At 38.3% G+C, this 72,089-nt stretch overlaps 4 protein-coding genes across 4 annotated transcripts; 2 read left to right on the top strand and 2 right to left on the bottom strand.

Annotated features, from left to right (window-relative positions):
- Positions 1–20,052: 20,052 nt before the first annotated feature.
- LOC138899785 (uncharacterized) lies at positions 20,053–20,643 on the bottom strand. Its single transcript, XM_070186476.1, has 2 exons — positions 20,382–20,643; positions 20,053–20,276 (listed from the first exon to the last, which is right to left on the bottom strand). The coding sequence occupies exons 1-2, from the start codon at positions 20,641–20,643 to the stop codon at positions 20,053–20,055; spliced, it is 486 nt and encodes a 161-aa protein (XP_070042577.1).
- A 9,838-nt stretch (positions 20,644–30,481) lies between these two features.
- On the top strand, positions 30,482–32,409 carry LOC104091299 (CBL-interacting serine/threonine-protein kinase 5-like). Its single transcript, XM_009596611.3, has one exon. It carries the CDS (start codon positions 30,767–30,769, stop codon positions 32,195–32,197), a length of 1,431 nt encoding a protein of 476 aa, XP_009594906.1. The 5' UTR covers positions 30,482–30,766; the 3' UTR covers positions 32,198–32,409.
- Positions 32,410–41,123: 8,714 nt separating this feature from the next.
- On the bottom strand, positions 41,124–41,745 carry LOC138899784 (uncharacterized). The gene is made up of 2 exons (XM_070186475.1): positions 41,437–41,745; positions 41,124–41,330 (listed from the first exon to the last, which is right to left on the bottom strand). Exons 1-2 carry the CDS (start codon positions 41,743–41,745, stop codon positions 41,124–41,126), a joined length of 516 nt encoding a protein of 171 aa, XP_070042576.1.
- Positions 41,746–45,924: 4,179 nt separating this feature from the next.
- LOC138899783 (uncharacterized) lies at positions 45,925–47,570 on the top strand. Its single transcript, XM_070186474.1, has 3 exons — positions 45,925–46,098; positions 46,656–46,983; positions 47,080–47,570. The coding sequence occupies exons 1-3, from the start codon at positions 45,925–45,927 to the stop codon at positions 47,568–47,570; spliced, it is 993 nt and encodes a 330-aa protein (XP_070042575.1).
- Positions 47,571–72,089: the final 24,519 nt, after the last annotated feature.

Raw genomic sequence — 72,089 nt, 5'->3', positions numbered from 1 at the left:
ATTTGGCTTCAATATCTTTTAGCATCACATTTTCGAAAAAGAGTGAAAGAATACGAGTCAAGATCTGGCAGTTAGCGTAAATGGTGTAAAGCGGTCATATTGTTGTAGTTGATTATAGAATAAGGTAGGTATTTAAATTCAATTCTAATTTAGCCTTGTATTACTCTGTTTCAGGTTCATCGTGGTTGTATTTGAAAGTTAATGCATGATGCATGTTCAATGCTTTAAACGAATGTGAACAGTTTAATCGAATTGAATGTACTTAATTCCACAAATGTTCATAATAGTTGAATCCTATATGCAACATTTCTCTTTTCCATTATCTATGCCCTTTTACAGGCGATCTCAAATTAGTTTAAGAAAATAACTCATGAACACACGTTAGTTGCTTTAGGCGCGATTAATAAATCATCGTGATTATGAGTACGGTTCTCGTGACATAGTCATGATACGTAACCCCAATTCAAGTGCGCGTTTCACGCGACTTGACCATAACTTCAAATAATAATAATACTAACATGTTGTAAATCGCGGGTGAGTTTCACGTAGCGCGATTCGCAATGTGTACAAAAACAAACGAGTGCGCGACATCGCGACTTGTTCAAATTCCATAAATACTAAAAGAGGCTAAATATTTAAGTAAAAGCGGTTAGAAGTTAAAAATGCACAATAGGTTCTAAATATGTAATTAATCAGATAATTAGGCCAATTATTAATAGTTGAGCGACCGTGCTAAAATCACCAAATCCGGGAGTGCCTCACACCTTCTCCCGAGTTAACAGAATTCCTTACCAGGTCTTCTGGTTTTCGCAGACTTTAAATAGAGCCAATCTCCTTGATTTGGGATTTAAAATAAACCGGTGACTTGGGACACCATAAATTATTCCAAGTGCCGACTCTGAAATTGAATAAATAATCCTATTTCGATTAATGTCACTTTAATTGAAAAAATTCCTAATCCCTTCGGAAAAAATGAGGTGTGACACTCATAATCACAAATCTCGAGTCACAAATTACGAATCTTATACACATGGCACCTCATGCCCACATTATCAATCACCCTTGCACGACGAAGACCTTGTGCCACAACATAAGTTATAATCGCACGGACAACTCACGTGCTGCATAGACAATTCACGTGCCAATATCACAATCCGCTCGGCGTGGTCACATGCTCAATATCATAATCCGCCCAGCATGGTCACATGTTCAATACCACAATCCGCCCGGCATGGTCATAGGCTCAATACAAAAATCCGCCCGGCATGGTAACATGCTCAATACCATAATCCACCCGGCATGGTCACATGCTACTAGTCCAAATCACATCGCAGAGAAAGCATGTATACAATAATATATGTACATGATCAATGAACATCAAGTTTCATACTCTTGGACTGGCATAAATGACATGTTACGATGTATGCATGTGCAAGTGTACTGTCACATCTCAAATCATCAAATAATATCAGAGACACCGAGTAGCACATTGGGAACAACACAACAAATCACGTAATATGCATGAACACACAAGTAAGTCAAAAGCAACAACAAGAATACTTCTCTTTCATCAACAACAAGCCCCAAGCCATCACATAACATCCCTATACGGCCATCGTTATCTCATCACGTTGATAATATCATAATAGCCACATGTATCGCTCCCCCCAGACAATATAACAATAGCCACCTGTATCGCTTCGCCTTGACAATAACACAGTAGCCACCCATATCACTCTGCCTAGACAATATACACAATAGCCACCCGTATCACTCCGTCCAGACAATATATTAATAGCCATCCGTATCACTCCGTCCAAACAATATATTAATAGTCACCCGTATCACTCTGCCCAGACAATATATCAATAGCCACCCGTATCACTCTGTACAATCACCAACAATGAAATGCCACCCTTATGCTCCGCATAACGACAATCAATCCACACAACAAGCCCACATGCCACAATATTGCCAAAACAACAATACCAATATTACAATAAAGCATGGCCAACGGCTCAACAACAATGTGTACAATAATTTCAACAGCATCATAATGAAACCGGAAATAACTCAACAATGAAAGATATCCATATAACAACAACTTTAATTAAAAGCATATTAATAGACTAAGTGTCTAAACCGGTCAATTACCACATATAAGTCTGTATACACACTCATCACCTCGTGTACACGTCTTTCACATAATTCAAATAATGCATTTAAATCAAATCCTATGGGAAAGTTTCCCTCACTCAAGGTTAGGAAAGATTCTTACCTCAAATAAGCTAAATTAAAGTACTAATAAGCCCTTCCTACATGAATCAACCTCTGGACGACTCAAATCTAGCCAAAATAATTTAATATCATAAATAAAAGCCATAAGAAACGATTCCGAATAATAAAGCTTCAATCTTGAACAAGAATCCAAAAGTCAACCCGGGGGCCCGCCCCCTGCAACCCGACAAAACTCATAAATTTTGAACACCCATTTAAATACGAGTCCAACCATACCAAAATAATCCAATTCTGACCTCAAACCGGCCTTAAAATCATCAATTTATGTTTTAGAAAAGTTTTTACTAAAATCTCCAATTTCTCCTATTCAAATCATCAATCAAACACTAAACTCGAGGTTGGAATCATAAAATATAAAAAAATCCTAGTAAAAAATACTTACCCCAATTCAAATCGTGAAATTCCCTTCTAAAATCGTCCAAAACCGATCTCTCTAACTCAAAATGTGATAAAATAACAAAAGCGCTCGAAATTGAGTACTATATAAGTCTGCCCCAGTTAAATACATCGCATTCGCGGAAATGTCATCGCGATCGCGAAGAAGAATCAGCGCTAACCCAAAAAATTCACTACGCGAACGCGATCAACGGGGCGCGAACGCGATGAACTAACCACCCAAGCTTATGCGAATGCGATCAACGGGGCACAAACGTGATGAACCAACCACCAAAGCTTAAGCGAACGCGGGAACTTCCACGAATGCAAAGATAAAGAACTAGATCTCATTGGTATAACCAACCACTACGCGATCATGACCGTCCAGCGTGAATACGATGGGTTAGCTCTCCAAAGGTCCGTGACCAAAACCCAAACATTGCGAACGCGAAGAAGAGAAGCTTCCATCCACCAAAATACACTACGCGAACGCGGCTTCATCTTCGGGATTGCGAAGAAAAAAATCAGACACCAGCCAACAAGAATCAAAAATATGAAGAAATAGCTCGTAGCCCATCCGAAACACACCCGAGGCCCCTAAACCCCATCCAATCACACCAACCAATCCCAAAATATAACTCGAACCTACTTGAGGCCTCAAATTACACCAAGAAACATCAAAACTACGAACCGCGCCTCAATTCAAGCCTAATGAACTAATGAATTTTCAACTTCCAAAACTCACGCCGAACCATATCAAATAAACTCAAAATGACCTCAAATTTGCATGCAAGTGACAAATGACATAACGGACCTATACAAATTCTCGAAACTACAATCCAAACCCGATATCAATAAAGTCAACTCTTGATCAAAGCTATCAACCTTCCAAACCTTCAAGTATACAACTTTTACCAATTCAAGACAAAACAACATAGGAAGCTCCAAATTCAAATCCAGACATACACCTAAGACCAAAATCACCATCCGGACCTAATGGAACTGTCAAAACTCTGATCCGAGATCAAATACGCAAAATTCAAAGTTGGTCATCTCTTCCAATATAAAGCTTCTAAAATGAGAATCATTCTTCTAAATCAATCCCGAACTGCTTTAAAACTGAAACCAACCACACAAGCAAGTCATAATACATCATATGAAGCTACTCGCAGCGTCGAACCTCCTAACGGAAATGCAAATAATCAAAACGACTGATCGGGTTGTTATATTCTCCTCCTCTTAAACAAACGTTCATCCTCGAATGTTCCAAGAGTCACTCCAGAGCCATCGAATCACTGTATAAACTCACCATGTACATACCCACGACGATCCCATGTCACTGAATCGTAGATCCTTCCTTCAACCTTAATCCATAATCTTAGATCTCGTTCTCATCACCCAGACCTCCTCCTAAGACCCGATTCTTACATATACACATTGTGTCGGCCCCAAACAGCTACAACAGCTCATGCATACATCCACAAGGTATAACCACAAAATGAAGCATATTGCTAATAAGCCCATAGCAACATCTCCATCCATAATAGCTGCCCATTACCGAACCCGGTACCGATAAATAACTTTATATCAAATAAAACCTTGTTTCAAACCTTCACAACACTGATAATGACGTAAGAAACATGTGGAAACTCATAGCCACTCACCCGACTAACAAGCCACACCAAACCCCACCTAGACGCATACATGACAATCTGCACCCACAAAGAAATGACTCAAATGTAACTGAAGATAGAAAGAGAAACACATGAGAAAACCAACTGACAAGTCCAACAGGTACAAATCCCCATCGGCGCCATACTAAGAATCCACCCCATAAGGAGGAAACAATTCACATGAAATAACCACAAAAAACCTCATCCTAACATAACTCCACCGCGGCACGTAACCCGGTCCAAACATAGCGATTCACATGACAACACAAGAATCACATCCTCAACTCCAAATCATACACATCACCCAAGAACCTTTTACTAACTCACACCGTCGAACAAAATCACAACACAAAATGGATTTCCCATGCCTGTAGGGCACCTAAAACACAATCGTAGCCAAACCATCTATAAATCACATCAAAACCTACAATATTAAGTAAGAGAAATCTCATCCTAGTCTCATAACTCTCAATAGTGAACAAACCATAACGATAGACATAATCTACCATAATAGGACCCCTCAACAGGTGCAGACACATAAATATAGTATAAGGATCATGAAACATATCCATATATGAAGCAAGATAGGAAGACTCATACCAATAAATAGGACCTATATCAACTAAAATTGATGCATCCCTATGAAAAACTAAAACAATACATGTAATGACATTATCTGGTGTAAGAGCCTCGACCCTACCAGGAAAAGCATAACTACGGGCCTGACCTCCCCCTCTAGGACGTCCTCTACCTGTATGTCCTCCACCTCTAGCTGTTTGTGCAGGTGGAGTAGCAACTGGAGTGGAACCCATATCATGAGTACTCTAATGAAGTCCACCTCTCCGAAGTCTGTACAATCTCTCATGATGTGCCTTATATCACCACACTCATAATAACCCCTCTGCAGGCGTGGTTGCTATTACTGAGTCTGTGCTGGATGAATGGAATAACCATTGTAGGAACCCCGTGCAGTAGGCACACTGAAAGATGGATGTCTAATACTAGCATCCTGGGGTCCCTAGCTAGCTGGAGCACTATGGGTAACCTGAAGTGCGGACTGTACTGGCCGACTGACAGAGTCTCTGCCATGATGGGTCAGAGCCGAAGAGTAGAATCCACTAAATCCTTCCCGACCTCGAGGTATTTTGGCCTCCCTATCCTGACCCCGGATATGCTCTAACCTCCTGGCAATCTCCACAACCTGCTGAAATAGAGTATTGGTCTCCAACTCCCGAGTCATCCCAAGTTTGAGACCATAACTGAGCCCCTCGATAAATCTGCGACCTCTCTCTCTAATAGTAGAAACCAAATCAATTGCATGACGAGATAGCTCACTGAACTTCATAGCTTACTCGGACACGGTCATAATCACCTGCCGCAACTGCTCAAACTCAGTGCACCACGTATTATTAAGGGTCTGTGGGACGAACTCCCTAAAACATATATCAGAAAATTAAGCCTAATTAAGTGGCGCTGCATTAACTGGACTACCCTCATCATAAGCCTGCCACCACTTACATGTCGACTCCGTCAGCTGGAAAGTAGTAAGGGAAACCTCGCTCACCTGCAAAATGTCTATAGTGCGCAAAATACAGTGACACTGTCTACAAAAACCTGCACATCCTCAGAAACTACACCACTGAAAGTAGGAGGAAAATACTTCTTGAACTTCTCAAGTCTCTTCTCCTCCTCCTCATATGCCACTGTCCTGACCTCAGGCTAAACCGCGATAACGGGATGTACCGGCATAACACCCGTAACCTGATCAATGTGGGATAGCTACTATGGAGTACGGATGGCGGGAGTCTTGAGCCTGAGGAGTAGCTGGTGCGACTGGGATCAATCCTGCCTGAGCCAATGTGCTGAATATACTCAAAATATATGCTAAGGTCTCCGGAAGTCCTGGGGTAGCAATAGGCGCCTCGGGTGCCTGCTCCCCGATCGGAGCTACTGGTGGCTCCCCAGTTGCTGCTCTGGCAGGTGCTCTAGCTGTAGCACGTACCCCTCCTCGGCCAAAGCCTCTCGGAGCACTAGTAGGGGGTGTGGGTATGTGCTCAGCTGATTCGGTAGTGTGTGTCCTTACCATTTGTGAGAGAATAGAAATACAAAGGCTCAAACTCCAAAATTAATAAATCCACACGATAGGAATGAAAGAAGTGGAATTTTTCTAATAGTTCCATAGCCTCTCGAAGATAAGTACAGACATCTCCACACCGATCCGCAAGAATCTACTATATTTGCTCGTGACTCGTAGAGCCTATGAACCTAGAGCTCCGATACAAACTTGTCACGACTCAAGATCCCACCTTAATGATTTGGATAGCACCTAGTCTCTAAAACTAAGTATGACGATCACTTATAATAGTTAAACTAATTAAACATGACATAATGAAACAGAATTTAATATAAATATAGAAATAAAGGTGATACAAGACAACGCAGCGATAATCACATCAAATCCCCTAAGACTAGGTAGTACAGAGTCACGAACTCTACTGAATACATAGAAGTAAGTCAAAATACAATACTGTTCGAATAGAGAATTGACAGTAATAATGTAAGGAAAGGACTCCAAGGGACTGCAGCGATCGAGCAGCTCTACATTGAATCCTCGCGATCAAAGAAGCTAACACTTCTTGGAACCACTGCCTCTAACACATGTATCTGCACAAAAATATACAGAAGTGTAGTATGAGTATACCACGGTCGGTACCCAATAAGTATCAAGACTAACCTTGGTAAAATAGTAACGAGGTTCAAGTCAAGATACTTACTAATCAAGTAACCTGTGCAAAATATCAATATAAAACTAGCAATGGAAAGGAAAGTAAATAAATGGCACAAAGTGAAATTATACGATAAAACAACAAAATAATCAAAGCAGAGATAAAATACAAGCGAAAGCAATTAAGGAAAAATAATGATAGTTCTAATCATAAAATCGTTCCAACAAGAGTCACCCCGAGGCATCACACCTCATTATCACAAATCTCAAGTCACAAATTACGAATTTTATACACACGGCACTTCGTGCCCACAATATCAATCACCCTCAAACAATGAAGATCTCGTGCCACAATATAAGTCACAACTGCATGGACAACTCATGTGCCAATATAACAATCCGTCCGGCGTGATCACAGGCTCAAAATCATAATCCGCCCAGCATGGTTATAAGCTCAATATCATAATTCGCCTGGCATGGTCACATACTCAATATGACAATTCGTCCGACATGGTCACAGACTCAATACGACAATCCACCCGGCATGGTCACATGATACCAGTCCAAACCACATCGCAGAGAAAGCATGTATACAGGAATACATATACATGATCAATGAACATCAATTTTCATACTCCTGGACTGGCATAAATGATATGTTACGGTGTATGCGTGTTCAAGTGTACTGTCACAGCTCAAATCATCAAGTAATATCAAAGACACATAGTAGCACATTGGGAACAATACAATAAATCACTTAATATGCATGACACACAAAAGGAAGTCAAAATCAACAACTAGAATACTTTTCTTTCATCAACAACAAATCCCAAGCCATCATATAACATCCCTATATAGCTACTCATATCTCACCATGTCGATAATATCAAAATAGCCATCCGTATCGCTCCATCCAAATAATATAACAATAGCGACACGTATCGCTCCGTCCAGACAATATACTCAGTAGCCACCCTTATCACTCTACCTAGACAAAATGTCAATAGTCACCCGTATCACTCCATCCAGTCAATATATCAATCGCCACTCGTATCACTCTGCCCAGACAATATATCAATAGCCACCCATATCGCTCCGCACAATTAACAACAGTGAAATACTACCCTTATGCTCCGCATAACCACTATCAATCCACACAACAAGTCCACATATTCACCAATATTGCCAAAATAACAATACCAATAGCACAATAGAGGATAGCCCATGGCTCAACAACAATGTGTACAATAATTTCAATAATATCACAATGAAACGGGAAATAACTCAACAATGAAAGATATTCCATATAACAATAACTTTAATTAAAAATGTATTAACAGCCCAAGACATAACGTGGACCTACTGGAGGCCTCAAATCACACTAAACAACACCAAAACTACGAATCACACCTCAATTCAAGCCAAATGAACTAATGAATTTTCAACTTCCAAAACTCACGCTGAAACATATTAAATCAATTCGGAATGACCTTAAATTTTGCATGCAAGTCCCAAATGACACAATAGACCTATACCAACTCCCGAAATCAAAATCCAAACTTGATATAAAAAATCAGCTCTCGAGCAAACTTATCAACCTTCCAAACCTTCAACTATCCAACTTACGCCAATTCAAGCCAAAACAACCTAGAAACCTCCAAATTCAAATGCGGACATATGCTTAAGTCCAAAATCACCATTCAGACCTAACGAAATCGTCAAAACTCCGATCCGAGATCAAATTAGCAAAAGTCAAACTTGGTCAACTCTTCCAACTTAAAGCTTCTAAAATGAGAATCATTCTTCCAAATCAATCCCGAACTGCTTGAAAATAGAAACCAACCATACGTTCAAGTCATAATACATTATATAAAGCTATTCGCGACCTAGAACCACCGAACGAAAATGTAAATGATCAAAATGACTAGTAGGGTCATTACGCTTCTTTAATATTCCACAAAGACTACTTAGAGACTGAATCGTTAAGATCAGTTCTATTTTGTAACAACTCTACTTAATTTCCAACTTTTAATAAAATTTCTTCAATTCAGAAAAAATAAATTTAATCTTGGCTAGTACTTTTTTTATTATTTATAACTATGTTTGAGTGGATATAGTGTTTAAGTAAGAAACATATGTTGGATCTGAATCTCATTATTTATGTACCAAGCTCAATCTATTAATAAGATTTTCAAGACCATCATGATATTATATCTAGTTGTGTAGCACAACATTATTAATACCTGGTCCACTTGTAATGTATATATATTGGTGTAGAGTTGTATAATGTAGACAATTAATTTATTTTTTTCAATAAAACTCTCACCAAATATTCTCACTCTATCTCTCTCACTCTCTCTCTCTAGTCTCTCTCAGAGACGGTTACAAGGTTAGAATTTTTATATATTTTGATCACGAAATTCTCTCATAAATCTCATTATCAATATGGTATCAGAGTAAGGAGATCAATAATTCAGTTTCAGCGTGTTCGATTTTTGTGGTGTTTTTCTACTCCATATGTTTCAAATTAAATGACATACTTTATTTATTAATTTGTTCCAAAAAAAATGACACATTTATATATTTGCAAATAATTTAACTTTAAACATTTAATTTTACCAACTTTACCCTTAATGAGAAGCTTTTATAGCCACACAAATGTCATGGCCCCACAAAACTTTTGCCCCTTAAAATTTTAGTACCACATATCTCAAAAGTCTTCTTTTTTCTTCTTAAACTTTGTGTCAAGTCAAACTATATCATCTAAATTGAAACAGAGAGAATAATTATTTTCTTTATGATAATTCAGTATCAGCGTGTTGATTGTGTTTCGACAGTGATATTTTTCTTAATAACGATTTTCCGGCGAGTCTATACAGATTCATTGTTGCTAATTTTTGCGCTTTTGTTTGTTAGACTTTTACTTCATCAAGTATTAGAAGAAGTCTGATACTATTTATCTACTTTTGCAAAATCAAATTTTAATTCTCTTTAAGTTTTATTATTTTTGTGTTAGTATGGTTTTGAATTCTGAAGAAAGTTCTTCTGCTAGCGAATATTCTAGTGTCACACCTTTGTCTTTATTATCTGTTTCCTTCTGATTTTTCGGTACAATTTTGGTTAGCTCAACCTTTGATGGAACCAGCTACGAAAGTTGGCTTCGGGGTTTGCTATTGGGTCTGTCATGTAATAAATTGGGCTTGATCGATAGTTCCATTGCTAAATCTAGTCCTACTTCTCCTCCTTTTTTATTCCTGGATCAGGTGCAATGATATGATTGCTGCCTCAGTTCTTAACAGTTTAGATAAGAAAATTAGAAAAATTATCATGTACGCGGAATCTGCTGAAAAGCTTTGAAAGGAGATTGAATGTAGGTTTGGGCAGGCTAGCGGTATAAAAAAATTTCAAATATGTAAAGAGATTTCATCCATTTCTTAAGGTACCCGTACAATTTCCTCGTCTTTCAACAGAATTAAGAAGCTATAGGTGACCTTTCCTTTTCCATTTCATATCATGGTTGTGTCTGTGGTGTAAAGAAACTTTTCAAAAGTTGGATAAGGAACAAAATATTCATCAATATTTTATGGGACTTAACGACTCCTACTCAACTAGGAGAAGAAACATATTGATGATGTTTATACATGCTGATACATGATGAGAGTTAGTATGGTGTTCAAACTAGTTTTTCATCTTTCAACTCTGGTTGTGTGGCCTATTCAACTGGGTTCAAAAACCTTTCAATCAAAGAGTTAATTTTGAACTTTCCAAGAAAATAACATGTTATGTAGGTATTATAAAAAGCATGATCATTTGATTGACAAGTACTTCAAGTTGCATGGATATCCACCAGGATTTCAGTCCAGGTTTAAGAGGACTGCAGCTTTTGCTCAGGTCAGACTCTCAACCTATTGGCTATCCTGAGACTATTGGTTGTGACACTAAATAATTTAGACTGAAGTGGGGGTTCCAACATGACCAAGGAGCAATTTGATCACCTGCTGAATTTTGTTAAACAATTTAAAGTGTCCCTTGCTCCTCAAGAAATTTCTGTTGGTTCTGCCAACTTTTCAGGTCTGATAGGTAATCTTAATTTTAGGACTTATGGTTTATTTGCTTGTAATTTTTCTAATGAACATGTTAGTCCTAAGATCATAGACTCATGTGTCACTAATCACATGACTCCTCATTTTTCTTTTCTATTAAATAAAGGCTCTCACCTTAGCCTTATCTTGTCACATTGCTTAATGATTATAAGTTTAAGGTGACTTACACTGGCACACTCATTCTGTATCCTAAAATTTCTTCATCCAATGTCCTTTTAGCTCTCTCCTTTCAGTACAATCTCATTTCACTTGTTTAGCTGATTTTACAGTTGAACTATTTTGCTTGTTTCTCTACTACTGCATATTTCGTGCAGGCCCCTTCTCTAAAGAAGCCAGTGTTCTTAGTAGTCCTCCGAATAAGCTCTATCTTCTCAATCCTGTAAAACTTACTTTTACATGCGATTCTTTAACGATCAGGCTGGTTGTTTTATATATTTAAGCCTCGTTCTCCTATTTGATATTTTCCTTATGCTTGCTTGATATTGTGACTTGTGAGGATGGTTGGCTTCGGAAAGATTTTGAAGTGAACTATAACACTTAATTTTATTTTTAGAAGCTTAAGTTGCAAGAGTTGAATAAGGTTTGACTTTTATAAAACAGCCTCAGATTGGTGATTTGATTATTTCAATGGGTTCATATGGTAATTTTGGACTTACACGTATGTCCGAATTTAGTTTTGGAGGTCCCTAGAGTGTTTTGGCTCTAATTGTCGGAAGTTGGAAATTTGAAGGTTTGGAAAGTTCATAAGTTTAACCGGGAGTTGACTTTGATGATATCAGAATCAAATTTTTGTTCTGGAAGTTGTAATAGGTTTGTTTCTCATTTGAGACTTGTGTGCAAGCTTTTGTGGTAATCTAGATTGGTTAAGCTTGAATCGGATGCCTGGTTTGAAGTTGGAGGTTCTTGAAGTTAAGAGAAGTTCAGTTTGTGTTTTGACCTTTGATTCGTTGTTTTGATGTAATCATTTGTGTTTTGAGGCTTTAATTAAGTCCGGATAGTGTTTATAGACTTGTTAGTATGATTGGACGGAGTCCCAAATTGTTCGGGTGAGTTTCGGACTATCCGGAGCATGGTTGGAATTGCAGAAAGTTTGCTAGTGTCTGGTGTGCTTCGCGATTGCGAAGTAGGCATCGCAATCACGGAGAAGGATTAAGGGTTAGGATGGCTTTTCTCTTCCGGTTTGTGAGCTGGAGGTCGCGTTCGCCTAGAGCTATTGCTTTTAGTCTTCGCATTCACGCCCTGGGCGTCACGTTCGTGTAGAAGGGAGGAAGGTTAGGAGCTAGCTAGAGCTTAGCCTTCTCGTGGGAGGGGGCTCGCGTTCGTGTAGGCCAGGGATAGTTGTGCATCGTATTCACGATGGTTTATCGCACTAACGATGGGTTTTTCTTGGCTGTTGCATTTTTTTGCTTCACGAACGCGAGGCAGTGACCACGTTCACGAAAGGTAGTGCTGGGCAGACTATATGAAGTTTTAATTTTTGGATTTTAGCCCATTATCTCATATTTTGAACCCTAGACTTGGAGATGGGCGATTTCCGAAGGAGACTTTCATACATGATTTTGGGGTAAGTGATTTCTACATATTTTTGGTATTATTTCAAGAAACTATATGAATTATTAACACCTAAACACATGGAATTTTGAAGAAAATTTGAGGGATATTCCTACAACTTAAGAGAGTGAAAATTGAGGAATTAAATGTCAATTTGGACTTACTTTTAGAATCTAATCACATGTTTGGACTCGTAGGGTTATGGGTAGTCAGAATCTACCTCTTGACTCGGGTTTTTACCATGTTAGCGAGTGTTGACTTTTGTTGACCTTTTGGGAATTGTGTATAGATTGAAGTTTTATTATTTGGAATTGATTCATATAGCTTTATTTGATGTTATTGAGTTATTTTTTTTGCTTGATTCGAGCCTTTCGGAGGCCGATTTGTACGGAAAAGCATTTTTGGAGTATTGATTTGGCTTGTTTGAGGTAAGTAACTTACGTAGATTTGGTTTGAGGTACTAGTTGCTTGAATTGTTGGTGATGGCTACGTGCCGAGGCTGATACACATGTACGGGATGATCATATGTGCGTGCACTGGGGTTTTATCCATGATTGGGGTAGTGCTTAGGTTATGTTATACATTCAATTGAATACTACGCTTCTTGGTGTTGTGTTTCATATGTTTGTACCCCTTTGTGAGCTACTTGAATTATGTTAGAGATCATGTATAGGCCTAAAAATCACGTGGTACTCTTTTGTTGTCAATGCTACAGAGTGATATTGGATATCCCAGTTAATTTAGCATCCTCTTTGGCATGATTGGCATTCATATAACCAGAAAGAATGTTTGACAAATAATCATTCTGGATGAAAGTACCTAACTGCCAACACTAGTCACTTGAACTGACAGGTAACATAAAGCCTTCAAATTGTCACCTTCGTTTATCATGCATTATTATTGCATCAGAAATCAGAAAATGATACCTGGATGAAAGATATCTTGAAATTTATCACCCTATTTCACTCTAAAAAGTATAAGTGAAACTTCTAAAAACAAAGAGTATTCCCGCCCTTCTAGTTACCTTTGGCAATTGTTAGTGAAAAAAATGAGATGGTAGTATTAACGCTCAAACCAGTATTTTTTCTATTAATAAAAGGCTGACATCACTTGAAAAATATAATACAATTATATAGTAGGATAACATCTCTTGAAGATAATATGTGTATATATAATGTCAATTTATTGAATCTAAACTCGACAAATTGAGATTAGTAGCATGCAAATGAATTCACAATCGAATCAATTGAAGAATCTAGAGAAAGAGACAGAGAGGAAGGCTAGAGAGAATAGAGAACCATTTCTGATTTATGGAAGAATGAAGAATACAATTGATTTGTGGAAGGGCAATGTTATATAACAGAACCACGTTCCTTCACACATAACTTTCAATGTGACCCCTAAGATTCTTTTATCTACACACAGGCTCCTTAGTTAGTTACGCCACCTAAACTAACTAACCACTTTAAGTGCTCTTGATACTCCCACTCAAACTGGAGAATGGAAAGCATTGAACATTCCCAGTTTGGACATCAACATCTGATGCCGAGCAACTCTAAGGCCTTTGGTCATCATGTTTGCTACCTGCTCTTTAGTAGGAATATAACGAGTGGATATCAGTCAACTTTTGATCTATTCTTTCACAAAATGGTAATCAATTTCTATATGTTTTGTCCGCTCATGATAGATGGGATTTGCAGCTATTCGTAATGCTTCTTTACTATCACAAAAAACCCTCACTGCATCTGTATGGACACACAAAATTCTCTCAGCAATCCTATAAGCCATACCAGTTCTACAATGACAGCAGCCATGCTTCTATATTGTGCTTCTACAAAGTTTCTACTTACTATCTGTTGCTTCTTAGATTTCCAGGAAATCAGTGATTCACCAAGTTTAATTACATAACTTGTTACTGATCTTCTGGTATTTAGGCAGGCTGCCCAATCAGAATCATAGTAGGTTGAGATCTGTTCTAGTGATTGTTTACTCAATAGTATTCCTTTCCCAGGTGACCCTTTTATATACTTCACTACTCTCATGGCTGCATCTAGATGTGATTGCTTTGGGTGTTGCATGAATTGGCTCATGACACGAACTACAAAGCAGGTATCAGGCCTGGTTATGGTCAGGTAGATCAATTTTCCAATCAGCTTCTGATATCCTCCAATGTCTGTTAGTTCTTCATCTCCTTTGAGTCCTACATATTTGTCATAGTCAACAGTAGTAAGCTTTTGATTTTGCTCAAGAGGTGAACTTGCAGGTTTTGCACCACTGAGTCCTTGTAATACCCCGGAAAATTTTGAAATACTTAAGTGGTAAGCCCGGTAAAATTTACAAAGAAAAAAATATTTCATGGTGTCGGACTAGGCTTACGTGTTTGAGGATTGTAAAAATTCTTCGCGGCGAGCTTGCTCGCTGCGGTTCGGACTTTTTGGGTTGAACAATGTACCGGAAAGTAAAGAAAATTTATTGGCGAAAAAGCGCATTTCTGCGGTCCATTATGCGACCGCAAAATCACTGTGCGGACCGCATAATGGCCGCAAAGTGAGACAGTTAATTGGACCAATTGAAAGCAATTATGCGGTCAACTATGCGACCGCATAACTGTTATGCGGTGCATTATGCGTCCGCATAACGGTTATGCGGACCGCATAGTGACCGCATACACAAACAGTTCTTTTGGCTATTTTGTAACCAACTATGCGACTGATATGCGGTCCGCATATCGGTTATGCGATCGCATACCTTGTTCCGGAGCTCCATTTTTGGGTTTTTAAAACCCGACCCTATTTCGTTAAATACACTCTTTGGGTCATTTTTGAGCTATTATCTGACATTTTAGAGTGAGAGAGGGTGCCCTAGAGTGAGAACGTGTTCTCCAATAATTGTCCTTCAATTTTTGCCCAAGTTTAGGAAGATTAAGAAGGAAAAACTCACTAGGTCTTTATCCTAGAGGTAAGATTCTACACCCTAAATCCTAATTTCGAAATTATCTGAAAATGGGTAATTAGCAAGATAAGTTTTGGGCATGAGAGTTGTTTATTTTACATGCATGTGATATTAAGGGGTGTAGGATGATTGTTGAACTAAGCATGGTAAATATTGGGTTGTGGGATGATGGAATCCTCCATAAAAGGACTTTAAAACCTTAATGCACACCTAGTATTTGATAAAATGCTCAAATGAGCTAGAACCATAATCATCTTCCTAATTTTGGTTCAATTTGTTATATTTCTAAAATAGATTGAAGTTTCTAAGAATTCCGGAATGTTTTAGAGTTTAAGGAAGCTCAATTGAGGTATGTTGGCTAAACTCTTCTTTAAGAATTGGAATTCCCAATATCCTTGTAAGTTCCGAGATGTTGATTATAAATGAAGTATTCTGATAAGTTTTGTGATGAATATATATGTTCAATTCGTGTTTCAAATGCTCTTATTATATTGCATTATAAATTTAAGATGTCCCAAACTATGGATTACGCATCCACGTGTTATAATTTCAAGTCGTGATTTATGTGAAAGTTGTTATGCCAAGTTGTGTAGAGATTGTGATTGTGATACACCTCCACCCACATACATTGGGGTGAGGTGGCATGACTGCTTTGTGTGGGTATTATGGTATAGAGATTGTGATTGTGATACACCTCCACCCGCATATATATTTGGGTGAGGCGGCATGACCACCTCGTGTAAGGATTATGGTATTGTGGGACTGCACCCCCACCCACTTACATTGGGGTGAGGCGGTACGACCGCTTTATGTATAGTTTTGGTATTGTTGTGGCACCACCACCCGCATACATTGAGGTGAGGCGGCATGACCGCTTTGTGTTGGTATTGGTATCGTTGATGCATTTCCACTCGCATACATTGGGGTGAGGCGGCATAACCGCTTTGTATAGGTTCTTGGTACTGTGGTTATACATCCACCCGCATACATTGGGGTGAGGTGGTATGGACGCTTGATTAGAGTTGTGGTATTGTACGTACACCTCCACCTGCATACATCGAGTGAGGCGGCGGGGCCGCTTTGTGTGAAGATGGTTACAGAGGATCTCATCTTAAATCCTTTAAATGTTATTGATAGATTTTAATAAGCTTGCTATGGTTGAGATGATTATCTATATTATTCTATTGCCGCACTGGTTCATCATAATTATCTTGTATTTCTAAATTCTTAAATTGGTATTTAATTTTCATACGAGTACTATTCGATGGTACTAACGTCCCTTTTACCGGGGGCGCTGCATCTTTAAATGGATGCAGGTGGTTCCACATCAAGAGTATAGTAAGAAATTGGTAATTGCAGACACGACCACTTTATTATTTAATTAAGGAAAACATATATTCTCTTTATTCATGAATGAGTTTGGGTAGAAGAAATCTAATAGGCTTGCTTGGTCGGTTCACTCGGTTGAGTGTCGGTCGCGCTCCACGGTTTTGGGGCGTGATAGTCCTAACTCTGATATGAGCTCTAGTGTATACTTTGTACGGCCTCATGATCTCAATCCCCAAAAAATATCTCAACTCTCCTAAGTCTTTTAGATTGAAAGACTTATGTAAAGTTCTTTTAACTTCATCTATCATATCACTATTGCTCCCAATGATCATCAAGTCATCCACATATACTAAGATGGTCACTATGTCCATAACTGATTTCTTTGTGAACAAGGAGTGATAATAGGCACTTTGCAAGTATCCTACCTTAGTAAGAACAATAGTCAACTTTATATTCCACTGCCTTGATGCATGCTTGAGTCCATAAAGGGACTTGAGTAACATGCAAACCTGAGACTCCTCCTGCCTATGAAATCCTTGAGGCAAAGTCATATTCAGCTCCTCATGAAGATCACCCTGCAGAAACGCATTGTTCACATCCATTTGAAATAGCTTCCAACCCTTAAAGGCTGCAAGGCTGATCAAAGTCCTTATTGTGACCATCTTTGCAATAGGTGAAAAGGTTTTATGGTAGTCAAGGCCTTCCTATTATGTGTAACCCTTAGCCACTAAGCGTGCCTTGAATCTTTCAATATCACCACTTGTTTTATATTTGATCTTGTAGTTCTTTTTGAGCCAATTGCTTTCTTCCCTGGTGGCAACTCTATTACCTCCCATGTATTATTAGCTTCAAGGGCCTGAATTTCTTATTGCATTACTTTAATCCATCTCTCATTTAGAAAGACGTTGGCTATGTGAGTGTAGAAAAATTAGTGAGGTAGGCTTGGTAGTGTTGTGTCAAATGAGTGTAACTTACATAGTGAGAGATAGGATATGCAATTTGCCCTGATGATTTCCAGCTGGTGACATAATCTTTGAGCCAAATTGCTGGTTTTGTTTCTCTGGTAGATTTCCTAAATGTGGAAGGCCCTGCATTGTCAATAGGTGCACCAATGTTCAGATGTGGAGATGGTTGCAACTGTTGATCTGTTGCTTGTTGCTCTTGCAAATTTGATTGAGGTTCATCCACAACATCTTCCAATGCAGTTGGCATATCCACATCTGCTCGTGCTGGCTCATCCAAGCTTGCAGCTGGTGAGTCTGTTGTTGTGTGGCTTGGTTGAGGTAAGTTAGCAGGAACTTCTTCTTCACCCATACTAATACTGCTAGAATCTTTTTGGACTGTAACAGGAATACTCTCAGCATCTTCTCTTGGACTGCTAGTGATCATTGCTACTGGATTAAGATTGAATAAATCCTCCTGACATGTTTTTTCACCTTGAAAAGGAAAAACATCTTCTTTAAAGCTTACATCCCTGCTGATAAAGAAAATTTTAGAGCCTGAATTAAATTGTTTGTATCCTTTCTGTGTTTCTGAGTACCCTATCATTACTGCCCTTCTTGCTCTATGAGCAAATTTGTCCCCTCTAGGTAGATTACTGGCATAACATAAATAACCAAACACTCTCAAGTGATCTATGCTTGGTTATTTACCATATAGCAACTCATGGGAAGATTTATTGTTTAAGACTTATATAGGTATCTTGTTGATTAGATACACTGCTGTCTTAATACATTCTCCCCAGAATCTGATTGGCATTCTACTTTGAATCTTGAGTAATATAGCCACATCAAGGATGTGCTTATGTTTTCTTTTCACAACTCCATTATGTTGTGGAGTATATGGACAACTGCTTTGATGGACAATACCAAGTGAATTGAATAACTCATTACACTGATTGTTGAAATTTTTTGTTCCATTGTCTGTTCTCAATGTCTTGACCATAGTACCAAATTGATTGCTGATCAAAGAGAGGAAATCTTTCAGCACAACAAAGACTTCACCTTTTGATTTCAGCAAACAAGTCCAAGTATATCTACTTTAGTCATCTACCAGAGTAACAAAATATTGCTTTCCATCATAGGTTGCTATTTTGTAAGGGTCCCATACATCAGCATGCTCTAATTGAAATACATAGTTTGAACTACTATTACTAATAAGAAATTTCAGTCTATTTTGCTTAGCTAAAGGGCAAATTTGACAGTCTCTTTGCATCTCTAGCTTCACTTTATTCTTCAATTCTGGTAAATGTTGCATGGAATTTGTAGAAGCATGTCCTACCCTTTGATGCCACAATGTTGTGGTCACTCCTTTGTGAAATGAACCATCAATAACAACATCTCATATGTGCTAAGTATGTAAAGGCCACTATCCTCTTTACCAATCCCCAGCACCATACCATTGTATAGTCCCTGAAAGACACAAAGAAGAGGGAGAAAACATACATAACAACATAGGTCCTTAGTCAACTTGGATACTGAGAGCAAGTTGAACTTAAAATCCGGCACATGTAAGACATTCTTAATTTTTCGAGTCTCTAGGATTGTAGCTTCTCCACCATGTGTGATCTCAGACTTATCTCCTGTAGGTGTTTGCACTCCATAATAATTTGTCCCTCTATTGCTCTATTGAAATCCAAGACACTCTTAGAAAAGGTTATGTAATGTGATGCCCCCGAGTCTATTATCCAGTCGTATACACATAAATTGGATACATTAAATAACAATGACATTATACCTGCCATGTTTGAAGATCCTGTCAACTCTGAAGGGCGTGCACTCCTTTCTCCGAGTGAAAACTTCTCCAGCAAATTTATCAAATGTTTATACTATTCTTCTATGAGATAATTTCCTTGTGGCTGATTTTTGGCTTCAATACCTGCATCTATGTTAGCATTATTACCAAAAGGTTTATATGTACCTAGTTGCCCTTTCTTCTTGCTCTTGAAATCTGGAGGGTAGCATATTATCTTGTAGCAATTCTCCTTCAGATGACCCTTATAACCGCAGTGTTCACAAACCAGCCCTGGTTTCTTTCTTTTGAACATTTATCCCCTTCCTGCAAGCATTGTCAGTGGTTCCTTGTTTGGTTCCACAACACCTAATGCTCTTTGACTCTCCTCTTGCACAGCTACTACATAGTCTTGGTTTACTAATAACACGGGCCTTCTTTGCAGTACGTTGCTCCTCGCTTGACTGTAGCTCTCATTGAGTCCCATAAGAAACTGCAACAATCTTTGTCTCACTAGATGCTCCACATAGGGCCTCGATTCTTTACAGTCATAAGAAGGCAATTGTGCCAAAATGTCCAATTCATTCTATAGATCTTTCATCTTCGAGAAATATGAGATAATAGACTCAGTTCCTTGCTTTAGACTTGCAATTTCAGTCCATAGTCGATAGATTCTAGTCAAATTATCCATGTCAAATCTCTCCTTAAACTCATCCCATACATTCTTCGCACTAAAAGCATACATAATGCTAGGCACCAATTCACTCGCTACAGTGCTACTTAGCCATGAAACCACGACTGCATTACATCTTTGCCACTGTGTTGCCAATTCACCTCTGTACGATCCCTTCAGATATGTACCATCCACAAACCCTAACTTGTTCTTCACTAACAGTGCAACCCTCATTGCTCTGCTTCACAGAGCATAGTTTTCCGGCCCTGTGAGCTTTAACGAGATCAATGTTATTCCATGTGCATCTGAATCTCGAAGAAACAGTGGGTGATTCTGAGGTAATTGTCCAATTTCATCGGTCGCCATGATTGAGCTTGAATCTCTATACTACAGTGATCTGATCTGCACAATTACAACAATCGCTACTCTGATACCATGTCAATTTATTGAATCTAAACTCGACGAATTAAGATTAGTAACATGCAAATGAATTCACAGTCGAATCAATAGAAGAATCAAGAGAGAGAGAGAGAGGAAGGCTAGAGAGAAGAGAGAACCATTTCTGATTTTTGGAAGAATGAAGAATACAATTGATTTGTGGAAGGGCGCTGTTATATAACAGAACCACGTGCCCTTCACACCTAACTTTCAATATGACCCCTAAGGTTCTTTTATCTACACTTAGGCTCCTTAGTTAGTTACACCAACTAATGACTCTAACTGCTCTTGATATAATAGGCTGACATTTCTTTAAAATAATACAAGGTAAACATCAATTTGGGACAAGAGAAAAGCTTTAATAGCTCAGACCGGAACAAGTTATACAAATTGACTTGTGATAATATGCTGATACCACTTGTGCAAGAAACAGCCACTAATAAATTTACAGTACTGCAGATCCCAAAATAATAAAGCAATTCGTGGAAAATGATTAATGAGTAGGTGACCATGAAACATTTTCTTAATGGTTCAAAAAGAAAGTGTAAAACAAAACCAAAAAGAGAGTGGGAGAAATAGCAAGATATACTTCAGATAGTGGAGATTGGAACTCCAATCAGACCAATTACAGTTATAATCCATTGGTGGCTGTTTGATATAATCGTCGTATAGAAAATCTAGGAATATGTAAATGAAAGATCATCGTACTAAAGATCCAGTAAAAGATACTGCGTAAGACATAAAGCTCTCAAACACTCTAATTAAAGACAGGAAAAGAACAGTAATTTTTTAAATTAGAAAAAGTTTCAGCACCGAAGTCAACGCTTTGTTTCATTTACTAAGATACAAAGATTTGGATGCAGATGCAGCATTAGTAGCACAAATACATGGCAATTAATACTTCTGGATTTTTTGCCTATATAATATTAGATCCTTGGCTCTGGCTCTGGCTCTCTTTCCTTCCTTAAAGCTTAACAATTATTTTCCTTCAAAATTGAGATTCACTTGAGCATTCTAACGTGGTTTGTCTATTGGAATTGATTTTGATCCCAACCAAAAAAAAAAAAAAAAAAAACCGAGCCAAAAAGGAAGCTTCCTTTTGGTTAGAGACATTAACATTGAGTGACTGAGTAAGCTTCTGATAATATAGAAAATATGATTGAGCTTCCCTTAACGGGGATGGTATTACAAGGGAAAGTATGTTTACAACAGCTTTTTCATAATGACCCTTGAGGTTAATGAAAAGGAATTGAAATGTTGAGCTTTTCATGATCAAACAAACTACTAATAAAAGAATGATGTAAATCTCTGTTTAGCAATGTCAGCAGGTTGACTTGGTAACTTTTTCCTCTTCTTTTTCCGTTCCACAATCATAATCTCTCAACTTTTATACAATACCATATTTATAATTTGACGTTTCCCATAAATTTCTCTGAAAAATCCGATGTGAGATAAATATGTTTGCTCTTTATTAGCCATATAAAGTAAATAAATTTCCAAAGTCATCAAAAGTAACAAAGAATAGATTGTCCCCCAAAATTTTATTTAACACTAATTTAGAACATTTTATTTAACCATAATTTAGAACGTCTTGGTTAACAACTTAATTACGCATTAACACACGCATGCATCACACCCACTCTGTCCAAATATATATCAGTAGATCAATAACATTATGTGTATAGATTCTGATACCGGCATATCTGTGCTAATAATATTGAGTTTGACCAAAACTGTCAGTCATGTTTGACTATCCACAAATGGTTCAAATCGAATATTGCAGAGAAGTAAGCGTGGAGTAATAATAATTAAGTGTTGATAATCAAGGTTTCTTATACTACCACAATGATTTAAGGATATATAAAAGAGTAGTGGCCTACAACATCATTTCTCAAACAATTAGTATATACTTTATACCCCAGAAGAATAAAACTGTGAGATACTTTATCCATTAATTTGTGGTGATTCTACAACGACCAACTGCGAGAAATTTGACATGTCCTGTAAGAATAAAAAAAAAAATAGTTAGAGCTTTTGCATATTACGTGCCAAAATGTTAGCACTAGCTTCTATGGATTCTCTGTCTCATTATAAAATTAAATGCTATTTAATTTCCCATATAGTACTTATTTCGTAAAGGAACAAGGATTCGTAGACCAGGTGTGTTGTTTGGCTATAATTTTATATTTTTAGTATATTACTTACTTTATATTTTGGGGCTTTAATGCTAAACTATACTATATTTGTGCTTAATTGAGTTTATTTTATGTGTAGGTACGTTGAAGACGAAATTGAAAGCAAAATAAAGATTTTATGTGTATTTTACACACTACAAGAATGAAGTTATGATTATTTAATTAGTGGATATATTAACGTTTGACTTTGTGTGGGAAGACAAAAGAATACAAAAAGAACACAAAAAGAACAATTGGAAAGGAAAGAAAACAAAAAAAAAAACGTGACTTGAAGAGCAGGCAAAGAAAGAAAAGAAACAGAATTGCAACATAAGCAGGCGACGCGAGCTATTTTGCTCGCTACAAAGCAGGCGAGGCAGGGTATTTTGCTCGCGGCAGAGCTTGCGCCGCGAGGCCTGAGGCGAGCTGGAGGGCGTATTTGAGCTTGCGCCGCGAGGTCTGTAGCGAGTGTGTTCCGATTTTTAAAGTTATTTTATCTCCTTTTTGGTTTTGGGCTTGGTTATTTTGTCTACGTTTTTTCCCTACACATATAAATAGTCATTAAACACTATTTTTAACTGGATGACGTCTTTTTGACGGAACTTTAGACGAAGGGAGAGCACGGAGCCGCCGTAGAGGCCGAAATTCATCAGATTCTATCTTTCTTCCATCAAACTTAGTATTCTTTACTTTTTCTTGATGAGTTGTTGTTTTGCTTCCATGTCTATGTGGAGCTAAAATGTACGTTCTAGGGTTGTGGTTGTCATAAATATTGAAGTTTATTAATTATATTACCGTTAATTTGAGTTATCATCTTTGGTTGTTTCTCTAATTCTGTGCATAATTGCTTAATTGTTTGGCCATCAGTTGAGTTCTATTTACTATCTATGCTATGTTTGGGAAAGCTGTGCTTAGATTAGAGTAGAATTAGAGAGAGTTTATTTCTGAACCCATGGCTCGGGGAAAGATTTCGCGGTTAGGATAGGAATATACCTAATAATTTTGCTTAGTTGAATACCGTATTATATTCATTCATGATAGATTCAAGACCATAAGAATATATGGTTGATATATTATGGATAGACGGATAGTATTGTTAGAACATGCTATTTATATAAACGATCCGGTTAACTAGCAATCATAGATAATTTGGATTAACAGGTGTAATTACGAACTCAATAGGATTGATAAACTGACCACAACCCTAGAATCTATATCTCCCTTGGATACGTGTTTGAATTTTGCAATAGTAGTTGTAATAGAAAAGTTAAACTTTTGATCATCTTGGACAGTAAGTTGATTTTAGTTTGCTTCGTTAACGGTTAATCTAAGTCTCTGTGGGTTCGACATCCGACTTTCGGGTCACTTTATTTCTTGACGCCAAATTGAGGAACCAACAAGTTTTTGGCGCCGTTGCCGGGGACTTAGTTATTGATTGGTTATCTAAGTTTAGCTTTTAGTTGATTTTTGTTCAAGTTTTTGATTTTCTTATTTAGTTAGTATTTTCTTTTCTTATTTTCACATGACGTCTTGGAATGAAAATTATATGAATGATGATTATTCTTACTTTGATGATCCTTGTCTATATTGTGGAGGACCCCACTGGTAGAAATATTATCGTAATGTTCCCAGGAGCGGGTTGTGCGCACAATCTCAATCCTATGAGTGGAATATTTGTAACATGTGTGGTGGTCAAGGTGGCCATTGAGATGGTTGTCCTAATTCTTTATATCCGTCTCCGAACTCTTATTATGATCTTTCAAATAATGTTTGTGAGTTTGATAGGATCAGCGATATGGAAGATATTGAACATGATGCTCATATAATGGACATGATGAGGCAAATAATGGAGCAAACTCAATTTTTAATGAAGCAAACTCATGAACTTCGAAAAGAGATGAAAATTCTCAAGGCATCAATGAATAGAATGAAGGCCAAAGTAGAAGAATGGGCTGAAACAACTAATGATCAACAAGTTGCAGACTTAGTTGATACTCAGGAAGAGCCTAAAATTGGACAAGAGAGCGAGTACCAGCAAGAGAAAAATTTTGAAAAAGAGGAAATTTTAGTCAAACTTGGCTGGTGGAACAAGCTGAAAGATTGGAAATATATGAGGCTCAACGTTAGAAAATTACAAATGGGATAAAAGACATAACAGAAGGAAGAGCTGAACTAGGACAAGAGATCAAAAAATTTGGCAATGCTATTCACGACTTGGGAGCTCAATTGATTGCAAAGGTTGATGCGTCTAATGCCCAACAAAATAGTTTTGAGTTGTGTGAAGCTAAAAATGAGCTTATACGCCAAATTGAGGAGCTAAAAGTGGAGAGTCAATAATTCGACCATACTTTTATTCATGATGTCCATGTTGAGGAAACCACACTAGAGTCCTGTGAGGAAGTAGATAATGTTATATTTGAAAACTCTAGTATGTGTACATATAAGGATGTAAATAGTGACGCAGATCTAGAGTTGGAGCGTATTGGTCCTCATTTTATGAATTTTTCGACATTGTGTTTGGATGATGATATGGGAATCGAGTCATTCGAGCCTTTGGAGGAGCTAACGGACGAGGAACAAGCTGCTTACATTCTGGAATTTATTGCGCCAGAGAGAAAGAATTACATACCTCTAAAGGCCAAGAATTGTAGAATGCAAAATTGGTTACTTGGCCCAATTACATTTATCACACCACCCCGCGAGCATAGCAAAAATCTTGAATCCAAATTGGGGGCTCAATTCATAAGTTCGAGGTGGAGGAAAATGTAGTTCAAGTCGTGCCGCGACGTTAAATTAGGCGCTTGTTGGGAGGCAACCCAACTTTACTGCTTTCTTTTATTTTTATTTTTATCTTATTATTGTTGTGGTGTCTGTTTTTATTTTGTAGAATTATGAGCATAGGAAGCAAAGCCATTGGAAGAGTGCAAAAGCGAGCTAGATGGTGAGAACTAAGTGTGGGGTGACCACACCAAGGACCATGCCTGGGGAAAGTCTGAGTACCCGTGAGCCGCTATTGCTTTGGCCTTTGGCCTTTCAAGGAGTTTCTTGTCCACCCTCGTTATTATTTTGCTTTATTTGTGTATTGGGGACACTGCACTCCTTTAAGTGTGAGGTGGGAGAATTCTTCTAGATAATTAGGAGTAGTATGTAAGAAAATGTTAACTTCTTATTTTGATTTTAGCTTCTTATTTTTATTTTCGTAGTTGTGTAGTATTTTAGTAGCTTAATTTATTTTTTTAAAATGTGGAAAATAAGAAAAATAAAAATAAATAAATGAAAAAGGTAGAAAAATTGGACTTTTTCCGACGATGGATCTCCTAGATAATTATTTTTGAGAGATTAAAGTCTAAACAAAAATAAAAAAATATGTCTTTTAGCTTTCTTTAGGTAATAATAATCCCCTGTGGTTTTTCTTTGTGGCTCGGATCTTTTTCATAAGATGTAGTTTGAACCAGGTAGTAGTTTTTCTTTTTATTTTTTTATATTTTTAGAGTAGGTTAGAAATTAGGGAATAAATGGAGGAAGAAAGATGAGATTCCTAGGCGCCCTTGACTTGTTTGATAATAGCATATTTAGGCTTTGGCATGCGTAGTATCTTCCCTATGTGCTAAAAGTGCTTATGATACCTTGTTTATTTGGATAGCATGTTTTGTGACGCCTATGTCTCATTTTCTTGACTTATGTTCAGTTTGTGCTTAATGCTTAACATCTCGTGGCTCCGTGAATACTTGCATTAGTTTGAGAGTCGGAATGAAACCGTCCTTAGTGAGTCATGTTCCATGTGTGGTGAGATTTTTGTATAGTCCATGTTATTGTGCTTGTGTCTAGAACTTGCTCGATACGTGAGTCGAAGTGAAATTTTAGGTGACACTCGGTTTGAAAAATAATTTTAGGCTATCTTTGTTCTTTTTGAGTTTAATACGTATCACAAATAAAATATATCCCTAGTTAACCCTTTTGAGCTTATAGACTTTTGTTTGGAACCCACATTACAAGCCTAAACCTCTTTTGTTCTAAATTGACATTGTTTTGATCCTTTTACCTCTTAAAGCAGTTTAATTGTGAGATGAGCGCTAAAAGGAGTAAGAAGGAACTAAGTGTGGGGTGGTTTTTGAGTGGAATCAGTGAAAGGAAGAAAGATGCACTTGTTTTGTCAAAAAATACACCACTAGTGGAAATTGTAAAAGAGAAAAGGAAAAAAAAAATTTAGATGAATAAATTGATATTTTGTTCTTGCTAGTGGGAATGAATTAAAGTAGCGCTTAAAGAAAGAGAGAACATTGTTAGGGATGGTTTTAGTTGTGAAATTAAAATTGCGATTGAAGAATTTGCGCTTACAGATGATTATGTGATGTGTTAAAGTGCTTAGGTGGGTTAGCCACTATTCCTAAATATATCCTTGCCGTCCCTCAGCCCACATTACAACCATAAAAAAAGTCCTAATTAATTTTAGATTGAGTAAGCCTACATTAGTAGAGATTTACATTAAGAGCAAGCCTATGGTACCAATTGCATGCATGTGACTTCTTTTGTGAGAGTGAGAGATTTTCTTTGATATACATGAGTCCTTAAAATATATTTGAGCATTTGATTTGAATGTATGGATTCAACTTAATCTTTAGTTCTTGTTATAAGAGCACATGGTTTCACAAGGGATATGTAACATTATTAAACTTCTTTCTATGATATTGTTGGGTGTTCAAGCCATGAGTCCATTGTGACATTGAGTTAGTTTTTGAGGTTAGGATTGTTAGGAGCATGTTGTCTTTATTGTGAATATTAGTGAAGTATGGCATAAGAAAAGGGAAGTGTATGTGATTGCACATGCTAAAGTTTAATTGTTGCTATAAACCATGGTCATTGGTGTAGTGTGCCTCAATTGTGTAAAAACAAAGTGCTCAAGGATAGTGTGAATTGTTGGTTGACTCGAGGGCGAGTAACGTTTAAGTGTGGGGTAGTAATGTTTGGCTATAATTCTATATTTTTAGTGCATTATTCACCTTACAGTTTGAGGCTTTAATGCTAAACTATACTATATTTGTACTTAATTGAGTTTATTTTATATATGTAGGTACGTTGAAAACGAAATTAAGAGCAAAGTCGAGATTTTATGTGTATTTTATACACTATAAGAATAAAATTGTAATTATTTAATTAGTGAATATATTAAGGTTTAACTTTGTGTGGGAAGACAAAGGAGACAACTCAAAAAGAAGACAAAAAGAACAATTGGAAAGGAAAGAAAACAAAAACAAAACGTGACTTGAAGAGTAGGCAAAGAAAGAAAAGAAACAGAATTGTAAATGAAGCAGGCGACGCGAGCCTTATTGCTCGCTACAAGCAGGCGAGGCAAGATATTTTGCTCGCGGCAGAGCTTGCGCGGCGAGGCCTGAGGCAAACTGGAGCACGCGTTTAAGCTAGCGCCGCGAGGTCTATAGCGAGGGTGTTCTGGGTTTTAAAGTTAGTTTGTCTCCTTTTTGGTTTTGAACTTGATTATTTTGTGTAGGGTTTTTCCCTACACATATAAATAGTCATTAAACATCATTTTTAACGGGATGCCGTCTTTTTGACGGGACTTTAGACGAAGGGTGAGCACAGAGCCGCCGTAGAGGCTGGAATTCATCAGATTCCATCTTTCTTCCATCAAACTTAGTATTCTTTACTTTTTCTTGATGAGTTGTTGTTTTGCTACCATGTCTATGTGGAGCTAAACTTTACGTTCTAGGGTTGTGATTTTCATGAATATTGAAGTTTATTAATTATATTACCGTTAATTCGAGTTATCATCTTTGGTTGTTTCTCTAATTCCGTGCATAATTGCTTAATTGTTTGGCCAACAGTTGAGTTCTATTTACTATCTATGCTATGCTTGGGAAAGCTGTGCTTAGATTAGAGTAGAATTAGAGAGAGCTTGTTTCTGAACACGTGGCTCGGGAAAAAATTTCGCGGTTAGGATAGGAATATACATAACAGTCTTGCTTAGTTGAATACCGTATTATATTCATTCATGATAGATTCAAGACCATAGGAATATATGGTTGATATATCATGGATAGACGGATAGTAATGTGGGAACATGCTATTTATATAAACAATCCGGCCATCTAGCAATCATAGATAATTTGGATTAACAGGTGTAATTACGAACTCAATAGGATTGATAAACCGACCACAACCCTGGAATCTATATCTCCCTTGGTTACGTGTTTGAATTTCGCAATAATAGTTGTAATAGAAAAGTTAAACTTTTGATCATCTTGGACAGTAAGTTGATTTTAGTTTGTTTAGTTAACGGTTAATCTAAGTCTATGTGAGTTCGACATCCGACTTTCGAGTCACTTTATTACTTGACGGCCACGTATACTTGCGTGTACTTGAAGATATCTGGTAAGAAATTTGTAATGGTAGAACCATGGTCATTGGTTCTGCCATTAATTTGTGATGGTTCTACAACGACCAACTGTGAGAAATTTGACATGTCCTGTAAGAATAAAAAAACAATTAGTTCGAGCTTTTGCATATTACGTGCCAAAATGTTAGCACTAGCTTCTATGGATTCTCTGTCTCATTATAAAATTAAATGCTATTTAATTACCCATGTAGTACTTGTTTCGTAAAGGAACAAGGATTTGTAGACTAGGTGCCGCGTCATCTTTATAATCATGTCCTTTTCTTATCTATGCCAATAGCCTTGTTTTAAGAATTATGTCTTTTTCTTATCCTCAATAAATTGATAATCAACAACCAAAAAAAGGTGGAAAAAAGAAGAAAATGACCTAGAATTAGCAAAATCATTTTTCTTGAAGTTCCGACAATAACATTTGTTTGGATTCTATTGTTTCTTTTAATTAATTAAAGTTAAACAAAGTAACTAATTGCTTGGTCACACAAACACCTCAACAACCACAGAAAATTCAAAAAAACTTATACTCCTATTTTTTGGAAAAGCCTCCTTGTAGGATAGAAACTATGTAAGGAAGGCATAAGTTGGGTAATTATTAATTGAAAATGGCAATAATAACAACGAACATTCGGCATGACAAATGGCTATATACACTCGACAAATGATCCTCTAGCTAGTATGTCATATGTACTACTAATAATATAACTGGAGTATATATATTATCTTTTTAAGAAAACGAGGAATTAACTGCCTGCTTTTATTTGTCCATAAAATCTTAAATTATACTATGAGTATAAACAATGAAGACTTTTTCTTTACAAAAAAATAGAGGTGACCCACTAAGGGAATTATTAAAAGAATAATTCAGAATTTAGTGTCTGACTTTGAAGAACAGCGCAGCATTGCGTCGGTTTATCCCAAAGTACAGCACGCGCATGTTTTATAAGATTTGGAAATGGTCTTTTATCAAATGTTATAACTTCTTAGTTGAACATTCCTTATATATTCTTATTCCTTATTCTCTCTTAATTCCCATTATTATCGTTGCATTCTTCTTTAGCCTTCTCCAAAAGGCTATTTTACTTTCAACAAACAATAAAATCATTTTCTGTTCAATGTCCTTTCAAACTCTTTTCAGCTGTGGAATCAACAAAAATCATCAACATTTCTACCAAGCTGACTTCATTGATCATCAGCTTCCAACTACTTCTCTTTCTCACAACAGGCTCAAGGAGTTGATTCTCCAAATTCTCTAGCCATTATTAAAGAAAAAAGGTATCAGTGAGGGATAAGTATATAGTAATATTGTTGATTCAAAACTTTTTTTGCGAGATTTTAAATCATGGAGAAGAAAATATTGTTCGGCAAATATGAAACCGGGAAACAATTAGGCAAAGGCACGTTCGCCAAAGTTTTCCATGCAACAAACCTTGCAACAGGGGAAAATGTGGCGATCAAAGTGATCAAGAAAGAGATAGTCAAATCTCAAGAAATGATGGAACAAATCAAGAGGGAAATCTCCGTTATGCGCCTCGTTCGCCACCCTAACATTGTTGAGCTCAAAGAAGTCATGGCAACAAAAACTAAGATCTTCATTGTCATGGAATACGTAAAGGGTGGCGAACTCTTTGCAAAAGTAGCCAAAGGAAGGCTCACAGAAGACGTGGCTCGAAAATACTTTCAGCAGTTGATAAGTGCTGTTGAATTCTGCCACAGTTGTGGAGTTTCTCATCGTGATCTCAAACCAGAAAATCTTCTTCTTGATGAGAACGAGAATTTGAAGGTCACTGATTTCGGCCTATCGGCTTTGCCAGAGCAATTGCTTAACGATGGCCTTCTTTACACTCAGTGTGGAACTCCTGCCTATATTGCACCTGAGATAATAAGAAACAAAGGATATGATGGTGGCAAGGCCGATATTTGGTCATGTGGAGTCATATTATATGTTCTTCTAGCAGGGTGTTTGCCTTTTCGAGATTTTAACCTTATGAATCTATATAGAAAAATTTTCAAAGCTGAATATAGGTTCCCCCCATGGTTATCTACAGAAACAAAGCGTTTAATATCTAAAATATTGGTTCCTAACCCACAAAAAAGGATTAGTATAACTGGAATAATGAAAGATCCTTGGTTTAGGAAAGGTTTTACAATGCCAAATGGAATTTCATCATCAATTGATCATGAACATGATACATTTTCCATGTTAGATAAGTTTGGAAGAGAGGAATTAAAGCATGGAGGGATGATAAAATCACCATCCTCCCCAGCCTTATTGAATGCTTTTGAATTAATCTCATCAATGTCAGCTGGAGCCAATTTATCGACCTTGTTCGAGAACAAGAAGAAGACGGAGTCCATTTTTACATCGAGGTGCTCTGCCACGATTATTATGGCCAAGATTCAATTATTGGCCAATAAGTTGAATTTTAGGGTTGCAAGAGTCAATGGCTCAACCTTGAGGCTACAAGGTCCCTCGGAGGGCCGGAAAGCGCGGTTATTGGTGACCATCGAGGTGTTCAAGGTGGCTCCAGAAGTTGCCGTGGTTAAGTTTTCAAAGATCTCAGGTGACTCAGTAGAGTACACCAAGTTTTTTGAGGAGGAGGTAAGACCATACTTAAAGGATATTGTTTTGACATGGCATGCAGAGGAAGTGCTTAGTGCTTGTGATAAGGAGGATTGCAAAATACCCATGAAGTCTGCTAGTAGCAAAGATTTGAGCCAACATAAGTTAGAAGAAATTGACATAACTACAAACTTGTCATCGAGCGTGTGAAATGAACATTGTTTATAACTCAACTAACAATTGCATGCATTTGGTTTGTATGTTATAAAAATATTGTGTATGTTGTAATGGGGAAGGGATAATAGACATCTTTTCGTAGTGCTATTATACTCCCTTCATATATTTCCTTCATTTGTTTGGGTTTGGTTGAGAATTGGACTGCAATATTGTTTGTGATTTTAGAATGAGATGTACAAAGAAAGTTAGGGTTAATTTCCTTTGTAACGTGTCTCTCTCTCCCTCTCTCATATCGTTAAACTTATTTATTCTTATTAATTTCCCATTCAATATATCTATCACTAGTTTTGAGTCACACTCCGAGATAACTGGGTGAAATTCAAAAATAGCCAGATTTACAAGTGATAATTGAAAAATAACCTTAGTTTCAAAAGTAATCGAAAGCCACTTTTCATGTAAAGATAGATCTGAACAAAAATACTGTTCAAAATTCGAAAAATATTCCAGCATAATATACTAGAGTTTGCATTTTTTACATGTGAACTTCCAGCATAATATACTGGAGTTCCAGCATAATATGCTGGAAGTTCATACATAGGTGCTCTAATAATAGAGAATGGTAACAGAATTCGATAATTGACAATGTGACTTATAACCGAATTTTCGATGAGGGATACAAGTTATAGAAAGGGGGGTTTATATAGTACTACTACTCGTAACTGTTTGCCTTATTTAGCTCATGCCTGTTACTATCATTTATCGCATTAATTACCCGTTACATGATTGATTTGTAATGGTATAGATAATGGCAACAAGTCGCGTGTAATCAGGAATTGATTGATTACAACTATTAATGTTTTCAATTATCAGTCTCGTGGTTATTCTCGTATGTTTAGCGTCGAGGCTAATAGGCACGATATATACACGAACAATCCCGAGGGTGTTATTTATATTCTTTGAACACGTCATTCTTCTTTGTTGTATTAGTTCCCATGACACCGGTCATTGCGATATAAATTCACGTGGTGAATTAATTTTTCACTAATACAAATAGTCCCCCTACTTTTTGAATGTTCTCAACTGAATATTCGGGAAGTATAAAGTTTATTTATGGCAGAAATGATTGTTGCCTCTTCCTGAGATCATTATGACGTGTTGCAAAAGTGAAAAGACATGTACTCTTTTCATTTAATGCTCGTAACACGTGTTTGATTGTGATTGGTTCTGAAGTTTACAGCAGTTTTTCCGGCACAAACGACTCTCTAAACTTGAGATGACAATTCCATAATTACGTTCTATGATGACGTATTTTTCCCTTAAAAATACGAAACTTTACATCCTGAAAATTCTCCTTCTTCTCTCTTTCGTCTTTGCCTTCTTCTTCAAACCCTTTCTATAATTCTTGCTTTCAACTTCTTTCTTTCTTATTGTCAATGGCTTCCAAATATTCAACCCCTACTATTCATACTATTTCTCCTCATTGTGCTATTAAAGTTGATGATCTTCCTTTTACGATGGCTCCGATTAGGAATAGAAGGAGGATTGGAAGGCTTCGTAGTCTAGGTTCCATGACAAATAGAAATACTTCCCCTAAGGAAGTTCTTCAAAATCTTCCTCCTCTTCTAAATCTAGGGCCCCTGTTACTACTAAATCTCTTTCTCAAGATAAAACCAGGGATTCTAGTGAACCCTTGGTTGAATCTTTAGTTTCTGAGATTGTTCCTCAGAAATTTTCTTTTGCTGTTGATTGTGCAGTGTGGAACAAAGATGTGAACAAGAAAGAAGGTCGTAACGAACATGTTGATCTTTATCCATCCCTTATCAAACATGGTCACCTTTCCCTTATTCATAAAGAATGTCATTGGAAATCAGATTTTCCCATCATGGATCCTAGTGAAACAATCAAATTACCGCTCATCATGAAGGTTATTCCTTCGTTTACACTTATTCTTTAAACCTCGGGTTTAAGCCGGTGATAGATCCTATGATTATTGAATTCTGTCGAACAAATTGGTCAGATAACTTGGAGAGCGGTAGCATGTTTACGCTACTTGTCATCTTTGGTTTCTGCTCCTTTTACATTTCATCATATTCTTCATCTTTATTCCCCTAAGCTTTTTCGTAATGGTGTGTTTACACTCGTGAAAAGAAGTAAGTGAGTTGTTGTTGGTCCCGAAGATGTCCACGATAGAAGGTGGTACAGCAGGTGTGTGGCTGTACCAACTCTTGAGTTGGTAGGTGAAGAGAACATGCCTTTTCTTGCATTTTGCACGTAAGTTATTTTTTTACCACCTATAAATTTCTTTTCCTCTACTTTGAATTGTAACCCTTTCGTGTGTTCCTTTTACAGCAACCACAGAAGTATTTGGCAAAATTCTAAATTTTCATGGCTGGGTAGAGTTGATGCTATCTTCTGCCCCTATGAGCCATATGACTTGGAAATTTCTTTCTAGAAAGTTTGAATGGAAAGTAAATACCCACGGTAAGTTGCTATTGTACCGTGTGTATTTTTTGTACTCATATTTTTAACACTTCATTCTTTAATGTAGGATTTGGGATTCAAGATGTACCCTTTCCTCTGCTCCTGTTGTTAGAATCGATATTATCACAACTCAAGATATCTTGAGTTTGTCTTCTTCAAAGAGGAAAGATAGAGAGGTTACCTCCTTGGATGAAGAAAAAGAAGAAGAAGAAGAGGAAGAGGAAGAGTAAGTCTTCCTTAAGAAAATGCCTCGAACTAGGAGGCAGATAATTTTGGAGGATGAACAAAATCGTCCCCAAGCTCAACCTTTGGAGACTGTTCTATTCCATTTGGTTGATGAGCCAGAGAAAACTCCTATAATGGTACTCTGGATGAGGAGCTCGCTGAACCACTCGCGGTTCTTGCCACCGACTCTATTGAAGATTTGTATGACCAAGGGTTCGGTGGCCATGGAGGTGAAGACAACATATTGACTTTGCTAATGAAGTTCAACCTCCTGCCGCTACGACTTCAACAACATTCGTACCTGTTCAAATTGAAGTTGGTCCTTCTGAAATTAGGAAAATGTGGTATGTGATGGTAGAAGTCCCGATAAATGTCAATTTTTCTAAAAAGACATGATCGGGATTCTATTTGGTTGAAGCCTCTCATTGGTCCACTTGAGAAGGAAAAGTTGGAGTCTCATTCTAATATCACTCTTGCCAACGACATCGTCCATTCATCCCTTAGAGTATGATTTACTTTCCTTCATCATTGTTTTCCTTTTCCCTTACCTCTTTCTTAATTTTTATTCATCTTTAGATAAATTTAACTGGCACGAAGTTGATGAGTAAAATTTCTCGGAGTGAGCAACATGTAGCAGATTTGACCATGGAGGTCGACAAATAGAAAGAGAAATTTGCAAACCTTTAGTTGGAGAATGAAGAATCAGAGAAGGAAAGGGAAGTTCTTTAACAAAAACTTAGGATAGTGATTGCTGAGTTAGAGGTGACTAAAGCTGAAGCCATACAATCAGAAAAAGAGATTGCAAAAATAGAGGCAAGTTTTGTTGAGCAGCATTCCATGGTTACAAAAGAGGTTTGAAGCTTGGAAGAGCTTCTGAATCAAAAAGAAGTGCACGCAGGTGAGCTAGTTCAAGAGTTCACCCAAGCTAAGGAAGATCTTCATTCTTCTTTTGAGAAGATTAAATTCCTCGAGTCTTCTTTGGAAACTTTGAAGATTTCCTATGATGCTGCTGAGGTTGAGAAGAAAGATTTACAGGCTGATGTTGAACATTGGGAAAATGATTATAAAGCCCTTGAGGATAAATTAACTATGGATGTGAGTTGGGCTTATCTCCGTACCCATTTTGAGACTTTGACTAAAGTTAGCCAGGAAGGTTTTGACCTCGAGCTTGCTAAGGATAAGGAAGCTATTGAAGTTTCTCAGTAAGGTCAAAGCATTTCTATTCCTGAAGAAGAAAGTTCCAAGGGCGATATGAGTAATGGAGATGTGGAAGCAGATCAGGTAGATGCGGAGGTAAATCCCCAACCTTCATCTTCAAGTTCCCAAGTTAATTCCTCAGATTGCCGATCCTGCCCTCACACAAGATGCTCCTTCCGAGTCTTAACTTTTGTTGTTGTTGAATCTTTATGTTTTTTTTGGACCATTATTATATCAACTTTTCATGCGTTTTATACATACTTCTTTTTTGCTCGTTTAATTTCACGAGTCTTTTATTGCATTACTTTAATTAAGTGAATGCTTTATTGTTACTGTAACTTAAATATATATGGTCTTAATCATAAAAAAGGGCCCTTTTATGCAATCGATACTAATGCAGATGACGTCTCATTTTCATGTTGATGTAAAAATATAAAATAACTTGAGAAGTTTTTTTTGAACATTTGAACTTCCAAGACAAATACCCATTTACATAATCATTCCATTGCTTTCTTGTAGCACAATTATTTTTTACTTTACAAGTTTCTTGGGAATATCCTATCCCGTGACTATTTTTGTAGTCTCCTAGAATTGAAATTTCTTAAATTGTCTTTGAAATTCTTCGCTTCTCTGCTTCTTCTTATAATTCTTGAAATTCTTCTCTCGAGATTGGAGTTCTTGAAATTCTTCTCTTGAGATAATGATACCTTATATAGTCCCCCCTCCCTAGTATTTAAGTTTGAAGTATGAAAACTTGAATAATGGATCTTCAATGAAATTTCAATAACTTCCTTCCTTGGCCCTATTCTTGAAAAGGAAACATGCACGGGACTCGGGGCTTTTTAGATGAAAGATATGCTTTTCCATCAGAATTATTGTAATCTTGACCGAGAATAATGATGTATTATGCATTTATTTTTGGGTCTAATGTCATCACTTGGTTTGGGTTAGCTTTGTACCTATAATCTAAAAATATTAGTAAAATTTATATGAACAAATAAATAATTAATCAAAAGATACCTTACCGTGGATATTTTCTTCAAAAGTAATACGTTTATAAGTGTACTGCATTCCAATTTAAATGTAGCACTTTTCCATCCATCGTATCTAATGCATAAGCTCCTTTCTAAGCCATGACATGAACCCGATCCTTCCCAACTTAGGCCTACCTTCCCTGAATTTACCGCTTGTGTAGTTTGGAACACTTTTCTAAGGACGAAGTCCCCAATTTTGAAATGTCGTAAGTTTGCCTTCTTATTAGAATACTGTTCTATCCTTTGCTTCTGAGCTTTCATCCGTATCAAAGCTAACTCTCTCCTTTCCTCCGTCAAATCAAAATCTGTGCGGAGTGCTTCATTATTCGATAGTTCATTTACATGTTTATATCTCAGACTCAGTTCCCCTATCTCCACTGGAATAAGAGCTTTGGTGTCTTAAACAAGTGAGAAAGGAATTTCCCCCGTACTTGTTTTTGATGTTGTTTTGCAGGCCCATAGCACCCCTATAATACATCAGGCAATTTACCTTTTGCTGCTTCCAAGTGGTTCATATTCTTGACAATTATCTTATTTGATGACTCTGCTTGTCCATTAACAACGGGATGATATGGTGATGAAGTTATTCTCTTAATTTTCTAACTTTTGAGAAATTCAGTTATCTTTTCCCCCACAAACTGTGGCCCATTATCATATGTGATTTCTCTTGGAACCCCAAATCAGCAAATTATATTCCTCCAAATGAAGTCTACGACTTCGTTTTCTCGTACTTGATAGAAGACACATGCTTTCACCCACTTAGAAATATAGTCAATCAAAACCAGCAAAAATCTTACCTTTCCCCGCGTTTGTGGTAATGGACCTATGATATCCATCCCCTATTTCATAAACGGCCACAGTACAATCATTAAATGAAGTGGCTCTGCCGGTTAATACAATTGATTTGTGTACCGTTGGCATTTATCACATCTTTTCACAAAACTTTCCGTTTCTTCCATTTGTGGGCAGTAATACCCAACTCTTATCATTATTTTAACCAATGCTCCACCACCTGAGTGATTTTAATATTGTCCTTCATGCACTTCTCGTATAACATATTCAGTTTATTCAGGACCAAGGCACTTAGCCAGGGGACCATGAGATATTTTTCGATACAGATTTTCTTCTACCAAACAATAGCGAGCAGCTTTTATCGTAGCCGTTGAGATTGATTTTTATCTTCATGCAATTTTCCATGCTGCAAATAATTTCTAAATTCATTTTGCCAATCCCACATTAAGCTATTGAAATTTACCTCATTTTTGTTTGATCGAGTGATGAATGGAACAGATGCACCGCTATCGCATTTTTAGAGTTGGTTATATCTGCTACTGACCCAAGGTTTGCAAACGCATCCGCTTCAGCATTCTCTTCCCTTGATTTTTGAGTTGCTATCCATTCTTGGAATTGATGTAAGAAATCCCCTACCTTTTCTAAGTACTGCTGCATTCGTGACTCTCGTGCCATGTATTTCTTTGCATTTGATTGACTACCAGCTGAGAATCGCTTTTAATCTCGATTTGCTCGATTATCATTTTTTTGCAAGTTCTAAACCTGCAACCAAAGCTTTATACTCGACTTTTTTTAATAGTAAATATACCACTAGGCAAGATGCCTAGTGGCTAATATATATATATATATATATATATATAGAAAAATAATCCCAAATAGGATCCAAGTCTTGCAATTTGCTGTACTACTACTAAGTGGAATAAAGCTACTAGAAGCTAGAACTATTGTAACTAAGCTAGCTATTGCAAATATATTAGATGAGCACTTCAACAGGACAAAGGTGTAGGGAACTTCACAAGCTAAGCTCAAACACCTCACAATAGCACCTATAAATCTCTCTCCAGGCGCCAAGGTTTGCATTCCAAAGGACAAGGCAAATGTGAAACACCTCCAACTACACCACTCCTCAGAAGCCATCAAATAATCTCTAATAAAAGGTGTGCAACACGTAGTCTTCATGTTTGAGGTCTTGTAGCAGGATCCTTGAGTTGCTCTCAACCTTTTTCAGTAATGTGCAAAAATTTCCAATGCTAATTCTAGCTTGTCACTCCTGTATCCATACAGTGCCATTCCTTCTCCAGATTTACCATGGAAACATGCTTATACCACTGGAAAAAGAAAGACACCATACAATTTGCAATGACAACACAAACCTACATAAATAGTAGTCCAAGACATCCATTATTTGTCCATGTCCAGTGCCAATAAACAACAGTGAATGCCTGGTGAACATGAGTGTCTGTAGAGTGCTTCCAGAGGTAGACCAGTAGAGATAACAGTATATGTCTTTGTGACCTTCCATTTGCAATAGTAAACCTCTTACGTGCTGTAACTGGTTCATACATTGTAAAGCCACCACCAGAATGAGCATGTATCCATGCTAATACCAATGGAAAGCAACTCAACAACATACAAAATATGGTAACAACCATATAGATAACAAAGGCAGGCAATGTATAAGTAGAGGCTAACATCAATATGGAGCTTTTCATTTTTGCTAACCTAAGCATAAGATTAGGTATTTGAGTTTTGTCAATATTGAGTAGTCTCCTCCTGCACTTGGTAGTTCAAAGAAAGAATGAAACTCAATTGTACCTGCAGAAGAAAACACAAGGTTATTTAAAAAATCTGCCATAGTGTTGCCTTCCCTTAGTACATGTTGGAATAGCGCATTGAAGTGCTCCTTCATCTCTTGTATCCTCCTAACTTCAGCTATAATACACCATGGTGGATCCCATTCTCCTTCAATTATCCCAAAGAATCTATTTCCAATATGAGAGGGTGTAGATCATGATCCATACAATATGCTAGACCTTCTTCAATTGCCTTAGCCTCAGCAATAATATTTGTTGTGTCCTCTAGTTGTTTTCCTCGTGCATACATCAAGTCACCTTCCCCATTACTCACACAGAATCCTATAGAACTAGTTCTTGGATTACCTCTTGAAGCTCCATCAATATTGCACTTATACCATCCACTATGAGGAAGTTGCCAAGTCGCCCTTCTAGTCATCAACACTGGCTTGTATTCCTCAAAGAATTTGATCATGTCTAGCCAAATGTAAGGAATACCAGGAAGTCAATTATACCTTGTCTTTGCTAAGAAGTGTAAGGTCTTGTTGATCTCATGAATCACTCGATTAACAGATACTGAACCATCATTTCTATTTGCGTTTCTCATCTTCCAAAGCTCCCAAGTTACAATAAGTGGCACAGCTTGATACAATGGCTTATGTTTTGGGTAGCATGCAACATTACATCACTCCCTAATAACTTGATGCACTTGTACTATCTAAAAATTAAGACCCACATCATTCATTAGTGTCCTCCAAACTCTAGTAGCAGTATAGCCAGACAAGAACAAATGACCAAATGATTCCTCTTGTGGATCTTGACAACACCAACACCAAGATATAAATATATACCCCAGTCTTCTCCACATATCATCAGTAGCCAATTTGAATCTACATAGCCTCCAAAGGAAGAAAGAAATCTTGAAGGGCAGACCTTTAATCCACACATGCTTGAATTCCTGATTAGGGTTCCCCTATGTCTCACTAGTTGCCATGCACTACTGACTGTGAACTTGCCTGAAGTTGTAGGTCTCTACCAAGGCTTGTCCCAGTAATCTCCAGTGTCTTCAAACTACACTTGGTATAATATATGTTCTGCAATATCCTCAGGAAAGGATTGTTCAACTAACTGCTCATTCCAATCATCTCCATGTCTCAAGTTTACCACTTTTTGTAAGTCCTCATTGATGTAAAAATCAGGTGGCACTACATGATATAAAGCTCCTAATCCACTCTAGTTTTCATGCCAAACATTTGTAGTACCACACTTCATCTCCCACAAAATCTCATGTTCCACATCTTGCCTAGCATTTAACATTTGCCTCCAAACATGAGAACCTCCAAACGTTTGCCTAAATTGTACCACTGTTGGTATATCCCTCTTGTAATATTTGTTCTATATAAAATTTGATCACAATGACTTTGTAGTCCTAAATATCTACCAAAGCTTTGCAAACAATGCCCTAGATACATCAAACAAGGATCTGAAGCCTAATCCTCCTTCCTCCTTTGGGAGACAAAGCTTCTGCCATGAGGACCAATCTTTACTCCTCCCTTCTTCCTTATTGCTCCAGAAGAACCTTGCAAATAACTTATTCAAGTATACCAATATGTTTTTAGGAGGATCCAGAATTGAGAGTAAGCACTGGCATGCTTTGAAGCACACTACTGATCAATATAGCTTTGCCTCCATAAGATAAAAACTTTCCTTTCCATGAGTGCAGCTTGGTATTTACTAGCTTGGTATTTACTTTCTTTATAAAATCATCATAGTAGTATTTTCTTCCCATAGTATAGAATATTGGACACCCTAAATAGATGAAAGGGAATGCACCCTTAGTAAAGCCAGTGATATCACCAACTGTTTGAACCAAAGCAGTTGCCACATTAGAATGCATATGATAGGAAATCTTTGCCTTGTTGATGAATTGGCCTAAGATCTTCTCATATCCACCCAACACTGCCATGATCTTCTTCAATGAATTTGGATGAGCTGAGACAAAGATAATTGTATCATCACCATATGTAAGATGGTTCAATGGATCAGTCCACTTTGGCATTCCAAAATCCCTAAAATAATTGTCATCAAACAATTTGTACAATTATCTATACAACACTTCTGCAAACAGTATGAATAATGCAAAGAGATAATGGATCTCCTTGATTCACCCCTCTAGTAGACTGAAAGAAGCCTGAAGATTGGCCATTCACCAAGATTGAGTATCAGTTATTTGACAATAAATTCCATATCATAATGATAAAATGTTCAGTAAATCCCATCTTCCTTAACACATGAAGCAAGTACTTCCAAGCAGTGTTTTAAAAGGCGTGAGCATTTTACATGTGCCTCAGCAAGGCGTAAGCCCTGAGGCACGGGGCGTAAGTCCTATGGGTATTTAATTTTTAATATTTAAAAAACAATATAATTACAACAAGTATTTATAAATAGGTAAAATTCCATAAAATTAAAAAAAACTATATATATATATATATATATATATATGTATGTGTGTGTGTGTGTGTGTGTGTGTGTGTGTGTGCCCACAAAAAACTAGTTAAAAGAATCTATTATAAAGTAACTTGAGTTGAAAAGAATAAAGTATTCTACATGGAGGAACAAAAAGGATGACTAACTTGCAATTTGAACTTTGAGCTTGCTACTACGAAGGAGAATGGAGTTCTCTTTGTATTTGTAAAAAAATTAAATATTCGTTGCTTTTGGGAGATATTAGCGGACTAGGCACAAGATAAAGAATTGGGAAAGACCATAAATTAGGGATTCAATCAACAAAAAAGGTCTTGACTTTTAAATATTATACATTTCAGTTCCTTTTTAAATTGTTTAAGTAATTACAAGCCGACTTTTGAAAATTTGGGTATTATATGAAGGACTTATTCAACAAAATTTATTTTAATTTGAAAAAGTCTCTAGGCTTACACCTCATGACAAAAATGCACCTCAAATGCCCGAGCGTACGCCCCGAATTGTTGGGCGTACACCTCTTGAGACTTTCGTCCCACACCATCGCCTCGGAGCATTTTTGGTGCATCTCGCCCCAGTGCTCGCCCCGAAAACGCCTTTTAAAACACTGCTTCCAAGACACCCTATCATATGCTTTATCCATGTCCAATTTAATCACTATATTGGCATGCTTTCCCCTTAACCTGATGTCAGTAACAATCTCCTGAGTAAGGAGTATGTTTTCAAAAATACTTTTTCCTTTTACAAAGCCAGTTTGGTTGGAGGATATCAAAGAAGGCAAGAACTTCTCTAGTCTATCATGCAGGACTCTAGACATCACCTTGTTAATGAAATTTCTCAAGCTTATTATAACTACCCGACCAGTTATTTTGCTGTATAGAACCCCGTACCCCTAAATACGACTCCCCGTATGTTCTTCTACTATTTTATGACTTGTGGGGATGGTTAGTTTGGGATTTGAAAGGGTTCGGGCTAAAATCGGAACACTTGGTTCCTTAAGGTTGGCCAAAAAGGCTAAGTTTGACTTCGGTCGACGTTTTGAGTAAACGATCTCAGAACCAAAATTTGACGGTTTCAATAGGTTCGTATAATGATTTTGGACTTGAGCGTATGTTCGGATCGGGTTTTGGATGACCCGAGAGCGTTTCAACGCCTAATAGTGAAAGATGGCTCCTAGAAGGTTTTAAATTTCTTTAAATTTGATTTGGAGTAGATTTTGATTTTATCGAGGTCAAATTGGGATTTTGAGACCTGAAATAGTTCAGTATGGTAATTTAAGGCTTTCCCGCAAAATTTGGTGTCATTCTGAGTAGTCTAAGTATGATTCAGCGCGTTCGGAGCGATTTGGAAACTTGAAGTTCATAACTTGATTCGATTTGGTTTTGGGGTGTGATTATTGGTTTTTTTGTTGTTTTACGCGTTTCAAGAGTTTGAGAAGGTCCGTATCATATTTATGGACTTGTTTGTATGTTTGGACGGGGCCTCGGGGGCCCCGGACGCTATTCGGATGATGCGCTGACTGAGTTAAGATTCAAAAAGAGTTGTTGGTGCACCAGTTCTGGTGTGCCCGCACCTACGAGCTTTTGGCCCCAGGTGCGAGCCCGCAAATACGTCCTCTTGGCTGCAGAAGTGGCTTTGGAGCCTTGGCCAGTGGTCCGCAGAAGCGAAGGGTTGAGCGCAAAAGCGACCCCGCTTCTGCGATGAGGAGCCGCAGAAGCGAGACCACAAAAGCATAAATCTGTCCGCAGATGCGGCCTACGCTAGGCATGTGGAGTTTCGCAAAAGCGGTATCGCAAATGCGGCCCAGTGACCGCAGATGCGGAAGTTTTGCTGGGCAGAACCCTCATTTAATGTCGGGACTCAACCCTTTTGGGTTCATTTATTTCATTCTTTGGGCGATTTTTGGAGCTCTTAGAGAGGGGTTTCCACCTATCACTTTGAGGTAAGTAATTTACTTACAATGTCAGTTAAATACATTGATTATGGGTAGATATAACATGAAAAATTTGTGAAATCATGGGTTTAGATGAAAAACCTAGGTTTTGATAAAAATGGAATTTAACCACAAAAATGGTTATGGAATTTAATGAAAATCATATACTTGAGTTCAATAGGTTATGTGTAACAACTTTCTTCAAAAAATTTTGGAATCCGGGCACGTGGTCTTGGGGTTGAATTTTAAGAATTCTTCAATTAAGGTTGGGAAATCACTTTAATAGTTAGGATATGAACTTTTGAACATGTATTGACTATCTTATATAATATTTGACTAGTTTCGAACGGTTTGGCATCGAGTTGAGGGTTTAAAGTACAATTATGGACTCGAATGTAAGCTTTGAGACGAGGTAAGTCTCTTGCCTAACCTTGTTAGAGAGAACTCTTCCCTTAGTTGTATTTGTGCTATGAATTTTATATGTGGGGAGCTACGTACGCACTAGGTGACGAGAGTCCGTGCGTAGCTGTATTCTATGTGATGTCCGGGTAGACATAGGCTTACACCATGCCTTGTTTGCACTATTATGTTGGTTATGCACATTAACTTCTTTGAAATGAGCTGAGATTTAAGGATTTAAATATTTAAAGTCTCTAGTTTAGATTTCTTGTGTTTGGAAAGAATTTAAGGATTTTATGAGAACTCTGACAATTTTATGTTCACTCGCATCGCAATTATTTCCGCGAGCGAGGTAAACTTTCCTCCACTCTCATGGGAGCGGGCCGTTCGCCTCGGCAGGTTAATAGATGCATCTATAGTTCGTGTCGTTCGACCCTCAGCAATGCATAAAATATTTCTGGATCGGACCGTACGACCTTAGCATAAATCGTGCGTTGTAATATTCGGAACCTAACTTTTATTTGATATTAATTTATGGCTTGAGCAGCCACTATTATTTAAAGGACAGGGATTAATTTGAAGTTATTGTTAGTAAAGGGAATTAATATTCACTGCTTGTTACTGTGTGGTATTAATTGCTTACATAATCCATGCTTATTTATGATTTTTGCATTTTATTTATAGCCCATAGTAAGTGTCGATGTCTACCCTTGTCACTACTTCTTCGAGGTTAGACTTGATACTTACTGGGTACATGTTTTTTATGTACTCACACTACACTTCTGCACTGACCGTGCAAGATCTGAGGCAGGTGCATCTGGTGGATATACCGGCGCACACCCCCATTACCCGGAGGCCTAGTGTCAAGTTGCATCTTGAGTCGTTCTGCAGCACCTAGAGCCTTTCTTTTGTACTTATTTTCGGTCTATGTTATTTCAGACAGTAGTTAGAGTTTTGTGTATTCTATTAGTGCTCATACACTTGTGACACCGGATCTTAACACACACTCTAGTAGACTTTACGGTTTTAGGGTAGATATATATTTATGCTTGCATTCAGTTGTCTTCATTTTTAACCATTTGAATCTCTATCTCTCAAAATTCTAAACAAAAGGGATTTAATTACTTGAAAATTGGTTAAAAGAAGAAATCACGTAGTAACTTCCCCGTAAGCTTGCCTAGCAGTGACGTTAGGTGCCATCACGGCCTATAGGAGAAATTGGACCATGACAACTTGGTATTAGAGCACTAGATTCACGTAGGTCTCACAAGTTATGAGCAGGCCTAATAGAGTCTTGTGGATCAGTGCGGAGACGTCCGTACTCATCTTCGAGAGGCTATAGGGCATTAGGAAACTACTCTTTCATCATCTCATATCATGCAGTTGATGTAGTACTAAGTATGTTTTTCTATCATTCTCTCACAGATGGTGAGAACGCGCACAGCGAATGTACCGGACCATGGAAGAGCTGCTCCCCCTGTCGCCAGAGGCCGAGGGAGGGCTCCATTTTGTGGTAGAGGACGAAAGCATCCTAGAGTTTCTCCAGTTACACCACCAGTGGATCCAGTAGAGGATCTTATTATTGAAATGCAGGGTGAGGTACCTGCACCAGGACTAGCCCCAGTGGATTTCATGTCCGCACTAGGATTCTAGGAAGTCATGGGCCGTATGCTACGGTTCATGGATTCTATAACTCAGGCTGGTTTATTTCCAGCAGACCCTGCCACATCTCAAGCGGAAGGGGGAGCACAGATCCCTATCGCTTAGGCTCCAGGGCACATAACTGTCGTATATCAGACCCCGGGTGCACTGCCCATGGGCGAAGCTCAGCCAGTTGCACCAGCCATACCCGAGCCCATACCAGCTACGGCCGGTGATCCGCATAGGCTATTGGACATATGGATCTGGTTATAGCCTCCTGTCTTTGGAGGTGAGTGACACTAGGACCCCCAGGACTTTATTGACCGGTGCAGGGATAGACTGCACAACATATCATATTGGAGTCTCACGGGGTGGATTTTACTACTTTCCAGCTGGAGGGCAGGGCCCATAGATGGTGGTAGTCTTATCTTCTTGGCAGACCAGTGGGTTCTCCTCCCATGACTTAGGACCAGTTCACACGCCTCTTCTTGGACATATATATTCTGCCCTCTCAGAGGGAAGAGTTGGGACTTCAGTTCGAGCAGCTCCAGCAGGGCCATATGTCAGTGGCCGACTATGAGGTGAGATTCTCTGAGTTGTCTCATCATGCACTTATGATATTTCCGACCGATGAAGAGAGAGTGCAGAGGTTTGTTGCAGGATTGCACTCTACCAGCCAAGCCACTATGGCCCGAGAGGTTGAGATGGGGACTTCTTACGAGCTAGTTATAGAGATAGCTCGGAGGATCGAGGGCGCACGTCAGCATGCTCGGGAGAAAGCTATGAGGGATAAGCGGTTCCGGTATTCTGGAGAGTTAAGTGGAGCCCCGACTGGGGGCAGGGGTCAGTTCGTGAGGGGTCAGTCTAGCAGGCTTACATATACAACCCCGCCGCCTCCTCGGGGTGCTCCAGTGTGACCTTATTTCAGTGCCTGTCCAGAGAGTTCTTACTGTACGCCAGCTATTCAGGGATCCTCCAGTGGGTATTCAGGCCATCAGGGTCAAACTTCCGGTCAACAGTCCGCCGATCCGAGAGGTTTTTATGAATGTGGGGATCTTGGCCACGTGAAGAGGTTTTGTCCCAGACTTCAGGGCAAGGCAGCGCAACAGGGACACCAGCCTATGATTAAAGCACCATCCGTCCCACCAGTCATCCGACCGCCTAGAGGTGGAGGGCAGGTGGGTAGGGGCTATCCTAGAGGTGGAGGTCAGACAGGAGGAGGCCAGTCAGGTGGCGCTCCAGCAAGATTTTATGCTTTTTCGGCCAGGCCAGATATAGTGGCCTCAGATACCGTGATCACATGTATTATTTCTGTCTGCCGTAGGGATGCTTGGGTACTATTTGATCCAGGGTCTACCTATTCATATGTTTCATCTTTGTTTGCTCATTTCCTGGGTGTTACTCGGGAGTCCTTGGGTACTCCTGTTTAAGTGTCCACTCCGATCGGATATACTGATCCTGCATTATTACTTTCTGTGATTATGAGACTTGAGTGAATCTTTTGTTGCTGATATGACCGACTTTGAGGTCATCCTGGGCATGGATTGGTTATATACATATCACGCCATCCTTGATTTCCATGCCAATACTGTTACCTTGGTGATGCCAGAGTTGCCTAGATTGGAGTGGAAGGGTTCGTTTGTCAGCACACCTAGTCGGGTTATCTCTTTTCTGAAGGCTCGACACATGGTCGAGAATGGGTGCTTAGCTTATCTAGCCTATGTTTGGGATACTACCACAGAGACTCCAGCAATTGATTAAGTTCTCGTGGTCCGGGAGTTCTCCGATGTGTTTCCTTCTGATCTTCTAGGCATGCCACTAGATCATGATATCAATTTCTGTATTGATTTGGATCCAGGTACCCAGCCTGTATCTATTCCACCGTACCGCATAGCTCCAAGAGAGCTGGAGGAGTTGAAGGATCAACTTTAGGAGTTACTAGAAAAAGGGCTCGTCAGGCCGAGTGTATCACCTTAGGGTGCACCAGTGTTATTTGTGAAAAAAAAAGATGGGATTATGCGGATGTGCATTGATTACCGCCAGTTGAACAAGGTTACCATTAAGAACAAGTGCCCATTTCCATGTATTGATGACTTGTTCGACTAGTTGCAGTGTGCTAGGGTGTTCTCTAAGATCGACTTGACATCGGGGTACCATCAGCTGAAGATTCAGGATTCCGATGTCCCAAAGACGGCTTTTTGGACTAGATATGGCCATTATGAGTTTTTAGTAATATCCTTTGGCTTGACTAACGCCCCAACAATGTTTATGGATTTGATGAATAGGGTGTTCAGGCCGTATATTGATTTGTTTGTCATTGTCTTCATTGATGACATTTTGATCTACTCGCATAGCATGGAGGAGCATGAGCAGCATATGAGAGTGGTACTCCAGACCTTGCAGGAACAAAAGCTATATGCTAAGTTCTCCAAGTGTGAGTTTTGGCTAGATTCTGTGGCATTCTTGGGACATGTTGTATCGGGCAAGGGTATTAAGGTTGATTCCAAGAAGATCGAGGCAGTTCAGAGTTGGCCTAGTCCTACCACAACGTCTGAGATCAGGAGCTTTCTAGGGTTAGCAGGTTATTATCGTTGGTGTGTGGAGGGATTTTCATCTATTGCAGCACCTTTGATGAGATTGACCCAGAAGGGTGCTCTGTTTCGATGGTCCGACGATTGTGAGGCGAGCTTTCATAAGCTCAAGACAGCCTTGACCTCAACACCGGTGTTAGTGTTGCCTTCCGGTTGAGGGATATATACAGTGTATTGCAACGCTTCACGCGTTGGCTTGCATTATGTATTGATGCAGGATGGGCGAGTTATTGTATATGCTTCACGTCAGCTGAAGACCCGCGAGAAGAACTACCCTATACATGATTTGGAGTTTTTCGCGATTGTTCATGCTCTTAAGATCTGGAAGCATTATCTTTATGGGGTGTCCTGTGAGATTTACACCAATCATCGCAGCCTACAACATTTGTTCAAGGAGAGGGATCTCAATTTGAGGCAGCGCAGGTGTCTTGAGTTACTGAAGGATTATGATATCACCATCCTTTATTACCCGGGTAAGGCGAATGTAGTTGCAGATGCCTTGAGCAGAAAGGAGGAGAGTATGGGTAGTTTGGCATTCATTTCAGCGGAGGAGAGGCCACTAGCTTTGGACATTTAGTCCTTGGCTAACAGACTTTTGAGGTTGTATATTTTAGATCCCAGCCAATTTCTTGCATGCGTCGTCGCCCAGTCTTCACTATTCGAACAGATCAAGGCTCGCTAGTTTGATGATTCGCACTTGTTGGTTCTCATAGAGACGGTACTACAGGGTGGTGCAAGGGAGGTTACTATCAGTGATGATGGTGTTCTGCTACTTCAAGGTCTCCTATGTATTCCTAATGTTGATGGTTTGAGGGAGAAGATCCTAGAGGAAGCACATAGTTCTCGGTATTCTATTCATCCAGGTGCTACGAAGATGTATCACAACCTGAGGCACCATTATTGGTGGCATCGGATGAAGAAGGACATAGTTGAGTATGCTGTGAGGTGTCTAAATTGCCAGCAGGTCAAGTATGAGAATTAGAGGCCAGGTGGCCTACTTCAACGGATGACTATACCTGAGTGAAAATGGGAGCACATTACTATGGACTTCGTAGTTGGATTACCATGGACCTTGTGGAAGTGTGATGGAGTTTGGGTCATTATCGACAGGTTGACAAAGTCGGCACACTTCATTACGGTTGTGACCACTTATACTTCAGAGAGGTTGGCCCAGATTTATATTCAGGAGATGGTTCGGTTGCATGGTGTGCCTGTTTCCATCATATCAAATAGAGGCCCTCAGTTTACTTCATATTTCTGGAGAGCAATACAGAGTGAGTTGGGGACCCGAGTAGAGCTCAACATAGCTTTTCATTCACAGACCGACGGGCATTCGGAGCGGACAATTCAGATCTTGGAGGACATGCTCAGAGCATGTGTGATTGACTTTGGAGGGTAGTGGGATCAGTTCTTTACTTTGGCCGAGTTTGCTTACAATAACAGTTATCAGTCCATCATCGAGATGGCTCCATTTGAGGCATTATATGGCCGGCGATTTCGTTCACCCATCGGATGGTTTGAGCACGGCGAGGCTAAGTTATATGGTACTGATTTTGTGAAAGATGCCTTGGAAAAGGTAAAGTTAATTCAGGAGTGACTTCGCACATCACAGTGCAGACAGAAGAGTTACGCGGATCAGAAGGCACGGGATTTATCATTTATGGTAGGTGAGAAAGTTCTCTTGAAGGTCTCACCGATGAAGGGGATCATAATGTTCGGGATGAAGGGCAAGTAGAACCCAAGGTTTATAGGCCCCTTTGAGGTGTTGAGGCAAGTTGGGGAGGTTGTTTATGAGCTTGCCTCCCCCCCCAGTCTATCGGGAGTTCATTCAATTTTCCACGTGTCTATGCTCCGGAGGTATCATGCCTAAAGCTCGCATGTGTTAGACTTCAGTACGGTTTAGTTAGATGAGAGCCTGGGTTATGTGGAGGAGCCAGTTGACATTATTGACAGGCAGGATTTTGAATTAAGTTAAGACTCAAAAAGGGCTGCGGGTGCACCAGTTCTGGTGTGCCCGCACCTGCGAGCTTTTAGCCGCAGGTGTGAGCCCGCAGATGCGTCCTCTTGGCCGCAGAAGCGGCTTTGGAGCCATGGCCAGTGGTCCGCAGAAGTATCTGCAGAAGCGAGATAGCAAAAGCGGAAACCCGTCCGCAGATGTGGCCTATGCTGGGCCTGTGGAGTTCCGCAGAAGCGGGCCTTGTCCCACAGAGGCGGTACCGCAAATGCAGCCCAGTGACCGCAGATGCGGAAGTTCTGCTGGGCAGAACCCTCATTTAATGTCGGGACTCAACCCTTTTGGGTTCATTTATTTCATTCTTTGGGCAATTGTTGGAGCTCTTAGAGAGCGGTTTCCACCTATCACTTTGAGGTAAGTAATTTCCTTACAATGTGAGTTAAATAAATAGATTGTGGGTAGATTTAATATGAAAAAATTTGTGAAATCATGGGTTTAAATGAAAAATATAGGTTTTGATAAAAATGAGATTTAACCACGAAAATAGTTATGGAATTTAATGAAAATCATATACTTGAATTCATGAGGTTATGGGTAACAACTTTCTTCAAAAATATTCGGAATCCGGGCACGTGGGCCCGGGGGTGAATTTTAGAAATTCTTCAATTAGGGTTGGGAAATCACTTTAATAGTTAGGATATGAACTTTTGAACATGTATTGACTATCTTATATAACATTTGACTAGTTTCGAGTCGTTTGGGCCCCGAGTTGAGGGTTTAAAGTACAATTGTGGACCGAAAAGTAAGCTTTGAGACGAGGTAAGTCTCTTGTCTAACCTTGTAAGAGGGAACTCTTCCCCTTAGGTGTATTTTTACTATGAACTTTATGTGTGGGGAGCTACGTATGCACTAGGTGATGAGAGTCCGTGCGTAGCTGTATTCTATGTGATATCCGTGTAGACTTAGGCTTACACCATGCCTTGTTTGCATTGTTATGTTGGTTATACACATTAACTACTTTGAAATGAGCTAAGATTAAGGATTTAAATATTTAAAGTCTCTAGTTTAGATTTCTTGTGTTTGGAAAGAATTTAAGGATTTTATGAGAACTCTAACGATTTTATGTTCACTCGCGTCGCAAGTATTTCCGCGAGCGAGGTAAACTTTCCTCTACTCTCATGGGAGCGGGCTGTTCATCTTGGTAGGTTAATATATGCATCTATGATTTGTATCGTTCGACCCTCGGCAGTGCACAGTATATTTCTAAATCGGGTCGTACGACCTCAGCATAAATCATGCGTGATAATACTCGGAGCCTAACTTTTATTTGATATTAATTTATGGCTTGAGCAATCACTATTATTTAAAGGACATGAATTAATTTGAAGTTATTGTTAGTAAAGGGAATTATTATTCACTGCTTGGTACTGTGTGGTATCAATTGCTTACATAATCCATGCTTATTTATGATTTTCGCATTTATTTATAGCCCATAGTAAGTGTCGATGTCGACCCCTCGTCACTACTTCTTCTAGGTTAGACTTGATACTTACTGGGTACATGTTGTTTATGTACTCATGCTACACTTCTGCACTGACCATGCAGGATTTGAGGCAGGTGCATCTGGTGGACATACCGGCGTACACCCCAGTTACCCGGAGGCCTAGTGTTGAGTTGCATCCTGAGTCGTTCTGCAGTACCTAGAGCATGTCTTTTGTACTTATTTTCTGTCTATGTTATTTCAGACAGTAGTTAAAGTTTTGTATATTCTATTAGCGCTGGTTTTGGTGTAGTTACATATTTATGGTTGCATTTAGTTGTCTTTATTTTTAACCATTTGAATCTCTATCTCTCAAAACTCTAAACAAATAAGATTTAATTACTTGGAAATTGGTGAAAAGAAGAAATCACGTAGTAACTTTCCCGTAGGCTTGCCTAGCGGCGACGTTAGGCGCCATCACGACCTATAGGAGAAATTGGGTCGTGACACTTATGGGACTCAAATTTGAGAAAGTCACAACCCAAATTTCTCTTATAGGCCGTGGTGGCGCCTAACGCCGATGCTAGGCAAGCCTACGATGAATTTACTACGTGATTTCTTCTTTTAAACAATTTCTAAGTAATTAAATCCCATTTGTTTTAGCAATTTGAGAGATAGAGAGTCAAGTGATTAAAAATGAAAACATATGAATGCAAGTATAATATGTAAATACCCAAAACCATAAAGTCTACTAGAGTGTGTGCGAAGATCTAGTGTCACAAGTATATGAACAACTAGTAGAATATACAAAACTCCAACTATTGTCCGAAATAAAGTAGATAAAATATAAATACAAAGAGAGACTCTAGGGGCTGCAGAACGGCTCGGGAAGCAGCTCACCACTAGGCCTCGGGACATTAGGGATGCTCGCCGGTAGGACCGCCAGATGCACCTGCCTCAGATCATGCACGGTTAGTGCAGAAGTGTAGCGTGAGTACATAAACAACATGTACCCAGTAAGTATAAAGTCTAACCTAGAAAAAGTAGTGACGAGGGGTTGACATCGACACTTACTATGGGCTACCAATAAAAGTACATGAGTTCTAAATAGCATGGGTCATGTAATCAAGATAATGACTAAATAAAAAGCAGGGAGTAAAGAATTTCTTTCACACGTGGTAAGTTCCAAATTAACTCCATCATGTATACTTTTAACCTTTCAAGACATGAAATGATATCAAATATATAATTAACTCTGAGTTTTAACACGCACGATTATGCCGATGTCGTACGGCCCGATCCAGAATAATGTGTAAACTACCGAGGGTCAAGAGAAATGAACCATAAATGCATCTATCTACTATCGAGGCGTTCGGCCCGCTCCCCAAGAAGACAGGATACTTTATAAGCTCTGACTTAAACGTTATTAAAGGCTAATACACAATGTAATACAAATTCCATTAACGGTCTTTCACAATTCCTCTAACAAGTTCCATTATAATATAGGCACTTTAATTAACAAGTAGGATGCAAACATCTCAAATAATTCATGATTTGAGTCCTAAGACTACCCGAACATAAGCATAATTAGTTGCTACGCACGGACTCTCATCACCTTGTATGTACATAGCCCCCACAATTAGAAGCAAAAAATAATTTAAATTACCTATAGGGAAAATTCCCTCTTACAAGGTTAGACAAGAGACTTACCTCATCTCAAGGCTCACTTTCCGGTCAAAATTCTACTCTAAAGTCCCAACTCGGTGCCGAACAATCCAAAGCTAGCCAAACATTATATAAATTAATCAATACACGTTCAAAAGTTCATATTCAAACTATTAGAGTGATTACCCAACCCTAATTTGAAGGATTCCTAAAATTCACCATTGGGCCAACGTGCCCGGATTCTGGAAATATTCGAAGAAAATTGTTACCCATAACCTCACAAACTCAAATATATAATTTTCACTCAATTCCCAAACCATTTTCGTGGTTAAATCCCATTTTTATCAAAACCTAGGTTTTTCATCTAAACCCATGATTTCATAAATTTTACATATTAAATATACCCATAATCTATGTATTAAACTCACATTGCTTAGAAATTACTTACCTCAATTTTCTAGGTGGAAACCCTCCTCTTTGAAGCTCTAAAGTCACCCAAGCGTGCAATAAATGAACCCAAAATAGCCTAAGTCCTGTTTTAAAAGGACCACACTGCCTCCAGCGATTCCGCACCTGCGGTCGCTGGGCCGCATCTGCGGGATCACTTCTGCTGACCAAGGTCCATTTCTACGGAAGTGCCTAGGCCGGCTGGTTTCGCTTTCGCGGACGGGAGTCCACTTCTGCGGCGAGCGCGTCGCACCTGCGATCCCATTCCGCATCTGCGATCGTCTTCTTCGTACCCGTGCCTCCGCATGTGCGGTCCATTCGCTGCTTCTGCGATTACTGGGCAGCCTGTGCTGCACCGCTTCTACAGTCCATGACTCACTTCTGCGAACTTGCACCTGCGGCTAGCCCTCCGCAGTTGCGATTGCACTAGAAACCTAGTGCTTCAGCTACTCTTCCAATTCCAAATGAGTTCCACACCTCATTCGATTAACACCCGAGGCCCCGCCCAAACATATCAACAAGTTTAAAATCATAAAACGAGCTCACTCGAACCCTCGAAACGCATAAAATAACATCAAAACTAAGAATCACACCCCAAACCAAATTGAATCAACTTATGAACTTCAGGTTCTTCCAATTTACTGCGAACGCGCCGAAACATACTTAAAATACTCGGAATGACACCAAAATTTGCGTGCAAGTCCCAAATAACCATACAGAACTATTCTTATGCTCGGAATCCCAAACGGACCTTGATAACACTAAAACTTACTCCAAATCAAATTTAAAGAACTTTAAAATCTTCAAGGTGCCAACTATTAGTATTAAGCGCCAAAATGCACCCGGATCATCCAGAACCCGATTCAAACATACGCCCAAGTCCAAAATCATCATACAAACCTATTGGAACTGTCAAATTCTAGTTCCTAGGCCATTTACTTAAAATGTCGACCAAAGTCAAACTTAGCATTTTAAAGCCAAATTAAGGAACCAAGTGTTCCGATTTTAACCAGAACCCTTCCAAGCCTCGAACTAACCATCCCCACAAGTCATAAAATAGTAAAAGCACATACAGGGAGTCTTATTTAGGGGAACTGGAATCTAGAAGGCAAAATGACCGGTCGGGTCATTACATTTTCAATTGCATCTTCTGTCTCTTGTCATTAACATGATTGTGGAAGAGACTTGTATTCCTATATCCTTCAGTAAACCATGTCATCCCAGCCTTCTGCTTTCAGTATTGCTCTTCTATGCTTAAGTATATCTTCAATTCAGCTTGTGCTTTTTATATCACTATTCTATTCTCAACTGTAGGTTCTTCCTCGAAAAGTATCTCCTTCACCTTCACAATGTCTGCCCTAATAGCAAGTAGTTATAATATGTCACCATATGTCTCCTTACTCCATTTAGATAGAGCAATATTTACCCTCTTTAGCTTTTACTTGAACATGAGATATGGATCTCCAATAAAGTCAGCAATCTACTTTTGCCTAACCACCTCATTAAATGTTTCATGTTTGGTCCAGAAGTTCAGGAACTTAAAACGCTTGATGAAGTTAGTAGCTTGTTCACCACAACTCATGAATATAGGGGTATGATCTGATCCAGTCCTAATAAGATGTTCAACCTTAATGGTATGTAATAGATTTTGTAATGATAAGTTCATAAACACTTTATCTAGCCTCTTAAAGATACACTTAGCATTTGGTCTACCATTCCACCAGGTGAATGGACTTCCTTTGTAGCCTAAATCAACTAGCCCACAAGAATTCACACAAAAAGCAAAGTCTTCATATTCAGGAGGGTGAACTGGCCGTCCCCCAATCTTCTCATCTTCATGTAGCACAATATTGAAATCACCACCAACAACCCAAGGCAACTCCATATCACTTGCAAAATAATACAGATTATCCCACAATTCCAGACTCTCAAGTTAAGAACATTTAATATATTCAAAAGTAAACATGATGTGCTGGCCAATATCTTGATGATATAGTTTGATAGTCACCTGTTGTGCAGTATCCATTACTAATTCCCACACTACAACAACATCAAAGAAAAGCCAGATCTTCCTATTAGTGTTAGAAATAACAGCTTCTATAGTAAGTCTTTTTCTATATATTTTAATATGTTTTGAGTTCTGAAAAGGTTTCATCAAAGCAACCACAAAGAATCCATGTTTCCTATGCATATTGATCACTCTTTGAAAGGCCGGTTGAGTTTTAACAGACCTTACGTTCCATATCAAGGTCTTGATCATCATTTGGTAACTGAACTGCCCTCTTGGGAAAAATTCTTGTAGGTTGAGGTACTTATTTAACTTGACAATGCTTCTTGACCTTCTTAACACTTCTGCCAGCAACTCTTAGAGATAAGTCTGCATCTCTAGCAACTACCTTGAAATTGCATGCAGTAGATTCATCTTCTCCCCCTTCCTCAATCTCACCTTGTTCTACCTCTACATTCTGAAGATCCACAGGTGCCACATTGTGAGTGATAATTTCATGTAGTATTTGTTTAGGTGACCTCAATGGGACATTGATTTGAAGTTGCATAGGTTGCTCAGTTCCTCACAGGCCACTGACAATGCCTCAATTGCACCTGAAGCCTTAGGAACAAAGGCCTGCTCATGTGACACCCTAGTTGCCTCCTTCAACCCCTAGTTATGTTGTTCCATTTCTCCTAAAGCCTCATGCATCACCTTGAATTACAATTCAGAGACTGAACCCAGATTAAGGTTTACTGTAGCAGTAGACACTGGAATTACTGTTCCATTGGATTCTTAAGGATTGCCATTGGCTGTTTTGGTGTTTGACCTCATTGTATCATCCAAGACCATTGTAAGAGCCTTTTTTACATGTCCTACACCATTACCATCTATCGCATGAGCTGCAACTATAGAGAAACCCATGGCAGTGTTGCTAGGGTTTACTATTCCATTACCTTTCACCTTCCCTGTAGCTTCTTCACCTGCACCCTCATTGATTCTAGCTTCTACAAGTGATTATGCACCTACTCCAATTTATTTTGTTGTGTTCTGTGTTATGGTTTGATCAAGAGCTTCAACCCTAGTTTCATGCATCCTAGGGTTTATTGTAGTTTGTGAATCTACTATGCCAGGCTGCTTTGCATGATCATTACTGTGAGCATTCTTATGAGTAGCATTGTTTAACTCCATCTCCTAAACTTCTTCACCCCGTGATGTGCATCTATTGCTTGTGGCATCAGTTGTTCCAATTCCCTTTGAGTTACCATTGTTTGTTGTTCTTGTGGTATCTACTGCCCTTGAAGAGCCTTCCATCATTTGTGATGGAACTTCTTGACAATAATGGTTAGATATCACATTAAGTACCTCTTTAGGAGTTCCAAACCTTCTTTGAACCCAATCCACAGTTCTTTCCTTTTGCGTGTCCACCCCAATTCCAGTAGTATTAGGATTAGGGTTAGGGTTGATTTCTTTAGCCGCTACAGTAGAACTCCCATTTCCTTTAGGATTTGGACTTAAATGTGATACATTCTCCTGTTGCTTATTTTCCTTGTCCTTGTTGGATTCATTTACCAATTGTTGCTTCTCCTTTTCTTTAACTTTGTTATCTCATTTGCCATTCGTAATTTGTAAGATTGGTTGCTCAATCTCTTCAACCTCAAGAGCATCAAACTTGTTCTTTGTAGTAACTGTTTCAGCATTGTACTTTCCCTTGACATTGCCATCTCCTTGTTATTTTGTAGCTTCAATTATATGGCCCCTATTATCCCTTTGATACTTGTTCTTTCTTCTTTGCATCCACTCATGCTTGGCAGGATTTGAAATTAGTTTACCACTATTTTTCCACTTGCGAGGACCTTGGTTGATACAGCTGTAGTACCAACTATTAGTAATAGGATAATATTTTATTTCTTGTCTAACAATTTCCCCAGTGGGTACAATTAAAACAATACCCATACTCGCTCACTTTACATTAGAAGATCCATCCGTGTACAAAGTTCAAGTTCCCAAATTTGACCTGGTAGAAACATGTACCTCATTTTCAGCTTCGTGAAGTAGGTTCGAGCTAAAGTCTTCTACAAAATTTGCTAGTATCTATGATTTTATAGCAGTTTGTAGTTGATAAATAATACTATACTCACTAAGTTCAATTTTCCATTTGGCTAATCTTTCTGATAACTCATGCTTATGTAAAATATTACGTAATAGAAAAGTTTCCACAACAGATATGAAATGATATTGAAATTCGGGTAGTAATTTTCTTGATGCCATTACTAATGCTAATGCTATTTTTTTAATTGTGGATATCTTGTCTCAGATTTTAATAATACTTTACTGACATAATAGATAGGAGATTGCACACCTTATTCCTCACAAACCAAAACTGTACTCATCGATATTTCAGATACGGCTAAGTAAACGAGTAATTGTTCCCTCTCCTTTGGTTTTGACAAGAAAGATGGCTTTGAGAGATATCTTTTTAAATCTCTCAATGCTTGTTGGAATTCTTCTATCCATTCAAACTTGTTTTGCTTTTTCAACAACCAGAAAAAATTGAAACATCTTTCAGAAGATTTGGATATGAATCTCCCCAAAGCTGCTACTCTTCCCGTAAGTCTCTGTACCTCTTTTTTTCTTGTAAGTACAATCGGGATTTCTTCAATTGCTTCGATTTGAGCTGGATTTACCTCGATCCCTCTGTTACAAACAAGAAAACCAAAGAACTTACCTGATGCAGCACCAAATACGTTTTTATGGATTCAACTTCATATTGTACTTCCGAAGAATTGCAAATGTTTCTTTCAAATGCTCGAGATGATCTTCGGCTTGTGTTTATTTCACCAACATGTCATCAATGTAAACTTCTGTAGTCTTAGACAAATATCTTGGAACATTTTGGTTACCAACCGTTGATATGTGGTTCCAGCATTCTTTAGACCAAAAGGCATAACTTTGTAACAATAAGTCCCCCTTGTTAATAATAAAAGAAGTTTTTTCCTCCTCTTCGGGATCCATTTTAATTTGATTATATCCAAATTAAGCATCCAAAAAATATAAAATCTCATGGCCTTCAGTAGAGTCAATTAATTGATTTATATGCGGTAAAGGAAATGAATCCTTAGCCCATGCCGTATTCAAATTAGTATAATCTACACATACTTGATGTAATGGCCCGACCAGTTATTTTAGTTTTTAGATCCTCATTTCCCTATTTATGACTCCCATATGTGTTTTTATTATTTTATGACTTTCAGGGATGATTGGTTTGGTCTTTGAAGGGTTCGAATTGGATTCGGAACAATTAGTTCCATAATAGTGGTCTAAGGTGGTCAAGTTTGACTTGAGTTAGCATTTTGAGTAAACAACCTCAGAACCGGGATTTGAAGGTTACAATAGGTTCGTATGATAATTTTGGACTTAGGCGTGCGTTCAGATTGAGTTTCGGGTGATCCGGTAGTGTTTCAACATTTAATGTTGAAAGTTGGCGCCTTGAAGGTTTTAGAGTCTCAACAATTTGGTTTGAAGTAGACTTTGGCGTTATCGATGTCTGTTTGGGATTTCCGGTCTGGGAATAGATTCGTATGGTAATTTGTGGCTTGTACGTAAAATTTGACGTCATAACGAGTTGTCTAAGCATGATTCGTCGCGTTCGGAGCTAGTTGAAGAGGTTGGAAGTTCTAAAGTTGATTAATTTGGTTTTAGGGTGTGATTCTTGGTTTCGATGTTGTTTTACATGTTCTGAGACTTCGAGTAGGTTCGTATTATATTTATAGACTTGTTGGTGAATTTGGACGGAGTCGCGGGTGGCTTGGACGTGTTTCGAACTACCCGGAGTTAAGTCCAAAATAATAGATTTTCTGCTACTGGTTTCCTTCTTCGCGAACGCGGAAGGTGCATCGCATTCGCGTTGAAGGATTTGGGCTGAGGGATCTTTGTTGTTTGCGTTCGTGTTAGTAGGGTTGCGATCGCGAATCTTTTGGGCCACTGACCTTTGCATTCACGATCGCTGGGTCGCGTTCGCGTAGAGGGAGGCTAGCTGGGGGGGGGAGATGCAGGCTTTCGCGTTCGCGAAGGGTGTTGATACCCAATTTTGCCCTCGTATTTTATAAAATATTATATACTTTCAAAATATTATTTTGTATTATTATCCAATTTACAAAAGCCATATAAGTATTTTCTATAATTTTCCCATAGTTTTTAAAGCTTTAAAATTGATTTCTTGCATTTAAATTGTTTAAATATTTATTTAATTACCCTTTCAAATTATTTTGTGATGACTTAATTATCCAAATTTATTATTTATACCCACATATATGTTTTATAATATTTTTATGTTATTTAATATAATTACATTTGTATTTTGAGCTATTTACATCATTTTACAATAATAACCTATATTCTATACATAATTACATTTATTGCATTGTTTATGCTAAAATAGCATTTTTATATTTTATAATGTTAAGCTATTATTTTCAATCATTTTACTGCATAAATATTATTTTTATTATTTATAAATTACTTTTTATAAATTATTTTAAATAAATTTTGTATATTTAATTTTATAGCCCAATGCAGGGCTTTCGGACCAAAATCTGGCCCAAAACATTTGGCCCATTCTATTTAGCCTTTCAGCAGCCCAAGACCAAACCACCCTTTTAAATCCGGTCGCGACCCGTCCAAACGACTCGCCCCGCTTCCCCTTTGATCTTGGCCGTTGATCTCAAATGATCAATGGCCCATAATAATCAAACCCTTCTCCTTATATCCCCCATAAAACGAATCCTAAAGACCACTCTTCTCATTTAGCCGCCTCTGCTCTTTCTACTCTTATCTTCTCTTCACAAACCTTAGCCGCTGTATCCCTAAATCCTCTCCAAATCCGTCCATAATATGGAATCCCTTCGTGATTCTCTTGCCTTATTCTACTACTATTCACGTGTTCGTGGTGTTACTTAGTATTTACCTAGCTTTGGTAAATACTGCTTTTCAAGACGGACCTAGTTGGCTCTAATTTTGTGAAGATCTGGCCGATGTTTCATCTATATATACTCTACAATGAACGATTCTTGCATTTCCGATCTGATTCATGGCCGTTGGACTCAACTAGGGTTTGAAATTTCTTTCACCCCTTTACCGGCTATGTTAGAAATTTCATGTTATCTTTTCTTTCCTTATTTAGGTTTAATTGATTGTTTTCCTTGTTTGTGCGTCCTAATCTATCACTATATAAACCCCTTCCCTGAGTGCCCTACCGCGTTCGCGATGAAGGATTTTGTGGCCAAGGGCAAGTTTACCTTCTGGATAGTGATGGTCTTTCCGCAATCGCGAAGAAGGACCACTAGGCAGAACACTTGTTAAAAATCATGGCTTAGGCTATTTTCTTCATTTCTCACATTTCTTGGCCGATTCTAGAGCTTCTTGGAGAGGGATTTTCACTTAGCAATTGAATGTAAGTGATTTCTACCTAATGTGAGTTTAATACATAGATTATGGGTGGATTTTAACATAGAAATTGTAGAAATTATGGGATTATGTTGAAAAGCCTAGGATTTAAAAAAAGGATTAGACCACGAAATTGATTATGGAATTGAGTAAGAATTATATATTTGAGTTCGTAAGGTCATGGGTAACATTTATCTACGAAAATTTCCAAAATCCGGGCATGTGGGCCCGTGGGTGACTTTTAGGAACTTTTCGATTGGGTTGGGTTATTGCTCTAATAGATGTATTATGAACTTTTGAGAATATATTAATTAGTTTGAAAAGACTTTTGACTAGTTTCGGGTTGCTCGGTGTTATTTTGAGGCTCATAGTGTGGTTGAGGGCCAAGAAGAGGGCTTGAAAACAAGGCAAGTCTCTTGCCTAATCTTGTAAGAGGGAATTATTCCCATAGGTGCTTAAATTATTATTTGTTACTAGTTATGGGTTCTACGTATGCACGATGTGACGAAAGTCTGTACGTAGCTAAAAATCATGTTCAAGTCCGGGTAGACTTAGGACATTATCATGAAATATTTTTACTATTTGAACTGAACTTATTAGTTAAACTACTTAATTTTATAATTGAAATGTGAGTAGGTATTATGTTAGGCCGAGTTTTATTACCTTGAGTTTTGGCAGAATACTTGATTGTTGGTGAAAATTATGCTTTCTTTGAGTGCCATCCTTGTGTTGTAGTTGTTTGAATCATAGTTCAAAGAGTTTCACTATTCATATATATATATATATATATATATATATATATATATATATATATATATATATATATATACTTGCATCGGGCCGTACGACCTCGGTAGTGTATGTACAGGATTATTATGGATCGGTTTGTACGACCTCGGCATAATGTGTGCGTAATATTGCTAGGAGTCTGAATGTATATGATATTTCCTTCGTGACTTGAGATTTGATATTTACTTGATGGTTCTTATCTGTTGAGATGGCATGTGATATTTGGGGATTTAAAATTGATATATTTTCCTTAAAGATCACGTTATTTGTTGTTTCTTATTCCATTATTACTATTGTATTTCATGCCTATTTATAATTCTTACACTTTATTTATTGACCACTAGTAAGTAAACCGAAATTTCTTGGAAGACATTCCATTTTGGCCCAAACCATTGGCACCAATATGCATACATTGTGATAGTCAAGCGGTAATTGGAAGGGCTGGGAGCGTTATGTATAATGGTAAATCTCGTCATATACGACGAAGACATAAAACCGTTAGGCAATTACTCTCTAGAGGAATTATCACGATTGACTATGTAAAGTCAAGTGATAATGTGTCAGATCCACTTACAAAAGGCCTAACTAGAGAGGTAGTTGAGAAATCATCAAGGGGAATGGGGCTATGGCCGAGAACAAGTCATTGTGGCGGTAACTCTACCTAGGAGACTGGAGATCCCAAGATCTAGGTTCAAGGAGATCAAACAAAGTCATTAATGACGGTTCAACATTGTCAAATAAAATTTTAGTCCGTTCTCGTGATGAGACAATGTTCAGTACCAAGGATAAAGCATTAAGGCCTTTTAATGATTTCTAAATTTGATACGGGGTATATCAAATAGTGTATCTATAGGATGACACGTTTAGGAATCACCTATATAAGTGTGAAGTATTAGCCGCTTCAAGGAGAACTTTGTAAGGCCAGTTCTCTATGCACTTATGAAACCAGGCGGTGTTCATGGCTGAAACGAACACAACAATGAGAACCAAAGACGGTTAAGGGTTGATTGTGTGACTTATGGTTGTCTAGGTATACACCAAAGATCGACGGTTCAAAGATATCAAATCTACCGATTGACCGAGTATATCCGACATAAGTTTACTACGGAAAGTTCAAAGGGAAACCTACTTATCCAGATGCGATTAATCCTTGCTTGCAAATCACACAGTTTTTCCATGCATACTTCCGTGATATAGCCATTCCCCATTCATGTGGGGGATTGTTGAGATTTTGTTTTTAAGATGAAATAGTCTTAAAATGAGGGTGAATGGGAAATGGATGGAAAATGAAATTTTGAGTAAAATTTTAAGTTTTCCCCTCTTGGCAATGAGACATTGTCCCATATTGAAAGAGGAAAAGATTTTTGGTGGGTATATATATAATTTCTCTTCTTGTAGCTCTTAAAGAGTTAAGAAGAAAGCAAGCCTCGCGCCGTCGTCGTCGTCGCTCGCTCGGCTCGGCTTCGGCTACGGCTACGGCTTCGGCTTCGGATTTGGATTTGGATTTGAATTTGGTCAAATGATCGATTGATTGATTAATTTTTTGGACCAAATTTATTTGTTAATAGTAAATATTAACGTAAAATTATCCGCATTTGTAACGGATATGTTCCAATCCGACCACCAGCTGCGACAACAAGCCGCCTAATGCTCTTCCCACCATGGCCAAGTGCTTGCTCCACAAACATGCTAATGCATGCTCCACCATGGAGGGTGGACGGTCGTTCTTCTTCAACACTGGCTGCTATATATATGTGCAGCAGCTGTTGAAGAAAGACACACACAATACACAAAACACAAAACTAAAATCGCTCAACAGATTTGGCTATACATTGCACTCCTTCCTCTCAGCATTTCCATACGATTTTCTGAGTTTCTACTCACTTCAAACAAAGCAACTGTAAGTGTGATTTGCTACTGAACTTTGTGTTCGCTTAAACACTGGGGTTTGAAGTACCACTACACCAGTGTGTTATTCATTCTATCCTGGGAGGAAATAATCCATAACCTTGGGTACTAGGAGGGGATTAAATTCCTTAAGGAAACACTGTGAATTCAGTGGGCTCGAATTTATTACTGTTTCATTACGATAACTTATATTTTTCAGAATTATTATTTACAAATACAGCAATATTGGCGGGACTAGCAATCTTAAGGAATTTAATATTTATTTCTGAATTTGTGTTATTCTTATTATTCTGCAAACTAAAACCTTTGTGGTTTTGTGTACTCCCGTTTTGGAGAGTAAAGCCTTCGTGGTGTTTTGTTGGAGATTAAAATCTACGTGATTTTTACTCCCTATAACCTTTGTAATAGCCAATAGGCGGGGTCCCTTCTGTATAGTGGCGTGGAGACGTCAAAAGAATTGTGGAATGCGCTTGAAAAGAAATATAAAACTGAAGATGCCGGGATGAAGAAATTCATTGCCGCAAGATTTTTGGACTACAAAATGGTAGATAGCAAGTCTGTTATTACCCAAGTCCAGGAATTACAAGTGATTATTCATGATCTACTTGCTGAAGGTCTTGTCATCAATGAAGCATTCCAAGTAGCAGCAATGATTGAGAAGTTACCTCCGTTGTGGAAGGACTTCAAAAATTATTTGAAACACAAACGAAAGGAAATGTCCCTTGAAGATCTCATTGTTCGATTGAGAATCGAAGAGGACAATAAAGCTGCTGAAAGGAGAGGCCGTGGAAATTCAACAATAATGGGAGCAAATATTGTTGAAGATAACAAAAAGAGGAAGAAGGCTTCTGATCCGAAATACAACCCAAGCAAGAAGCGGTTCAGTGGAAACTGCTACAACTGTGGGAAAAACGGACACAAATCTACGGAGTGTCGTGCTCCAAAGAAAGACAAGAAAAGGGGTCAAGCAAACATGGTAGTAAATCATGATGATGTTGATAACTTGTGTGCCATGCTTTCTGAATGTAACTTGGTGGGAAATCCTAAACTGTGGTGGTTTGATTTAGGAGCCACTCGCCATGTTTGTGCAGTTAGAGAAGCTTTTGCTACTTATGCTCCTGCTGGACCCGGAGACACAGTTTATATGGGAAATGCTTCAACAGCAAAAGTTGAAGGATATGGGAAGATATTTCTGAAAATGTCTTCTGGCAAGGTCATGACTTTGAACAATGTCCTTCATGTTCCCGAAATGAGAAAGAATTTAGTCTCTACTGGACTTCTTGTTAAGCACGGTTTTAAGTGCATTTGTTTGTCCAACAAGGTTGTCATAAGTAAGAATGAAATATTTGTAGGAAAATTTTGCCTCACCGAGGGCCTTTTCAATCTGAATGTAATGGTTGTAGAAAACAATAATAATATTTCAGCTTCTTCTTACTTACTTGAGTCAAATGATTTATGGCATGTACGTTTGGGTCATGTCAATTATAAAACCTTGCGGAAAATGATTAACTTAGAAGTACTGCCTAAGTTTGAATGCGAAAAATCAAAATGTCAAACATGTGTGGAATCTAAGTATGTTAAACATCTTTATAAGTCAGTTGAAAGGAATTCAAATCCTTTAGACTTAATTCACACAGATATTTGTGACATGAAGTCAATACCATCTCGCGGTGGAAAGAAGTATTTCATAACTTTTATTGACGATGGTACTCGATATTGCTATGTTTACTTACTGAATAGTAAAGATAAAGCAATAGACGCATTTAGGCAATACAAAAATGAAGTTGAAACGCAACTTAACAAGAAAGTAAAAATGATAAGAAGTGATAGGGGTGGTGAATATGAATCTCCTTTTGAAGAAATATGTTTAGAATATGGAATTATTCATCAAACAACAGCCCCTTACACGCCCCAATCTAATGGGATTGCGGAAAGAAAGAATCGCACATTAAAGGAGATGATGAATGCGTTGTTGATAAGTTCTGGTTTGCCACAGAACTTGTGGGGGAAAGCCATTCTTACGGCTAATTGAATATTAAATCGAGTGCCCCATAGCAAAACACAATCCATTCCATATGAAAAATGGAAAGGAAGGAAGCCCAAATTGAATTATTTTAAAGTGTGGGGGTGTTTGGCAAAAGTGCAAGTTCCTAAACCCAAAAGGGTAAAGATAGGACCGAAAACCGTTGATTGTGTTTTCATAGGATATGCGACAAATGGTAAAGCATATCGATTTCTGGTTCATAAATCAGAAAATCCCGACATTCATAATAATACGGTTATAGAATCAGATAATACTGAGTTCTTTGAAAATATATAGCCGTATAAAAAGGAATGTGAGTCGTTTGGTGGAGGATCTAAACGACCTCGGGAAGAAACAAAAGAAAGTACATGTAATCAGGAGGATCCAAGACGTAGTAAACATCAAAGAACGTCTACTTCATTTGGACCAGATTTTGTGACTTTCTTATTGGAGAATGAGCCTCAAACATTTAAAGAAGCTATGACTTCTTCGGAATCATTGTTTTGGAAAGAGGCAGTCAATAGTGAAATAGAATTCATATTGAACAACCATACATGGGAATTGGTTGATCTTCCTCCTGGAAATAAACCTTTGGGTTCTAAATGGATTCTTAAGAGAAAAATCAAAGATGATGGCACTATTGATAAATTCAAGGCATGACTCGTAGTCAAAGGGTATAGACAACGAGAAGGTCTAGACTACTTTGATATATACTCTCCAGTTACAAGAATTACGTCCATACGGATGTTAGTAGCATTAGCTGCAGTGTATGGTCTTGAAATTCATCAAATGGATGTTAAGACGGCCTTCTTAAATGGAGAGTTGGAGGAAGAAATTTACATGGAACAACCTGAAGGGTTTGTGGTTCCAGGTAAAGAAAAGAAGGTATGTAGACTTGTTAAGTCTCTTTACGGACTAAAACAAGCACCCAAACAATGGCATGCGAAATTTGACCAAACAATGTTGTCAAATGGTTTTAAGATAAATGAATGTGATAAATGTGTGTACATTAAAAATGTTCCAAATCACATAGTCATTGTTTGCCTATATGTGGATGATATGCTGATAATGAGTAATGACATTGCCAACATAAATGCTACTAAGCGTATGCTCAATAGCAAGTTTGATATGAAAGACTTGGGAGTTGCTGATTTAATTCTGGGAATTAAGATCCATAAGACTCCTCAAGGTCTGGCATTGTCACAATCTCATTATATTAAGACAGTACTTGAAAAATTCAAGCACTTGGGCTTTAAAGTTGCAAAGACTCCAATTGACGTGAATCTTGCATTAGCAAAGAATAAAGGCCAAAGCATATCACAATTGGATTATGCTCGTGTGTTGGGATGCTTAATGTATATCATGAATTGTACACGACCAGATATAGCTTGTGCTATAAGTAAACTGAGTCGATATACGAGCAATCCAGGCCAATCTCATTGGATGGCAATGAAACGAGTTTTGGGATATTTAGAACATACCCAGAACTTTGACTTGCACTACAGTAAATTCCCTGCGGTGATTGAGGGATACTGTGATGCAAATTGGATCACCGGTTCAACTGATTCTAAGTCCACGAGTGGATATGTATTCACTATTGGTAGAGGAGCGGTATCTTGGAAGTCGTCCAAACAAACATGTATTGCCCGCTCTACAATGGAGGCTGAATTCATAGCCTTAGATAAAGCCGATGAAGAAGCTGAATGGCTCCGGAATTTCTTGGAAGACATTCCATTTTGGCCCAAACCGTTAGCACCAATATGCATACATTGTGATAGTCAAGCGGCAATTGGAAGGGCTGGGAGCGTTATGTATAACGGTAAATCTCGTTATATACGACGAAGACATAAAACCGTTAGGCAATTACTCTCTAGAGGAATTATCACGATTGACTCTGTAAAGTCAAGTGATAATGTGTCGGATCCACTTACAAAATGTCTAACTAGAGAGGTAGTTGAGAAATCATCAAGGGGAATGGGGCTATGGCCTAGAACAAGTCATTGTGGCAGTAACTCTACCTAGGAGACTGGAGATCCCAAGATCTAGGTTCAAGGAGATCAAACAAAGTCATTAATGACGGTTCAACATTGTCAAATAAAATTTTAGTCCGTTCTCATGATGAGACAATGTTCAGTACCAAGGATAAAGCATTAAGGCCTTTTAATGATTTCTAAATTTGATACGGGGTATATCAAATAGTGTATCTACAGGATGACACGTTTAGGAATCACCTATGTAAGAGTGAAGTGTTAGCCGCTTCAAGGAGAACTTTGTAAGGCCAGTTCTCTACGCACTTATGAAACCAGGCAGTGTTCATGGCTGAAACGAACAAAACAATGAGAACCAAAGACGGTTAAGGGTCGATTGTGTGACTTATGGTTGTCTAGGTATACACCAAAGATCGACGGTTCAAAGATATCAAATCTACCGATTGACAGAGTATATCCGACATAAATTTACTACGAAAAGTTCAAAGGGAAACCTACTTATCCAGATGCGATTAATCCTTGCTTGCAAATCACACAGTTTTTCCATGCATACTTCCGTGATATAGCCATTCCCCATTCATGTGGGGGATTGTTGAGATTTTGTTTTTAAGATGAAATAGTCTTAAAATGAGGGTGAATGGGAAATGGAGGAAAAATGAAATTTTTGAGTAAAATTTTAAGTTTCCCCCTCTTGACAATGAGATATTGTCCCAAATTGGAAGAGGAAAAGATTTTTGGTGGGTATATATATAATTGCTCTTCTTGTAGCTCTTAAAGAGTTAAGAAGAAAGCAAGCCTCGCGCCGTCGTCGTCATCGCTCGCTCGGCTCGGCTTCGGCTACGGCTACGGCTTCGGCTTCGTATTTTGATTTGGATTTGGTCAAATGATCGATTGATTGATTAATTTTTTGGACCAAATTTATTTGTTAATAGTAAATATTAACGTAAGATTATCTGCATTTGTAACGGATATGTTCCAATCCGTGTACTGACCACCAGCTGCGACAACAAGCCGCCTAATGCTCTTCCCACCATGGCCAAGTGCTTGCTCCACAAACATACTAATGCATGCTCCACCATGGAGGGTGGACGGTCGTTCTTCTTCAACACTGGCTGCTATATATATGTGCAGCAGCTGTTGAAGAAAGACACACACAATACACAAAACACAAAATTGAAATCGCTCAACAGATTTGGCTATACATTGCACTCCTTCCTTTCAGCATTTCCATACGATTTTCTGAGTTTCTACTCCTTCGTTCTGCATTGTTTTAACTTCAAACAAAGCAACTGTAAGTGTGATTTGCTATCGAACTTTGTGTTCGCTGAAACACTGGGGTTTGAAGTAACACTACACCAGTGTGTTATTCGTTCTATCCTGGGAGGAAATAATCCATAACCTTGGGTACTAGGAGGGGATTAAATTCCTTAAGGAAACACTGTGAATTCAGTGGGCTCGAATTTATTACTGTTTCATTACGATAACTTATATTTTCCAGAATTATTATTTACAAATACAGCAATATTGGCGGGACTAATACAACCTTGGAGGGAATGGACTGCCTTCTTGGAGGCTTAGTAGCAGATATTTCCTCGCCGGAGAGATCAAGCACTCCAATACTTTAACTAAACTTGAGGGAGATCTTCCCCTATAATGGTAGTTGAAGGAAAGAATTATGTAAGTACACATATTTGAGAAAACCGTTTGTGGCTTCTACAATTGATATATGAACAATGTGACTTAATGAGATACATCTTTCAAAACTGTGACGACTCAAAAATCCAACCAGTCGCGATAGCGCCTAACGCACTAGGCAAGCCAAACATGCCAAAACGGAAACAACTAAATAATACAAATCTAAAAGCATTAACACAATATATTATCGTAATTACAAGATAAATCCCCCGTAACTGGTAAATACAGAGTCATGAGCTCTAATACGGAAATACAAATCTGAAATGGCCAAATAGCATACTGAAATAAAGACAACAATGTATAAGAAAAAAGACACCAAGACTGCGGTCGAGAATGCAGCTCTACCTCGTCTCTAGATGATCACCTCGACAAGAACCTCTGCTACTGATGACTGGGTCTGACACCTGAATCTGCATAATTAAGTGTAGAGTATAACATGAGTACGACCGACCACATGTACTCGGCAAGTGTCATAACTAACTTCCGTGAGGTAATGGAAGCAAGAATTATAAATGATACTTGCTATAACCTGTACAATTCATAAATTCAACAAGTACAGAACAATAATGTGATCAAGTTATAAAGCACAAAAAGAACCATCTCTGTGTGTATGCATAATTACTCAAGTACTCTGCTCAGTCAATGTTCAAACATATAAAGATGATATGCAAATAAATCAGGTAAATAACCACGGATGCAAATAAAGATAATACGAAAAATCCAAAACAAACACTGGCAAGGTTTTCCTCAATATTTCCATATCCATACCAAACCACTGATCAGTTTTTCTCAAATCTGCATGTACACTATCAAGAGAGAAACATGAGAGGGTGAACCTAAGGGGATGGATCCATAACTATACGCAACACGACCAATTCAACGTGCTATCATCCCCGGCATAGTCACAGGCTCAATATCATAATCCGCCCGGCGTGGTCACAGACTCAATATCATAATCTGCCTGGCATGGTCACAGACTCAATATCACAATCCGCCCTGCGTGGTCACAAGCTATATCACAATATGCCAGGCGTGGTCACAAGCATAACAACATAATCCTCCCGGCGTGGCCATAGGTATAATAACACAATCCGCCCCGGTGTGGTCACAAGCATCCAGTCCAAATCATATCACATAGAAGAAAATATACAAGAATACATGTATATGATCAAGGTATATCAGGTGTCATTCTCCTGGACTGGTATAGATGACATGCTAAAGTGTTTGCAGGGACAAAGTCCCAATCACCTAGACTTTTCTCAAGGATGGTCCTTTGCGTGGGTACCGCACACTTAGTCCCAACCACCTAGATCTCTTTTGCATACTTCCTACGGCTTTTCTTCCTCTTCTCATAATACTACAAAACAAAAATCAAACACTATAAAAATAATATAAAAAACAAAAATAAAAAAAAAAGCGGTAAAGTTGGGTTGCCTCCCAATAAGAGCCTAATTTAAAGTAGCGGCACGACTTGAACCACTTTTTGCCTCCACCTTGAACTTATGAATTGTACCCCTAATAGGGCATCCAGTCTGTAGCTATGCTCCTTTGGTGGGACTACAAAGATAACTAGGCCAAATAATAAATTTTTCACTCTACACTTCTCGACCTTTAGATGAGGAATGAAATTTTTTCTCTCTCGCACGACAAATCCAAGAATGTAAGCAGCTTGTTCCTCTTCCGTTGACTCCTCCAAAGGTTCAGATGACTCGATGTCCATGTCATCATCTAAACAAAATGTCAAAAAATGTTTAGAATGAGGACCAACACGCCCCAACTTTGGAATTGTATTACTATTTACATGCACTAGAGTCTTCAAATATAACATTATATACTCCATCATATGAATCTAGAACATTCTTCCCAACATTGACATCCTCAAGAACAATATGGTCTAATGATTGGTATTCTCGTTTTAGCTCCACAATTTAGTCTAGAAGATTTTTTTCAGCTTCACACAACTCATCATTAAATTGT

This window comes from Nicotiana tomentosiformis, chromosome 10, assembly GCF_000390325.3.
Source record: "Nicotiana tomentosiformis chromosome 10, ASM39032v3, whole genome shotgun sequence".
In the NCBI taxonomy this organism is placed as follows: Eukaryota; Viridiplantae; Streptophyta; class Magnoliopsida; order Solanales; family Solanaceae; genus Nicotiana; species Nicotiana tomentosiformis.
This window is presented reverse-complemented; position numbering and strand designations above follow the sequence as displayed.

Bases quoted from the DNA above. Each gene is read 5' to 3' on its own strand.
- LOC138899785 (XM_070186476.1), bottom strand. From the start codon at position 20,643: ATGAGGGTTGCACTGTTAGTGAAGAACAAGTTAGGGTTTGTGGATGGT. The intron at 20,277-20,381 runs GTCTAAAGCAAG...ATGACTGTAAAG, and splicing joins ACTATGGACTGAAATTGCAA to AATCGAGGCCCTATGTGGAG.
- LOC104091299 (XM_009596611.3), top strand. From the start codon at position 30,767: ATGGAGAAGAAAATATTGTTCGGCAAATATGAAACCGGGAAACAATTA.
- LOC138899784 (XM_070186475.1), bottom strand. From the start codon at position 41,745: ATGCCAAAGTGGACTGATCCATTGAACCATCTTACATATGGTGATGAT. The intron at 41,331-41,436 runs GTAAATACCAAG...AAAGCATGCCAG, and splicing joins ATGATGATTTTATAAAGAAA to TGCTTACTCTCAATTCTGGA.
- LOC138899783 (XM_070186474.1), top strand. From the start codon at position 45,925: ATGGTGAGAACGCGCACAGCGAATGTACCGGACCATGGAAGAGCTGCT. The intron at 46,099-46,655 runs GTACCTGCACCA...CTGCCCTCTCAG, and splicing joins TTATTGAAATGCAGGGTGAG to AGGGAAGAGTTGGGACTTCA. The intron at 46,984-47,079 runs GTCAGTTCGTGA...GTGCCTGTCCAG, and splicing joins AGCCCCGACTGGGGGCAGGG to AGAGTTCTTACTGTACGCCA.